General features: G+C 41.9%; 1 long non-coding RNA gene across 1 annotated transcript; it reads left to right on the top strand.

Moving 5' to 3' along the window:
- The first annotated feature begins 28970 nt into the window (after positions 1 to 28970).
- LOC108918323 (uncharacterized) lies at positions 28971 to 58904 on the top strand. The gene is made up of 3 exons (XR_001964841.1): positions 28971 to 29006; positions 29726 to 29849; positions 58671 to 58904. It is a non-coding gene; the product is annotated as an uncharacterized LOC108918323 (long non-coding RNA).
- Positions 58905 to 72089: the final 13185 nt, after the last annotated feature.

Genomic DNA, 72089 nt, shown 5'->3' with positions numbered 1-72089 from the left:
TGAGGAATCAGAGCATGCAGTTGCCAATATACCCACAATGTGCCATGCTTATTATTTGTTATTAACCCTTCTTCCCTGACCTGATTATGCTATTGTAACATCACATTTTTCATCAGTTATAGATAGATAGATAGATAGATAGATTACGCATCATTTCCATTTCCAGTAAATCCAGAACTGACAAACTGTCAACAGGCAATCCTTGAGAATTATTAGTAAACTTGACAGTAATGACCAGTACACACAGACTTTGCAGTATCTCCAATTTCCTTTACCAAGGAAGCAGTATTGATTAGTATTGAAAGGTTTCAATCAGCCTTCCCAGGAACATTTCTGCTATTGTCATGGATGTGACGCTGTCATTTGTATCACATTGACAATTTTATGATGTGCTATTTTGAGTTTACTCACCAAATATAGCATTCTTGAAATAATATACAGGTGGTCCCCGATATACAATTGACTTACGTTCCCTGAAATCCATCATAAGTTGAAAATATCGTAAGTCGAAAAGGCATTTCATATACCAAATGCTCACCTCTGCATGACAGAATGGGAGATGCGGATTGCTGTTGTTGCCCAGCATTGCGAAAGAGTAAATTCAAAGTACAGTTTCTACTGAATGTCTATTGCCAGCTCACCATTGTGAAGTCAAAAAAATCACAAGTTGAACCATTGTAAATTGGGGACCACCTGTATTAGCTTTGAAAAAGCAAGCATATTGTAAAGATCATCCATGCTTTTAACATGGCCTGTCAAAATTAGTTACTACCATATTACTGCATTTTACACATTGTTTTCAAAGTATGAGTAAATTTCAACTTATGAAATACATTTATGAACAAGTCCCAGTTCCCATCAAGTTTACTTACACTATCCATGTTTATAGTGTTTACTTTATACACACACATTGACTGAAACCTCTTGGCCCAAGGGGGTCGCGGTGAACTGGAGCCTAATCCGGCAATGCAGAGCGTAAGGCTGGAGGGAGAGGGGACAGACCCAGGATGGGACACCAGTCCATCACAAGGCACCACAAGCGGGACTTGAACCCCAGACCTGCCAGAGAGCAGGACCTGGCCAAGCTTTACTTTCTGTTTTAAAAGACTTTATTTACAGATTTTAAAGATTTTATTTGTACTGTATTTGCAATCCAAATTGAACTTCTCAGCTATCACACCTAAATTTTCCTAAACAAGAAAAGAGAATGTAGGAACATAACGTTTGTCTACTGTGCAGAATAAACTTCAAGTTAATTGCTCTTTATTGCTGTACAGTTCAAGGGTGTTTACCACTTTGAATGTGCCTCTTTCCATGTAACTGCTCTTCCAAGATTGTTGTCACTACTAAGAACATGATGATAGAAGCCATGTTTTGTAGAATTAAGCACATAAAAGAAATCTCAGACTGTTAATAGGATGACCCGACATTTCCCTAAGTTATTTGTTACGTTATTGAAAGATGAGGTGGTGAATGGGATTTTTAGATTTCCCTGTCACTTTAAATAATAACAAAGGCTGTACAATCACTGTTCCAAAATTGTTGTATTGAGTCTCAGATTCCTTCCACAAGAACATTTTTAGGATTCTTCTGCAGAGACTGATGGCTCTTGGTACATACTCTGTGTGTGACAACTATCCTGGCAGGGGGTTGGAGCTATTTGAGTCAGAGGCAACATAGTGAACCAGGTGCAAAGCAATGAAATACTATGCATACCCAAAATTCCCATGGTAAATCTTCTCCATTTAGCATACTATTCATCTTTAAGAAAGGCTCTTCATCAAGGAGTTAACACACAGAATGTGACCCAAATTGAAATCTGTGGACAAACTGGAATTTCAACATGATGAGATGGTTGAGATGTTTTCAGGAATAAATTCTGGTTTTGCAGAATGTGGGTAAACAACCTAATTTTTAATTTTTTTTAATTTTTTTTTTTTTTCATGGGTCTTCAGGTTGGTTTCAACATTTGATCAGTATAACAGATTAAAGCAGTTATCCTAATAAATCAGTGTTGGCTGATTTCCTTTTCTATTTTTCCTGATGTGAACTTAACAATTCCTTTCATGGTTCCTTTCAAATAATTAAGTATTTAATAGCAATCATGGCTGATGGTTAGCAGCAATTTTAATTTTGCTTTAAAGAAACTTCTGAGACCTTTCAGAACTCCCGTGATTTTCATTACTTGGCTAATCTGGCACACTGCTACTGACATTCTTGATTTCATTTAGCCAAATGGTTTAAGGTTGAGCCTGTGGGAAAAGGTAGTGTCATTCATTCAAATGTGTTTCCAGACAAATTTAAAACCCCAATGAAAAAACCAAAACTACGGTTTGGTCGACACAATCAAACCAACTCCAGCTCACTAAGCATTATTTTGTATAAAGTTTAAATGTGGATGCTAAAAGTTGCAATTAAAGTTGGGATACTGTATAAGCACTCTTACATTCACCCTTAGACAGGTCTCCTTGAATCTGCAAATTTTAAGCAACTGCAGAAAAAGAGTAATTTATTCCTTAGTTGATTTCTAAACATTCAGTTGCTCCACAGCAAATGTGGACATAGCAGCCTGTTCTCATACACTTAGAGATGGGACATGGAGAAAGGTTATGTGCTTTAAGGTCAAAGTCATTGGTGGGGATATGGGATTCGGTGTTTGGTTTTGCTGCTTTCATTAAGGTGAGTAGATTTGTTAAGACCATTAGGAATTTGTTATTTACATAACAAGATTAGCTGGACCATTGTGCAGTGACATTTTCTACACTGTAAAATAATTTACGAGTTCATGAAAAAGACCAATGAGCAACCTCATTAAACAAACAGCAGTAGCCAAAGAGTATGAGAGCATGGCCTTCGGTTCAAAAAAGAGAGACTCGTAATCACATCCAACTGTTTTTAGATTATGTGCTTTAAACTGTTTTGCAGTCTGATGGCCAAACAACCATTAGTCTTACTTTTGTATCATGTCACCAAAGACCCCATAGCTTCATGTCAACTGGAAATGCCTTCATCATGATAAGATTACCTGGCCTTTTTGGTTCATGAATGATCTGATCATCTCAGTCCACATCTGTCTGCTTGGCAGACCCTACAAGACAGTCCTGTTTATACTGACTGAAGAAATCACAATTAAAAACGCTGCACTATCTTATAGTGCATAGTATATTTTTATTTATGATGCACATCTAAAGATTGCCAGGCATTTCTTGCATCCCAATGACAGAAATTACAAAGATGTTTCCTCTTTGTAGTACTATGATGTGCCAGTTGTATTTGGCTCCCAATTGTCTTTAAGAGATGTGATCATTTCAGAGGCACTGCACTCAGAGGTGAATATTACATATGAGGAGCTGTGTACAAAAAGCAGTCCCATTTGAGATAACTTTGAAAAACCTTTTCAAAACAAAGACAGCTGAAATAAGAAACACACACACACACACACATACCCGTGGGGTTACAACACAAAATCTTTAGTTATTTCTTTGAAATCAGCAGTTGCTTTTGTTGTTCAAAAAATAGGGCACGGGTAAACACTTTATTGGCCCTGCCTTAGGACTTACATAAATCAATATATTCTCTGTATTTCATTCTCTTTTAAAACAAAATGTAGAGAAAGTGATTGCATTTGGCTTGATTGTCTTCCTGTTATTTTATATTGCATATTTTATGGTGCCACTACCCTGAAAATGATTTGAAAGACTCATCAGAGATAAATATTTCCAAAATGAAAATGTGACAATGCTCTCTGGGCATGCAACATCAGAATAATGTAAATTTTTGATTAATATCTGATACAACAGTTAACGAATGTAAAATTAGCTTCCTTCCTACCAGTAAAACACAACATATTCTCTTGTGGCACTTTATGGGATATTTTTAATTTTGTTTCAAATTGTTTTTAAAGTGGGGGGTGCAGTGGCGTAGCAGGATTGGCTGTGTAGTGCTCTCTGGTGGGTTTGGGGCTTGAGTCCCGCTTGGGGTGCCTTGTGGCGGACTAGTGTCCTGTCCTGGGTGTGTTCCCTCCACCTCCAGCCTGATGCCCTTCATTGCCGGGTTATACTCTGGCTAGCCACGACTCTGCTTGGGACAAGCAGTTTCAGTCAGTGTGTGTGTGTTTTTAAGGTAGATTAAGTTATGAGTGGAAAGAAAAAGGCACAGTTTTTAGCACTGCAAAATTTTTTGGACTTAGCTTTAAGTTTTTGTTATCCAGAACAAACTGGATCTTAATTTCTTTCGTAAATCAATCTCCCCTGAGCCTGGTAAGGGGTAACGAGGTCACACACAGATCTGACTGCTGAAAAGTAATATGAGAGTGTGACATTACAAAGTTTGTGTGATAGGTTTAGTGCATATTTGTATGTGTTCAAGTTAAAGGAAATCTGATTTTTTTTTTCTTTTAATTGGTCAAAACCATCTGTCTACATTTACTTTTATTCATTTAGCACAGTCTTTTCTCCAGTGTAAATTAAGGTGTTAAGCTACTTATTTATTTTCCAATTTAATACAGTTGGTTAATTTTACTGGAGCAATTTAAGGTAAGTACCTTGCTCAAGAATATTAAAGCTGAGTTTAAGTTTCTTAGTTAAGGATTCAACAGGTGGGAGACAAACCGGCAACCTTCAGATCCAAAAGCAGTGGGTCTAACCACTGTATGATTGAATTGCAACTGGAAATAGTTCAAATCCTACTCTAGCTGCAGTACCCTTTAGCAATGTACCAGTCAGCAATGTCACGAATTGACACAAGAAAAAAACCTTGCTGCTTAATAACGAGTACATAATTCCCACAAACTTTGAAAAACTCTAACATAGTACGTCACTTTGAACAAGCACTCACAAAATGAATACGTGTAAAAGAAATCGTACCGTAAATACTACACAAATTAATCTCTATTTTCAAACTGAACTTTTTACATTTCTGTGTTGACAAAGATCTGACAGTTAGATGTTATAACACACAGACACACACACACTGGCTGAAGCTGCTTGTCCCAGTCAGGATTGTAGTGAGCCGGAGCCTAACCCGGCCACGCAGGGCATAAGGCCAGAGGGGGAGGGGACACACCCAGGACAGGACTCCAATCCGTCACAAGACAATCTGACTCCAACCCCAGACCCATCAGAGAGCAGGACCCGGCCAAGCTCGCTGCGCCACCGCGCCCCCATCATACATACCCAAATTTATTTAAAAATATGGTTAAAAGGAAATTAATTTTACTAGTATCTAATGCTGTTCTTTGTTTTTCTGCAAACAACTCCATAGCCATGATATCATTTATACATCGATGATATTTATTAAAAAATTCTGTCAGTTGTTACGCGTTTAACCGCTGAAAAGTCTTTGAAAAACTCCTGCATATTGTATAAATATCTACAAGTTTTGAAAATTAATCTGTGTATGAAAACAGGTGTGCATTATAAAACTGGTGAATAACAAAGCAACAGTTTGGCTGTCTTTTAGCCCAGTGGGAACATGTTCAATGTGGTAATGTATTGGAGATTGCAACCATTATGGCTTTGTTTTAATTAGCCCCACAATAACTTTTATTGCCAGTAAAGGATGATTAATAACCAATCAGACAGACAGTGGAGGTAGTCCAATGGAATCACTCGACTTTGCAAAGGCCATACCCTTAATGGCCACTATAAGGTTGTTATTGAGTCTGCAGATATAGTTCTAGGCAAAAGTCTGGTAGCCTTGATTATCATACCTGAGTGCCCTTTCGGCTACACCTAGCTCCAAGCCAGAATGGTTGAGATTAGTTTAATTTTCCAGCCTTGGCATGGTCATTTTGAATAACTGACCTTTAATTAACAATCACGGAGATCAGTGGAGGGTGGCAAATTCTGTCTCGAGTCTCCCACTGTCTGATATCATCTTTTCATTAGGACGGGGACCTATCAAGGACATTAAAATGAGGAAAGGATTCATGGACATGTGGCAAAGCAACTGGGGGGATTGATGAATTATATATGATACTGACATCAGAGACAGTGAGGCCTAGCTGCAAAGTAAAGTGAAGCAATCAAGATTTTTCATATATATATATATATATATATATATCTTCAATTTATTTCTATAGAGTGCTCTTCTCACGCAGTGACACAGAGCGCTTTAACACAGGCATAAAGCAAGAAAAACAGATACAAACAAAGAAGACAGTCGACTAATGGCTACCATAATGAAGAACTTATTATAGAGCTATAAGTATACACACACATTTTCAGAACCGCTTGTCCCATAGGGGGTCACGGGGGACCGGAGCCTACCCGGCAACACAGGGCGTAAGGCCGGAGGGGGAGGGGACGCACCCAGGACGGGACGCCAGTCCGCCGCAAGGCACCCCAAGCGGGACTCGAACCCCAGCCCCACCGGACAGCAGGACTGCGGTCCAACCCACTGCACCACCGCACCCCCTGCTATAAGTATACCTACTATATATGTATGTATCTAGTAATACTAGCACCTTTGCAAAACAGCAGATCAATCAGGAAAACAACTGGCTGTGCAAAGTTACAAGAGTGCAAGATGAGGTCTTAATTGTCATATGTTTGGATAACCAATTGCTTCTGTGTTCAAAGAATTTGTCTCTCCCTTCTGTCATATATTTGTTTCCCTATCTTGGTTACTGCCTCATTTTAATTCACTGTTTCTCCTACAAAGTAAAAGTGACTGGGAGTCACAAAGATATTTTATTCCTCAGAAAATATTGACTGTCGACTTTCCATTTATTGCTTATTGGATGAAAAACATTTAACTCTTCTATGCTCAGGTTGATTTGATTCGACCTGTCCTTCCAAGTGTTCACTCCCTCACTTCAGACATGACTTGAATAATTTCAGGTAAAGATGTACCTTCTTTAAAGAACACTAAATAAACCAAATTCCATTTTTTTTCAGTATATCTTGCAAAGAACTTTTTGATACAAATGTATACAAAGCTAAGTGGAAATATGAGCAGTAAACATAAATGTCATTGTAGTAACACATATGGCAAGTAAATTCTGAAATCCAGGGGGCATAGAGTGGAGAATAACAAACACTGGGGATAAATAAATAAATAAATGAAAAAATAAATAAACAAATAAACTGAACCCCTGGGGGTGCAGAACTGCACTGGCCTCCTTCCCTCCAGATATGCTAAGTACAGTTTGAAGATGAATACAATGTTATTGGTATAGACAACAAGCATTAACAATTACTTCAAAAAAAAAAAAAAACCTGACAGCAGAATTCGTCATGGGGTTATAGGCAAAATATTATCCCATTTTATGCCTTACTGAAGTGAGCTACAGATTTTTAAAACCGTATGTGGTGTTTCTTAAGCTTCCAGCCATTTAACAGACCACATTTTCTGTGCTGATTTTAATTCTTTCAAAAGCCATCCACACAGATAATATTTTTGGAAAATGTTACAAGACAAGAAAAATTCCCACATTCTTTCCCAAAGGCTCTGGGTGATTGCGTCCCAATGCGTATGCATAAGTTTATCCATCAATTTTGCTGCCCAAAGCTACAAGCTACAATTTACTTTACTGCCATGAAGATTTCCATGGAAACAGAAAGCAACTGAAAGCTGCCTACTCCCTGCTGTCCAGACTGTATTATATCAGCCGTCAGGATCTCTGGTACATATGTAATTGAACAATTATGACATAAAGGGCTTTAGTGATGAACAAAATAGTATTGCTTTGTCATCTTTTCACTGGTTTTTTAATTGCACATTTTGTTTTCTACTGGCACATATAAGCTGTCTGTGAAACTTGGAAATCTCCTGACTTCTGCTTTGAGTATGAGTATCAGCAGTACGTGAAATAAATATTGGTCATCAATCTGGTTATTGCACAATTCACTGCTGTCAGACCTCTCACAACCTGCTTTAAGAGCATCATATAATGAACACAATTTTGTATGAAGAACTACATTTTTTCACCCCACCCTTTCAACGCCATTGCTCAGCTATAGTTTTGAAATTCATTTTCACTATGCATTTTTATCTGTAATCATGGAATATTTCTCCTTTTGGAACTATTTTCTATAAAGAACCTCATAGCTTTCTAAAATTACTTACCTCTTTTACACACCTGGACAATTTTTTTTTTTTTTTTTTTTTTTTACAGGAGCAGTCAAGGTAAATACTTTGCTTAAGGGCACTAGAGGTGGAGGTAGGGTTTCAAGCTACAAAGGCACCAACTTAAACCACTGTGATATGTGCTGCTCTAGTACTGAAATTTTCATTTGGTCTCCAGTTAATCAGTAATTGACGTTATAGATTTTCAGCTGATTTGCCTTCTGGGATTGGTAGATTTATAGTGACTGTACAAGATGTTCTAAGAGTATTTGGAAAAATGAACCCCAAAAGTTATCTGGAAAGAATAACTCACCACCCCAGGTTACTCTGTGCCTCTGCTGGATAACTATCCTCCCACCTTCCGTGGACAAGGAATAATCTCCTTTCCACTGTAAATGTTCCACTTTGAAAACATGTCTAAAGCTAATAAATTCTATAAAAGAACCACTAAGGCCTACCTTACTCTTAAAGCTGCTGAAGGATAAAGTGTCTGCTTATGCTACAAAGAAAATATTTTAAGGTATAAGATTCCTGTTTTCATTTTTCTCCTTTTTTTTTTTTAAAAAAAAACTGTGACACTGCAGATTTTTACATTTCATAAACTAACAGAAAGTATGTAATTATGGAAAATTTTCTCCCATTTATACATCAGGATAGTGAACAATTGCAAATAGGTAACTTAGAGTTGGAGGTGATTCAGTTGATTTAAAAAAAATCAGAGATTAACTTCTTATTCAGATATAGGACATACTTTGTTAGCATCACCACACAACATTGCACATCATTTGCAAAGCTTTACATGAGAGGTTGGTTTATATCAAGAGAAATACTAACATAAATGACCTCAAAATTCTACTCAGTTAAAAACTCTGCTCAGACATCAAGGTCACATTGGAGACACTTTCTGATTTTGCCAAGTGTTGTAGTTTAGAATGGAAAGATAACCCTGAGAAGTCATGTTATTACCTTGGGTGCTGCTCCTGGCATAAATTTAATAGACCAGCTGCTTTACCTTAAGAGAAACGCACATCTATGCTTCAGTATAATAACATTTTGACACATCTGTGACAAATATAGCATGAGTATGGGTCTCTGAGGACAGTAAATAAAAGGTTGAACAAACCAGTGAGCCCTTAATGACGTTGTCAGCACTACAGTGTTGGTCAGACCCTGTTTACTATGCCGCATCTTGTTTTGCTCTCTGGTGGGCTGGGATGATGGGATATCCAGCCAAGGTCTCCCTCTTTATTATATCAGTATCACTGTTTCCCCTTCCATCCCTGAATACTCAAACATTATTCAAGTACTGCATGTTTGAACTTCCGTGAATTGTTGGAGAACATTGAGCTCAAACACAGTCAAGCACTTTTTCCTACAACAGAGGCAATCACACTGTCTTTTAAAAGCACCACCCAGCACCATGGTACCACACATTTCATGACCAGAGGATGTATTTTAATCATCAAAATAACATTAATATTTAATCACAATGAATTCATGAGAAACACAATGAAGATTTTCCTTATCAAATTAAGTGTGAAACAAACTCATGTTAGTGTAATTTGGTAGTAAGTTCACTTGGAAAAGCAGATTTGTTTCCACGCAGAATTCACAGGTTTCTGAAAGGCATTTTTCCTAAAAAGCAGCGATAGATAAAAAGTTGCAGGGTTATAGCTCAATCGACTCCTTGAAATCAAATTTGGCATTTCATGGTCCGGACTCCATAAGGATGGGTCCAAAGGAGGGTGAAATTAGGAGCAGGCAGATGGTCTTCTCCAGAGACTAAAGCAATGGAACTGGACACTGGGTGGAGGAAGCTGGGCCTTCTGTGCATGTTTTTGTGTAGCTCATTTATATGCAGGCACCTCAATCTAGTCAGCATGTAGACTACTTTCTTACCATATGTGTGCACATTTAACGTCTGAAGTCTGTGTTCCGAATAAACTTAGATGCCATGCAGACTTTGCAACCATTCCAGTGTGTGTTGTTTCAAATCTCATGTTAGTAACATTGTGTTCAGCAGCATAATAGATAGGTGTAGCTATAATAAAAATAATGAAATTGTTCCTTCTTTTATGTCTTAATATTTCCTTTTGGAAAATCAGCCATATATATTAATATATAAGTTAGAGAGCTGTTAAAAAAGGAAAGTTGTTTCATATGTGATATTGACTTGTCCTATTATCATAGTGGAGTGTGCGGTGGTGCAGCGGGTTTGGCTGGGTTCCACTCTCTGGTGGGTCTGGCATTTGAGTCCTGTTTGTGGTGGCTTGTGACGGACTTGCATCCCATCCTGGATGTGTCCTCTTGTGCCCTGTGTTGCCAGGTTAGGCTCCGGTTTCTTGTGACCCTGCTTGGGATAAGCGGTTTCAGACAGTATGTGTGTGTGTGTGTTCTCACAGTAATTTTCTGGCTTGTGTGAGTTGGCGGGAGGTGGATCCACAGAATGGGGCAGGGCTGTGTTTGATAGACAGCTCCCCAATGCCTGCCTTGTGCCAATTTGCAGATAATGACAACCAGCTGCCTTTAATGAGACAATTAAGACATTATATAAGGAAACTGATCTGATACAGAGGAATGAGATGTGCTCAAAGGAGGTAGTGTGCTGGCTACAGTGGAGTTTGTGGTGGGCTTTATTTTTTTTTTGTGTGTGTGCGCATACGTGTGTGCTGGAATCGTGAAAGGTTTAGTTTTTTTTCTTTTTTTTTTTTTTTTTTAGATGTTACTGTTCGTTGCGCCCTGTGTTGCTGGGTAGGCTCTGGCTCCCCGCGACCCCGTATGGGACAAGCGGTTCCAAAAATGTGTGTGTGTGTGTGTGTGTGTGTGTGAGTGTTGCTGTTCTGTTCATATATAGACTATATATATAGGTATACAGAAAAAAAAATAAAATCTTCTGAACAATTTCCTTTAAGATTTTGCTGATGGTGGAACATATGTCTCCTTGTGTAAAAGATCAGACTTTTTGTATGCCATGTTTTGTTTCAGCAAGCAAGAGAAGCTGGAATCCCATTGCGTGCAGTACAGTAGAACTGAAACACCTTGTTTTTCAGAACTTTTGTCTTGCATATTTTGAGCACTGTATGCAGATTGTTTCTCATAGTACACTTGAATGTCATCCAATTACCTTCAGCACAATAGGGGTTTATTGCCCTTCTCTGAACATGAGCAAGCAAATGTCTCTGCAGTGCTTCTATGAGCTACATTTTCCAGCTGTGCACTTCCACAATTTCAAATGAAACCTTGTAGCTTGTAAAAAAAAAAAAAAAAAAATGAAGATGATATTCCTGCTTTGTTGGTTTTCAGTTGCTATAATGCTTAACACAGGGAAAACAAATTAGCTTACACTGTTCTTGCGCATTGTATTCTCATGCTGCAGAGACTGGGGATACTGACAGATGCGCCATTCTGTCAGTGATGTTGGTGGTCAGCTAGACTTTAATCCTACAAGGAATCCAGGAATACGTTTCAAAATCTCTAAAATTATACCCCAGAGTGGTACAAGCTAGAGAAGATTGTCTGCACACCTTGCAAGTTCCTCCCTTGGGAAAGCACACAAAGTATCTGAACAGCTTGGCAGATCCCTCGCAGACACTAAAAGTATTAGGCTCATCCTCTTCCAGAGAATGATGCAATTATTTTAAGTTTCATCCTTATAATGTGAAATTAAAATTGCTGGAGAATACCATCTGATCTTGTTAAGTAGTACTTCCTCAGAGGTAAACAGACGCCCAAGATGGAAACACATGCTGCACTTAATTTGGGACAGCACCTGCCAACCTTCTCCTGCCTCCCTCAGGTAAAATGGTAGTTAATTATGCCATGTTCTGTAGTCCCGCAATCTGTACAGTTGGAATCTTGACTCAGGCCAGAGGTATGGTAACTGTTGAAGTTCCAAAAGGGCTTTCACTAAAAATGTATGCTAGAAGTAGATTTAACAGGAGACAAAAAGTCTGAGCTAGGCTCAGAGAAATTATTAGGGTCAAGCCTCAAGACTGGAGAGCTTGGCTTGCTCTAGTAAAGAGATACAACTGGAGTTAACATGTGTACTGTGACTGTTCTGAAAGGGAGTTAACTCAAAATTTGCACAACAGAAATAATCAGAATTAGAAAAAGAGTCCAAGTTTGGCTCAAATTATTCGTGTTAGGTTTTTAATTGAGGAACTCAGTTTTAGCAGGAACGGTGTTACTGGAGTTAAGGTTAATTTAACAGTAACTGTGAAGGTTTGCAAAATGGTTTACTTAAAAGTTTAACTACAGAAGAGTTTAAGCTTAGATATATTACTCATAGTTGCTCCTAAAAAAATTTCAGAAGTCAGACATCTTTACAGCTGAGATGGGCTTGGACTGTATGGTTACGGCTAGGGTGAAGGTTAGGATTACGGTAAGCATTAGGGTTCTGAAAGGGCTTTTACTTGAAATGTATACTAGAGGGAGGATTAGGAGGAGGCAAAAAGTCAGAGTTGGCCTCAGAGAAACTATTAGGTCAGGTCTTTGGAGCTGTGTTCGATCTAGTAAAGGGATGTGGCACAAGTCAATGCCATGTCCACTACGTTCATTGTGTCCGGAAAGTATTGTGGCGCGCAGCACTGTGGGTTTGGATGGGACGAAAAAGGACACGGAGGCAGCATTCATTACGAACAATTTATTTGAACACCGGCATCAGGGAAATAATGTTCTCTGTCTGAGGACCGGGGGTGCTGTGGCGCAGTGGGTTAGACCAGGTCAAACTCTCTAGTAGGTCTGGGGTTCGAGTCCCACTTGGGGTGCCTTGTGACGGACTGGCGTCCTGTCCTGGGTGTGTCCCCTCCCCTTCTGGCCTTACGCCTTGTGTTTCCGGGTAGGCTCCGGTTCCCCACGACCCCGTATAGGACAGGCAGTTCCGAAAATGTGTGTGTCTGAGGACCTCATTTCCTCTAGGACCTGCACCTACAGCCAGCCTTCCCAGTGCCCCCAGCCTCTCTCTCAACACACTAGTAGATACAGTCACCCCAGTGGTTGCACACCCACATTTAATGTTATTCCCCAGAATGCAACTATTTACATTAGACAGGTTTCCTGTCTAAAACACTAACGTGGGTCGTTACAATATTCTATTATTAAGAGATTTGGAATTTTTGATTACTGTAAAATAAGATCTTTGCAAAAGACATGTTCCCTTAAGAAGTACTAACTCCTTAAAGTTGGAACTGATGGCATGACTATTTATTCAAACACAGTTTTCAATAATTAATATTTAACCCTTCCAAATACAAAGGACAATTCCCACTGAACTGTTATTTGCATAGTACTCAAAATTGTACTGCAAGATGTTGTATATTTTTTTGCTAATTGTCCCCTTTGTTTCTCTTTGCAGAAGCACATTACCAGTCCATTTAGCAGACTTTTACTGGCATGAGTATAGTTTAATTAGATGATTTTATATTGTATAGTGCAATGTTCTTATGGATAACTGTTTCACCATGATTATGGTATATCATTTCTTTATGCATGGTTTTCACTGCCAAATCCTTTTGATTTTTTGAGAACATATCTCTACCCTTGAGCTACAGGTCTCATGCTTTCTAAACTAAATTATCTCACTAAATTGTTTCTTTCACAGTGAATTGCAGACATTACTGATAGACACTGCCCGTGAATGTAATTAATTGTAGGCAGCACTATTACTTCCTAATCCTTGTTTCTCCTTAAGGCATTTTAACCTTTTGACACAGGAGATTAAAACATTTTAATAATCCACTCCTGAATGCTAACTTGCCTCGTTTTGCCTTAGACAGTTGCTTTTAAATCATAATACAATGCCTTGCGGTAGCTTTCAGACATTTTTAAGAGGTTCCAGATTAGCATGACTACAGGCTGTGCCTCCCTCTTTAGTATTTTATAACTGCTAAAGAAACATAATTAGCATATCTGAAATATTAAGCAGACTTATTTCTATTGTGCAGCATCTAATCTTGGTCTTGGAAGCATAATGTTCCTAGTGAGCTGTAACTCAGACATGACTGAGCTGTTTACCTTGGACATGCCTGTTAGGCCTTCATCTTTAACCTACCAGCTTTGTAAATCTTTTTTTCACATTTAGTTTATACCAACAGAATCCTGATCCACTACTAAAACTGGACCTTATTTTCTTCCAACTAGAGTTCCTTGCAACCAACATAATAAGTCTTGGCGGGGTGCCAAAACTCCTAATTTCACCTGGAAAACAGGATAAACCCTCCCAAAGCACGCAAACAAACACGGATGGAAGGATGGATGCATGAATGGATATTGAGAGATTGTGATGTTTTTCCTGTTTTCTGATAAGAAAGGATTAAGTATTTAGTAAGGTTTTGAAATATATCAAAGTGAAAAGTGTAATTGTTCAGCTAAATTTATTTTCTGATTGAATAGTTTGCAGGCCATGTTGAAATAACTCAATTTTATTCTTCTATTTTCTCATTTCAAATGACTGCCACATGGATTTCCTGTTGTCTTCTCTAAGTCATTGTTTTTTGAGTTGTTAAAATAATTACCTGGACGTTCGTGTTGTAAACTATGTGCCCTTTCAGAGTTTTAATTGTCACTGTTGCATGAATTTTCAGTTCTAAAGTGAGCTGAAGAAAAATCTGAATGGTGTTATTCACTGCAAATAGTGACTTCCAACGCAAGTACAGGAATACAGAGAACTCAGAAATATATCAATACGATACTTCTTGCTGTTAAGGTTGACATATTTGTAATTTGCTATAAAACCTTGTGCAAATGGGATCATTTAAGCTTACATTTAAAAAGACATTTGGCAAAAAGGTGCATGCAATTTCTTTTAAGACCATGTTGTAGCTGTTAACATACTAACCATGCCACTGACCAACCACACTAGTGTTCTATTGACCTTATGTTACATATTCTGGATTTTTAACTTAATCAGTGAAAAAGAAAAAAAAATAAAACTGATTAGCTGATTTTGGATACAGAAAAGTGAAATTTTCTGCAACATTCTGGTTTCAACAGAAAGCTTGTGATTAAGCGGAACTACTTGACAATGTGAGAGTGGAGGAGAAGCACGGACAAAGTGAAATGAAAAACACACTGAAATGTCAAGAAAAAAACCAGAAAGGAGTTTCAGGATTGATTGCAAGGCAACACAAGAATAGTTAAATCGTTCAAATATTGTTTACTGAACTGCAGGCAAAGAAACTGTCTAGGCATCCCAATTATGCCGCCAATCCTGCATTTAAAGAATGACCAAGACATCTCAGACACTGTTGACTGATTTGGAAGACAAAGTAATGAGCCTCTATTGCTTCATTATCAACTTATGCCAGAGGCATGACGTCCATTTTTTGCAGCTTGACAACAGAGACACAGATGTGATTTGACATGTTGGGTAGCTGCACCATTGACACTAAAGGAAAGTAAATAGTCAGAGGTGGCCTCATTTGACGCAAAGGAAAACATTTCACAGCCAAATGGCAGATGGTAGAGAATTAGGCTTAATGTTTTTTAAAAGTGAGGCTCTTCCTGAAGGGGGATACTTTTCCCCAGGTGTCTTCATTTATAGCCACCCAAAGGGTTAGATGGACGAGGACTGCAACAGCCCTTGGTCAAAATAGGTATTTGGCATGTGTTCATATCTGGAATTCACTCTGCAGCCACCTCTTGATGCATGACTGTAGCACGCCGAGGCCGCCCGGGGAGGGGGCGGAGACGGGCGCAAAGCAGCCACAGCTGGGACTGATTTCACTCCCTATTTCTTCCCCGGTGCCCAGCAGAAGAGGGAAGAGACCAAGGAGGAGAACGAGGCGAACCCGAACCCGATCCCTGAGACGACGCCTGCGTCTCGATCGACCTGACTCTCCCAGCCCCCCTGACCAACATGAAACCTCTCCCTACTTGTTCCCTGGTCCCCCTTTCCCGTGTCCTTCGTTCTCCCGTCTAAGGGCAAATAAAAGCCCACAGCAACGGGCGACTGCATCTCCTGTCTCCTGCCTCATCTCTTACAATGACCATTTCAGAACTCTATGAAAACTTTGCGAAAGAATATGACATCTGTGTCTGAGAGGTTTCCAGATGGCAACTGGTACATACGTCAGCACTGATTATAAAGGACATTCAATGACCGGACAGATGAGAGAAAAGGACCTGAACATTCTAAGTAGTGCAGCACATTTTCTGCAAGAAAACATGCAGTCAGACATCAGTAATTCCCTAGTGACTCATGAAAACTAGTACAGAGACATTAATGCGTTATTGTCAGAACGTGAAGAAGGTTAAGAGGGTAGCAGGTGCTGTGTTGTTGAAGGAATTTATCTTCTTGGGAACAGCAGACTTTGGGACAGGACCCTAGTCTTCACCCTCAGGACCACAGTAGTGAACCTGAACATAGTAGAACATAGTGCAACTGGGCCACACTTAATAGGGCAGTTCCAAGTAGATACAGAATGGGCAGGGCAGGGGGACATCTCTTCAGTAATGAATGCAGTAATTTTAATAGTATTTCTACATTTTTCTCTGTAGACGGCTGCTGTTATTGTACCACTGTCTTTTACATGATTGCAATAACAGTAAATCTTCCACTATTGCTTTTCAGGCTCAGCTGTGACATACAAGGGGATTTTTATAGGGGTTGTGGTCAAAGAAGTTATTTAAAACTCATTTCTTTTTACAATCTTCAGTATTTGCTCGATGTTAACATTTTTGTTTTACTGGCAGTCATCATCTGAACCACATTTCAGAAAAATAGAAATTAGAAAATAATTACAAATTAAAAAGTGAAGGATGAAAAAAATAAATCTTGGACCATCTCCAGGCTTGCAACACACAGAAAACCTCAGTTCAACAAATTATCATGAACTGTGCAGGTTAACAGTTAGAACTTAATTATGTCGAAATTAAACCAGACAGTGACTACACAAACACACACACACACACACACACACACACACACAGACACACACACACACAGACACACACACACACACACACACACACACTGTCAACAACCACCCCTCCCGAGCAGGTGCGTGGTGAACTGGAGCCTAACCCGGCAACATAGGGTGCAAGGCTGGAGGGGGAGGGGACACACCCCAAGCATGGCTCGAACCCCACACCCGCAGACGGTAATTAATACTTACATAAATATACTAATGCAGCAATTCTTTGGCTGGCTCATGCTAGAAATAATACATTTATATTTACACATTGATTTAGCAGATGTTTTTCCTCCAAAGCATAAAATTCATAGTAAACAAAAGTAGACAGGCAGGGGGATACGGATGGGGACATGCGATTCTTGACGTTCACTCAGTGAGACAATACTGTTTTTGTCACGTCCCCCGCAGCCGGCACATCGGCAACACCTGCTGTTTCCTAATGGGAACGGCAATAAAGAGGGAAGCTGAGGAAGCCCAGACGTGGAACCTTGTTTTGCCTCCTTGTTTCCCTTCGAGCCGTGTTTCAGAGAACCTACTCCAACATCGACCTTTGCCTGTGTATTCCCGACCACGTTCTTTGCCTAGCCCTTTGTACTACGTTTGCTGATCGCCTGACCCACGCCTGCCCCTCAACTTTGCTTTTTGGATTCTGATTCGGCTTCATTAAACATCGGTGTACGAAAACTCTGCACTTGAGTCTGTCCTTGCTACGCGCAATACTGACAGAAGGTTCTGCCTCCTACCTGGACTCAGCGGAGTATGCACAACTGCGTACGGCGCTTGTCAAGCAAGGCGACTTTTTGGGAGCGCAAGACCAGTCATTGCAGCGCCTACAAGAAAAGATCGAAGGATTGATCCAGGTTCTCCTGGCAAGAGGTATTCTCAAACCCGCCTTCCAGATGGCACCCGTGACTCCCGCTGAGCCTGCCCCGCCCGCACCACCCGAGGCATCCGGGACGGTCGCAAGGATCGCGACCCCAGAAAGGTATGACGGTTCGCCTGATCAATGTCAGGACTTTCTGATGCAGTGCGAGTTAGTCTTTTAGTGTTCTCCTCGCATGTATCAGACAGACGCAGTTGAGATCGCCTTTGTCCTGTCCTTGTTCACCGGTCCAGCCCGGGTGTGGGCAGCTGCTGGGTGGCGCACTCGTCTAAGAGCTACCTATGCCACTTTTCGCGAGAAGTTCAAAGTGGTTTTTGACCACCCGCATGCGGGGTGCGCGGCGGGTAATTGTCTCATGCGTCTCACCCAGGGAAATAGAAGCGTGGCTGAGTATGCTCTTGAGTTCAGACCCCTCGTGGCCAAGAGCGGCTGGAACTCCCCTGCCCCCCTCACCTGTTTCTTCAACGGGCTGAACCCCCGGATCCAGGACGAGCTCACGTTCAGGGGTGAGGATGGGGACTTTGACCGGTTTGTAGAGACCGCCATCGCCATTGACAACCTTGGCAGGAGTCGACAACCCCGGGGAGACCAGACCCTCCCCCCGGGGGGCGGCCCAGAGGAGGACCAGCTCAGGAGAGAAGAAAGGAGACGGCGCCTGGTGGGGAAACTGTGTCTCTATTGCGGATCCCAGGAGCATCTCCGTGCCATATGCCCAGTGCGACCACCTCAAGGGACCTCCACAGACACGAAGGCGAGTCCAGGGGAGCACCAGTGACAGTTGCGGTTGCCAGTGAGTATTTCCTGGGGGGCAAGCCGGGTGCAGGCAAGTGCCCTCATAGATTCCGAAGCCGCAGGCTGTTTTATGGATGTGGGCTTTGCCAAAGCGCACCATGTCCCTCTTAAAACTTGTGAAGTCACCCTGAGCGTGAGAGCCCTGGATGGTCAACCCTTGGGCACCGGGGTGGTTGATACCCGGACGGTACCTCTCCTGCTCGAAACAGGAGCGTGTCACCACGAGAAACTTACCTTCTTTCTGCTCCGAGCTTCAGACACCCCAATCATTTTAAGTTACCCCTGGTTGGCACGTCATGACCCAGTCTTCAGATGAAGTACCAATGAGCTGGTTTCTTGGGGAGGGTCCTGTCACTCGTCTTGCCTCACCCTTCCTTGTCGGGCCACGTTGATGGAAGGGGTAGAGGGCCTTCCCCAACCGGTGATACCCCTGGACTACGAGGATCTACGAGAGGTCTTCTGTAAGGTCCGCGCCGCCAAACTGCCTCCTCACAGGTCCTGGGACTGTACTATAGACCTCTTACCAGGTACCACACCACCTCAGGGTCGGGTGTATCCCCTGTCATTGCCGGAACAACGGGCCATGCAAGAGTACATCAGGGAGGCCCTCGAGGCTGGGATGATCCGGCCGTTGACGTCACCAGCAGCGGCAGGGTTCTTCTTTATCAGTAAGAAGGACGAGGGACTAAGGCCGTGCATAGATTACCGGGGGTTGAACGCCATAACCATCAAATACCCACACCCATTACCGTTGATCACCTCGGCCCTGGAAGGTATTAATGGGTCGACCTGGTTTACTAAATTAGACCTCCGCAGTGCGTATAACCTTATTCGGATCGGTGAAGGGTATGAATGGAAGACGGCCTTCTCCACTACACTAGGTCACTATGAGTACAGGGTCATGCCTTTTGGCCTAGCTAACGCCCCCTCGGTTTTCCAGGCCTTTCTGAACCATGTGTTGGACGATTTCCTTCATCACTGCGTCATCATCTACCTTGACGATATACTGATTTACTCAAGGACCCGAGAGCAGCATGTCCAGCAGGTCCGGGCGGTCCTCAGGCGGCTTCTATAACATCGACTGTATGTCAAGGCAGAGAAGTGCGAGTTCCACCAACGCCAAATCTCCTTCTTGGGCTACGTCCTGAGCCAGGAGGAAGTCTCCATGGACCCCAGGAAGGTGGGTGCAGTGACCTCCTGGCCTCGACCCACCACGGTAAGGGCGCTCCAGTGCTTCCTTGGGTTTGCCAATTTCTATCGTCAATTCATATGAAATTTTAGCACAGTAGCTGCACCCCTTACCGCACTGACAGCTGACAAGGACCAAAGACTCCCTTGGGGGGCAGAGACGGAGAAGCTTTCCAGGAGTTAAAGAAACGGTTCACCTCCACCCCGTGCTGAAACAGCCGGACTCTTCCTTGCCGTTTGTGATGGAGGTCGACGCCTCCTCGGTAGGGGTGGGTGCAGTCCTGTCCCAGAGGCAAGGGGACCCTCCGAAGTTGTACTCCTGTGCCTTCTTCTCCAGGAAGATGACCCCTGCCGAACGGAATTATGATATTGGGAACCGGGAACTCCTTGCTATCAAGCTTGCGCTTGAGGAGTGGCGTCACTGGCTGGAGGGTGCTGTCCATCCCTTTGTGGTACTCACGGACCACCGAAACCTTGAGTACCTTGAGACCGCAAAAAGGTTGAACCCCCGTCAGGCCCGATGGGCCCTGTTCTTCATCCGTTTTCACTTTACTGTTTCCTATCGACCAGGTACCAAGAATGGGAAAGCCGATGCTTTATCGCGGATTCATGACCCAGAGCCGATGCCCACCAACCCAGAGGAGATCCTACCTCAGGGATGTGTGGTGGGTCCGGTTCACTGGCAACTCCTCCAGGACATCCAAGAAGCCCAGGACAGCGAGCCAGAACCGCCCGGGAGACCAGCAGGCCGTGTGTATGTACCCATTTCCTTCCGCACAGCAGTGATGAAATGGGCCCATGAGGCTCCGGAGGCAGGGCATCCCGGGATCCGACGTACCCTCTCCCTGGTACAAGGACGGTTCTGGTGGCCTTCACTGTCCGATGACGTCAGGGTCTTCGCCCAGGCCTGCACCACCTGCGCTCAGACCAGGACCGTACCCGAAAAGGCGGCTGGTCTCCTACAACCCTTGCCTACGCCGACCTGACCCTGGACCCATGTGGCTCTGGACTTCCTAGTGGATCTACCGGTCTCAGAGGGTAAGACCGTGATCCTCTCTGTCATAGACCATTTCTCCAAGGCCTGTAGACTGGTGCCCCTTCAGAAGCTGCCTACAGCTCTCGAGGTATTGGAGATCCTGTTCGAACAAGTATTTAAACTATACGGACTCCCCGAAGACATTGTTTCAGATCGAGGGCCCCAGTTCACCTCTCGGGTATGGAAAGCCTTTTGGGACCGGCTCGGAGTAACGGTTAGCCTTACATCTGGATACCACCCGCAGGCCAACGGCCAAGCAGAACGCTTACAGCAGGATGTATCAAGGTTTCTCCGAGCCTACTGTTCCCAAAGACCGCACCAATGGGCTCGCTACCTGGCCTGGGCAGAGTATGCCCACAACTCCGTGCCTCATACATCCACAGGTATGTCGCCCTTCCAGTGTGTGTTAGGCTACCAACCTGTCCTGTTCCCTAGAGAGACCACTCCGTGTCCTGTTCAGGCCGTGGAAACGTGGCACAACAAGAGCGTCCGCTTATGGAGGATGGTCCGGTCCCACCTGCTCCGCAGTGCGGAACGCCACAAACGTAAGGCGGACCGGCACCGGCTTACCCTTTCGTTCATGCCTGGACAAAGAGTTTGGCTCTCCACCCGAGACCTTAACCTGAAGGTCCCCTCAAAGAAACTCGGGGCCCGCTACATCGGCCCCTTCAACATAATGCGTCGCGTCACACCGGTTCCTTACCGCCTTCAGTTGCCTCCTGACCTCCGAGTACACCCTACGTTCCATGTCTCCCTCCTGAAACCGGTAGGGGTGTCCTTGCATCAGCCACCAGTAGACACCACACCACCGCCTGCGCTACCCCTCGCAGGGGACGATGTCCATAAGGTCTGGGCCCTGCTGAACTCTCGCCGACGGAGAGATTGGCTGCAATATCTGGTGGACTGGGAGGGGTACGGCCCGGAGGAGCGTTCCTGGGTAGCCGCTTCGAACATCCTGGACCCCGACCGGATTGCTGCCTTCCACAGTGACCATCCAGAGTTCCCGGCCCCGCGCCCTGGGGGGGGTTCTCCTTCTCGGCCCAGGGCGTCCGGGGCCGCCCGTGGAGGGGGGGGTACCATCACGTCCCCCGCAGCCGGCACATCAGCAACACCTGCTGTTTCCTAATGGGAACGGCAATAAAGAGGGAAGCCGAGGAAGCCCAGATGCAGAACCTTGTTTTGTCTCCTTGTTTCCCTTCGAGTCGTGTTTCAGAGAACCTACTCCAACATCGACCTTTGCCTGTGTATTCCCGACCACGTTCTTTGCCTAGCCCTTTGTACTACGTTTGCTGATCGCCTGACCCACGCCTGCCCCTCAACTTTGCTTTTTGGATTCTGATTCGGCTTCATTAAACATCGGTGTACGAAAACTCTGCGCTTGAGTCCCTCCTTGCTACGCGCAATTATGACTTTTTTTTTTTTTTTGTCAGCATACACAGCACAAGTAGCTGCTCATAGAATGAACTGGGAGTAGAATTTCTGAAAAGAAAAAAAAACAGGATGTTCTGCCCGCAGATTTGTTTAGTTCATGTGATTAATTGCTTTGTTGAGCGGAACCTTTATTTCCGTAAGTTATACGCAATTTGTGCACATGCGCTATTTTTATGATGCGCTACTGTTGGGATAGGCATAGTGGAAGCGTCTTGAGTTCTGTGTGCCTTTCCTACGCCCGTGGAAGCAATAACTGTAAGTTGTGAAGTTCTTGCAGACATTGTCTAAAATGTTTACGTGCTTTTAAGTTTGACCTTTGTAATGTAAACTCTGTTTATTCAGCAGTAACTCCACGTTACTGTTCTTGTAAAACGCGTGTGTGAGTTCGCGCTGTGTCATGCTAAGTGTGCTATCGGCAAACGATTTAACTAGTTATTATAACGATTGTTGTAATTAGACTAAGTTTCCTTTACTGTTTCTGTTTATTATAGTTTCACTCGCATTTTCACATTTGGAGACAATAAAGGAGCAAGACGCTCATAATCCTGGCTCGTGAGAATCGAGTTTGGCTTGCTGTTAAACTGCGTTAACGTACTGGGTGTGCACAACACGCAGGGAGAACAGTACAGTGAAAAGTTATATCAGTGGTGGGTGCCAGGAAGAAATACAAGAACGCAAGCATGCAGCGTCCATCTTCACCCAACTCTTCAGTCCATGCAGCATCAAGAGCGAGCTCTAAGCGCTCATCTTCTTCCAAGTCATCTATCATGGAGGCTGCTGCCAAGGCTAGAGCCTCAGCTGAAGCAGCTCTTATCAAGGTGGCTTATGCTAAAAGACAGCTAGAAATAAAAAAGCAGAGAGCTAGGCTAGATCTAGAATTAGAAGCATTGGAGATTGAAAAGGAAGCGGAAGCTGCGCGAGTAAACGCTGAAATCTTAGAAGCAGCCGCAGCTATGGGAAATGATGACATGCAAAGTGTGAGGAGCGCTGTCTCGCCACAAGTGATTCAGCAGCGCACGGAAGAATATGTGCGGTGCCGGTCACAGGTCAGTACTCAGACTCCTGCTTTATCGCATCACGATGAAATCCGGCACGCTGCGAACAACGATACTCAGCAAACAACACCTGTAGCTGCAGAGGAGAAGCCTCCGCTCAATCTCTTCAGACCCTCAGCAGATCAGCACGCATGTGCAACTGAACGCATACTTACTTCACGACCATCGGATTACCCACGCAGAGAACATGGTCAGCATCCTTCTCATGCTAACACTTCAACCATGTTAGACTTTGCCAAGTTCCTAGCACGCAGAGAATTAGTGACCACTGGTCTCTCCAAATTCGATGACACGCCAGAGAACTTCAGAGCATGGCAGTCCTCGTTCCTCAACGCGACACAGGGCTTGGGGCTCACATATAGTGAAGAGTTGGACCTTCTTGTGAAATGGCTGGGTAAAGAATCATCTGAGCATGTGAAAAGGATCCGTGCCGTTTATGTTACTGACCCCAGAGCTGCCCTCCATCTGTCCTGGGAAAGACTTCAGGAATGCTATGCTACACCAGAAATAGTGGAAAATGCCCTATTTAAAAGATTGGATAGCTTCCCCCGTCTGTCAGCTAAGGACAACACAAAACTGAGAGAGCTCAGCGATCTTCTCATGGAGCTGCTCGCAGCTAAAAATGATGGCTATCTTCCTGGCCTGGCCTACCTCGATACTCCTCGTGGGATAAAGCCCATAGTGGAAAAGTTGCCTCCAGCCCTGCAAGACAAATGGCTCTTCACCGGCTCACTATACAAGGAACAGCACAGAGTAACTTTTCCTCCTTTTTCATTTTTTGTTGACTTTGTCTATGACCAGGCTAAGGCCAGAAATGACCCAAGTTTCACCTTGTCTGGCAGCGGTCAGTCTTATAACAAAGGTGAGAGAACTCAGTCAAAGCACAGCGGATTCAAGACTGCTATATCTGTGCAAAAGACAGACGTGTCTGCCACAGTTGACGCAGACTCCACAAGCACTACAGAGGCTGAGAGAGGAGACAATGATCTAGCCCGATACTGCCCTGTGCACAAGAAAACTCATCCTTTGGAAAAATGTAGGTTATTCAGAATGAAAACATTGCAGGAACGAAAAAGCATCCTAAAGGAACACAAACGCTGTTTTAAGTGCTGCTCTCCAAGGCACCAGGCCAAGGATTGTCAAGCGACGTTGAAATGCGGCGAGTGTGAGAGCGAAAGACACTGCTCTGCAATGCACCCTCTCACCTCCCAACCTCCTGCTCCACTGACCACTCTAGAACCAGACGCAGAAGCACGAGGCAGTCCTCCACTTGAGGTGACATCACGATGCACCAAGGTCTGTGGAAAGGGCAGCCTCACGCGGTCCTGCTCAAAGGTGTGCCTGGTGCATGTCTTCCCCCGGGGTCAACCGGAGCACTCCATCAAAATGTATGTCATCATTGACGATCAGAGTAACCGCTCACTGGCCCGCTCTGAATTTTTCCACCTGTTCCGGGTTGAGAGCAACCTGTCACCATACCTGATGAAGACATGCGCAGGCACCACGGAGATGACTGGAAGAAAGGCGGTAGGCTTTCAAATTGAAGCAGTGAATGGAGGTGTGTGCATGGACCTTCCACCACTCATTGAGTGCAATGAGATAATGACCAATAGATCTGAGATTCCAACTCCAGAGGTCGCTCTCGCGCACGCTCACCTAAGGCACGTTGCTCCCCACATTCCCAAGCTAGATCCTGACGCGCAGATGATGATCCTGCTAGGGAGAGACATGATACGTGTGCACAAGGTGCGAGAGCAACTCAATGGACCACATAATGCACCCTTTGCTCAGCGTCTAGACTTAGGCTGGGTAATTGTAGGTGACGTGTGTATTGACAATGCTCATAAACCAACTCTGAGTGTCTTCAGAACCCACATCCTACAGAACGGACGCCCGTCTCTCCTCACTCCTTGCCATAACAGCATCAGGGTAAAGGAAAAACCGTGCTACGGCGGGGAGCGCAGGTATGGTCTCTCTACATCCACGTCAAAACCTATGCAACCTGAAGACAAGCTCGGGCTTATGGTCTTTCAGCGTACAGACAATGACAACAAATGTGCCATGTCCTTCGAGGATGAGATCTTTCTAAAGATTATGGAGAAAGAAGTCCATCAGGATGAAAAGAACAATTGGGTAGCTCCCTTACCGTTCAAGTCACCTCGTCCCCCACTCCCGAACAACAGAGAGCAAGCACTGTCCCGCCTTAGGTCTTTAAGACGCACTCTGAGCAAAAACGCGGAGATGAAGCAACAGTTTTCCTCCTTCATGGAAAAGCTCTTCGAGAACAAACATGCAGAGAAGGCACCGCCCATCCATGAGAAGCAAGAATGTTGGTACCTGCCCATTTTCGGGGTGTACCATCCGCAGAAGCCAGGGCAGATACGAGTCGTGTTTGACTCAAGCGCCCAACAACACGGTGTCTCCCTCAACTCAGTGCTGCTTACAGGCCCCGATCTGAACAATACTCTCCTGGGTGTGCTGTTACGGTTTAGGAAGGATCTCATCGCAGTCACTGCTGATATCCAACAGATGTTTTATGGATTCCTGGTAAAGCACGACCACAGAGACTACCTGAGATTCCTGTGGCATAAAGACAATGACCTATCCAAAGAGATAGAAGAATATCGCATGCGAGTGCATGTCTTTGGCAATAGCCCATCCCCGGCGGTTGCTATCTACGGTCTGCGGCGAGCTGCTCAGAAAGGAGAACCAAAGTATGGAGCTGACACAAGGCACTGTGTTGAAAGACACTTCTATGTGGACGATGGGCTCATATCCCTTCCTACAGAGTCTACAGCTGTAGACCTACTGAAGCGTACTTGTGCATCACTTGCAGAGTCTAACCTGAAGCTGCACAAAATCGCATCAAACAGCATCACTGTGATGAAAGCCTTCAAACCAGAAGAACTGGCCTCAGGCATCCAAGACCTGGGTCTAGATGATGAGACTCTGCCGGCCCAAAGGAGCCTAGGCCTATGCTGGGACATCAGCACAGATATGTTCACCTTTAAAGTAGCTGTCACTGACAAGCCTTACACCCGTCGTGGGGTGCTATCAGTCGTCAACAGCATCTTTGACCCCTTGGGTCTGGCAGCACCAGTGACGATCAGAGGCAGATTGCTGTTGCGGGAGCTGTCCAGTGGAGTTCAGGATTGGGATGCTCCTCTGCCAGATGAAAAGATGAGCAAATGGGAAGTGTGGAAATCGTCACTCGAGGAGCTAAGCAGCCTCCACGTGCCTCGCTGCTATATACCCAAGTCACTCTCAAGACCTATGTACACGGAACTGTGTCTTTTTTCCGATGCCTCAAACTGGGCCATAGGGGCAGTAGCTTATCTAAGAGCTGTCACTGAAGATGGCCGTTGTGAAGTTGGATTTGTCCTGGGAAAGGCAAAACTATCACCGCAGCCGGAGCCCACAATCCCACGCCTTGAGCTTTGTGGAGCCGTCCTAGCGGTTGAGATAGCGGAGCTGATCTTAGACGAACTGGACCACAAGCCGGACGCTGTACAATTCTACTGCGACAGCAGGGTGGTCCTCGGATACATCTGTAATGACTCAAAGCGATTCTTTGTCTACGTACACAATCGCGTGAATCGCATACGCCAGTCAACGTCCCCTGAGCAGTGGCATTACGTCCCTTCAGAAGAGAACCCAGCCGACTTAGCCACCAGATCTGTGGCTGCATCACAGCTCATGAACACAATGTGGTTCAAGGGACCTGACTTCCTTTATAAGCCTCCAAAGCCAGAGAAGCACGAGCACTTTGAACTGATAGACCCTGAAATGGACGTGGACGTCAGACCGCAAGTAACGGCTCTCGCTACCCACATTGAAGCTAAGCGACTTGGCTCTGAAAGATTCCAGCATTTTTCCACATGGAACTCCTTGTTGAGAGCTGTTTCCCTCTTGATACATCAGGCACGTTCCCACAAGTCAGGCTCCACCGACACATCGCAGCACATGTGTAAAGGATGGCATCAATGTAGCAGGCCTCGCACTCCTGGAGAACTCGAAGCAGCCAGGAGGCTCATACTAGAGTCTGTTCAAAGAGACACATATCCGAACGAATATGCTGCTCTTCAAGCAAACACAGAAGTCCCTAATTCAAGTTCAATCCTGACCCTTGACCCCTACATCAGTGATGGTCTCCTGAGGGTCGGAGGGCGTCTCAGACATGCTTCCCTTGAATCAGAGGTAAAAAACCCAATCATCCTCTCAAAGAATAGCCATGTTACCAAGCTGCTTGTGAAACACCATCACATGGAAGTGAAACACCAGGGGCGTCAGTTCACAGAAGGGGCCATCAGAGCGGCTGGACTGTGGATTGTTGCTGGCAAGAGGCTGGTGAGTTCTATCCTTCATCGCTGTGTAATATGCCGAAAGCTCAGGGGGAAGGTAGAAGTGCAAAAGATGGCTGACCTCCCTCCGGAGCGGCTCAACACATCTCCACCCTTCACGTACGTGGGGCTGGACATATTTGGACCATGGTCGGTGGTCACTCGACGCACTCGTGGAGGTGCAGCGCAAAGCAAAAGGTGGGCCATTCTGTTCACATGTATGAGTACCAGGGGAGTACACATCGAAGTTATAGAGTCTATGGATGCCACCAGCTGTATCAATGCATTGCGGAGATTCTTTGCAGTTAGAGGCCCTGCAAAGCAGCTTAGGTCAGACAGGGGGACTAACTTCGTCGCTGCCAGCGCGGAACTGGGCATGGGGTGTCTTGATGAGAGGCAGACCAGCATCCTGAAGTATCTCCACAGCAACGGCTGCACATGGAAGTTCAATCCCCCGCACGCCTCCCACATGGGGGGAGTGTGGGAGCGTATGATTGGGGTGACACGCAGAATATTAGACTCTATGCTTTTACAAAACAAACGCACTCACCTGACACATGAGGTTCTATGTACCCTGATGGCAGAGACCTCAGCAATAATCAACGCAAGGCCGCTGGTCCCCATCTCATCGGATCCCTCCTCACCAGTTCTGCTATCTCCTGCCATGCTCCTAACTCAAAAGCCAGGCCTACATGCTCCACCAGGAATCTTCACTGGAAAAGATCTCCTGAAAGGCCAGTGGAGGCAAGTGCAAGCGCTTGCGAATGAATTCTGGGGCCGTTGGAGAAACGAATACCTAAGCACGCTCCACTCAAGATGCAAGTGGCACAGAACGCATCGGAACCTGCAACCTGGGGACATTGTGCTGTTACACCAAAGTCAAGCGCCTAGGAATGAGTGGCCAATGGCTCTGGTCACGTCAACCTCTCCAAGCAGCGATGGAAAGGTCCGCACAGTTGAAGTACGGACGTCATCTCAGGGCACCTCGAAGACTTACCTGCGGCCCATCTCCGACGTCGTCCTTCTGCTGGAAAATGACTGGGAAGGACGGGATTGAAAAGGACAGAGGGAAAACAGCTTAAATTTAGTGGCATTAGTTATGCCAGACGGGGAGTGTTCTGCCCGCAGATTTGTTTAGTTCATGTGATTAATTGCTTTGTTGAGCGGAACCTTTATTTCCGTAAGTTATACGCAATTTGTGCACATGCGCTATTTTTATGATGCGCTACTGTTGGGATAGGCATAGTGGAAGCGTCTTGAGTTCTGTGTGCCTTTCCTACGCCCGTGGAAGCAATAACTGTAAGTTGTGAAGTTCTTGCAGACATTGTCTAAAATGTTTACGTGCTTTTAAGTTTGACCTTTGTAATGTAAACTCTGTTTATTCAGCAGTAACTCCACGTTACTGTTCTTGTAAAACGCGTGTGTGAGTTCGCGCTGTGTCATGCTAAGTGTGCTATCGGCAAACGATTTAACTAGTTATTATAACGATTGTTGTAATTAGACTAAGTTTCCTTTACTGTTTCTGTTTATTATAGTTTCACTCGCATTTTCACATTTGGAGACAATAAAGGAGCAAGACGCTCATAATCCTGGCTCGTGAGAATCGAGTTTGGCTTGCTGTTAAACTGCGTTAACGTACTGGGTGTGCACAACACGCAGGGAGAACAGTACACAGGATCAGAGGAGAAGCAAGATGTGTTTTTAGACCCTTTTTCATTGATGTCAGGGATGCGGCAGATCTGAGTAAGAGAGGAAGCTCATTCAGCCACATTGGAGTCAAAAACTATCCTTTAATTATCTTGTAGGACATAACCAGAGTCTTCAGCATGACATCGCTAGAGATAGCCAATGGAAAGAGATGAGGAGAAGAGATACATGGCAAAACGTTGACACGTCAATTACAACTTGTGCTGCAGCAATCTGGATGAGCTGGAGTAATAATAATATCTCCTTCTAATGGGCTTTTTTATTGTCAGCAGGAATACATGTTGAAAGATACTTTGTCTCTTTTGATACAGTTCTAGAAACCTGAAGCTTGAACCAGATGAAGAAAGCTAAAGATCCACACCAAAGTCCCACATCATCACCAGCAGCACCAGCACTAGCCTCTGTGCCATTGTATCACCCTTCATGTCAAAACAGGTCAGGAAAAAACTTGATATCTTAGCCCTCCCGGGTTTTTTCTTTCCCTGTCTATGATAAGACTACTGTACCCTTTCTGAAACACAGGTCAGCACTAAAAGAGATGTATTATTAAAAATGTATTCTATATATTACATTTTGATGTTTCTCCTCTTTTTGAAAGCTAGAATGCATACTCAACCTTTTGGATTTCAAATCCTGAAGGAAAAAATAGATAAATGGGACAGGAAGAGAAAAGTTTAAAAAAAAAAAAAAGTTTTGAGACTCTTGCGCACAAACAGATTGGTGGAAAAGTAAGGTAGCTTTTAGTTGGCGGATTAAAGTATGTTTAAATTATTTATGATTAAATTCCCACTTAACTCCTGTTATGTCTAGTATTCAGCAATGTTTAGAGTATGTTCTAATATACTGCTATAAATACATACAGGAAAAAGTGTAATGGAATACATGTCCAGATTCAACTATATGAGCTATATCTTTATGTTCCTGATATGGGCTTTATAAAATGCACCAAATACCCTTTTTGTTCACTACACTTTGTCAGCCACTTTATTAGCAATACCTGACCATTTACACATAGAACTCATCACCCACAATTAGTAAGACGTGGTTGTGACTTAGGATATAAAGGATGCAGATCTGGTAAGAGGTGCAGTCAGAGTTCTAATAAACATTAGAATGAATAAAATATATAAACAAAGTGACTTTGTAAATGGTAGATTAGAATGGTAGACTGTTGATGCCAGCTTTACTTGTTTCAGCATGTAAGAAATGAACATCCACCTGGTGTCTAAGACTTACAGAGGATGGCATGGTTTAAAAAAAAAAAAGAACTCAGAAGTGCTTCTGTCAATGAGAGAGGTCGGAGAAGAGTGGCCAGGCTCCTTAAAGCTAACCTGAAGGCCAGGCGTGTAAAAATAACAGCTCAGTAGTACACAGAAGGGGATCTCAGAATGTACAACTCATCAAATCTTCAAGTGGATGGCTAATGGAGCAGAAGACTTTGTTGAGTTCATCTCCTGTAAACTTCCAGTGGACATGCACTCAGCATAACTTTAAAACTGAAACGTGGTAAACTTTGCCTGGTGAAATCAGTCGGAAAGTTGTGTAAAACTTGTACATAACAAAAAACAAATCAATGGACCCAACCTGCGTAAAAGGACAGATCGGTGGTGGGTGTGTATTTTGAATGTTCCCTTGGAACACATTCAGATTTTTAGGTACCAACTAAGCATCATTGAAATGAAAGTACAAAATCAGTGTTGCTGATCAGGTGCATCCATTTTTGGCCAGTGTAACCCCTCTTAATCCGAAACTCCCAGTTACATAAAGGGCTGTGTCTCAAAACCCACATCATCTCATTATGTTTCTATGAAGATGACAGTACCTTTACTTTGTCGCAATAGTCTGCACCATCCCTGACCTTGCAGGCTAGTAGAGGATCTTTGCAATGAGGTAGAGCATGGTGCTAGTAGAATGACAGTGCCTTCAAAAAATCTGGAGAAAGTGTTTAAAGCAATCTAGGCAACAGGAACCAAGAACCCACTGACATCTGTCCAGTACATGAGATCACTACTGTTGCTCTGCAAAACTGAGGGAATCTTTAACAACGTTGAGGTATGCATGCTCTTTTATTTGTACAAATAAAGCTGTTTCCTTGGAAATACTTTCCTGTTGCTCAAAATATAAAGTCACATGACTGTACACACTGCCTTTAACATTTTGAAATTACACACACACACACAAACACACACACGTATTGTCTACATCCACTTGTCCCGAGCAGGGTCACAGCAATCCAGAGCTTTACCCGGCAACAGGGCACAAGGTTGAAGGGGGGGACACACCCAGGACAGGGTGCCAATCTGTTGCATGGCACCCCAAGCAAGACTTGAACCCCAGACCCACCACACTGCCACACCCCCCTTGGGGTGAATCACACACACAAACACATTTTCTGAACCGCTTGTCCCATACGGGGTCACGGGGAACTGGAGCCTAACCCAGCAACTCAGGGCATAAGGCTGGAGGGAGAGGGGACACACCCAGGACAGGACGCCAGTTCATCGCAAGGCACCCCAAGTTGGACTCAAACCCCAGACCCATCAGAGAGCAGAACCCGGTCCAACCCACTGCGCCACTGTGTGGGGTGAATCAGATATTTTAAAAACTGTGCTTAAATGAATGAAGAAATGTATACATATATATGCATTTCTTCATTTATATGCATAATGCAAGAATGAATACAGTTTAAAAAAATTAGAATGCAATGTGAAAAAATTTCCAAAATTGACTGAAATGTTTATAAACCTCAAGTTCAAGTTCAACTTTGTCATAGGTATAAGTACCCCGTACAAGTGTCATGAAATTCTTACTGAATGCTTCTCCACAGACTATGTACAAAGACAGAGACAACAGAAATACTGCACAAACAGAACAATGACAATGGCAGTGAGTAGTGCAACAGCAATAGCAATAAATAATGGTAACAGTAATAATGATACCGGCTGACAGCTAGAGAACTCAGAACGTGAGAATGAGAATGAGAATGCTTTAAGTGGCAGTGTAATTTACCAATGTGCTTGGGTGGAGCAGTCCAACTCTAGTTACTAAAGGTGACACATTGGTTAGTGTTGTATACTCTTACAGTGGGGTAAAAGCTGTTCCTGTACCTAGCAGTGCGGGTTCGTATAGACCTGAGCTGTTTTGCAGATGGTAGAGAAGAGAAAAGTGCCCCTGCGGTGTGACTATGATCGTTCATGATGCGCATCGTCTTTCTGAGGCAGCATGTGGTGTAGGTGTCCTGGGCTGCTGGTAGCTGTGTGCCGATGATTCCATGAGCTGTTTTGACCATCCTCTGTAGGGCTTTCTTGTCCCGTATGGAGCAACTGCCACCCCAGGATGTAATACACCCTGTGAGGATGGACTCTACGGCACACCTATAGAAAGTGATGAGGACTGTAGTGGACATCCGGGCTTTCTTCAGACACCTGAGGAAGTGGAGACGTTGATGGGCCTTTTTGATGGTTGATGTTGTGTGCTCAGTCTATGTGAGTTTGGCAGTGAGGGTGACCCCTAGGAATCTGAAGCTGTTGACCCTCTCTACAATGTCCCTTCCTGTGTAGATGGGTGCATGAGCCGTATCCTGTCTCGTGAAGTCAATCACCAGCTCCTTAGCTTTACAAGTTGTTGTCCTGGCATCACTCTCCCAGGAGCTTCACCTCCTCTCTGTAGGCCATCTCATCATTGTTGGTGATCAGACCCACAATGGTGGTATCGTCAGCAAACTTTATGATGGTGTTGGAGCTGTGACTGGCCACACAGTCATGTGTGAACAAGGAGTACAGCACTAGGCTCGTGACGCTTCCCTGTGGAGTACCAGTGCTGAGGGTCAGTGGGGAGGAGGTATTACTGCCAATCTGCACACGCTGGAGTCTGTTGGTGAGGAAATCCAGGATCCAGTTGCACAATGGGCACTCAGTCCTAGCCCTAGTAGTTTGTAGATCAGCTTGGTTGGGATGACAGAGAATGCTGAGCTATAGTCCACAAATAATAGCCTTGAATAGCAGTTTTTATTATCCAGGTGAGACAGAATGGTGTGAAGTGTGTGTGCTATTGAAAGAGGGTGCGGTGGCGCAGTGGGTTGGACCAGGTCCTACTCTCCAGTGGGTCTGGGGTTTGAGTCCCGCTTGGGGTGCCTTGCGACGGACTGGTGTCCCGTTCTGGGTGTGTCCCTTCCCCCTCCGGCCCTACGCCTTGTGTTGCCGGGTAGGCTCCGGTTCCCCGTGACCCCGTATGGGACAAGCGGTTCCGAAAATGTGTGTGTGTGTGTGTGTGGGTGGGTGGGTGGGTGTGTGTGTGTGTGTGAGATATTGCGTCTTCAGTGGATCTGTTGTGGCGATAGGCAAACTGCAGTGGGTCCAAAGTGTCTGGGATAGTGTCCTTAATGAGTCCCAGCACCAGCCTCTCAAAGCATTTCATTGCAATGGGGGTCAGTGCCACTGGGCAATAGTCATTAAGGGAGTTCACTTTGTTTTTCTTAGGAATGAGGATAATGGTGGTGTTTTTCAAACAGGTGGGTACAGCTGAGATTTTTAAGGAGGTGTTAAACATGTCCGTGAAGACAGCAGCCAGTTGTTCACTGAATGTTTTTAAAACTCGCCCTGAAATTCCATCTGGACCAGCAGCTTTGCAGGTGTTGACACAGCCAAAGGTTGTTCTCACTTGTGCTACAGAGACGGTGAGACTGGTGTTATAATGCGTGGCTGTGGGGATTCACACCAGGGGGTCCCAGTACTCGAACTTGAAGCGGCCATAAAATGCGTTCAGTTCATTAGGGAGAGATGGAGGGGTACCTGTCAATGTCCACGTCTGTGGTTTATAATCTGTTAATGTTTGGAATCCCTGCCACAGCCTACGTGCATCTTGAGTGCAGTTAAACTCTGTTTTATGTGGTATGCAGGCATGTTTCTACATCTTTCTGTATACAGCATCTTACAATTAAAAAAAAAAAACAAATACATTGTTATGACCTCAAGGATGCCTGGGGGTGTAGAGGGGCTCAACATAAAGGTTTTGACCCTAGTTATGAGTTACAAATTGACAAGACAACTAATAGGGTGCACAAACAGGAGTGTGTGTTTAATGTTCCGGTGAAAGGATAAATAATCAGTGTGTATAAAATAAAGAGACAACAAGCAAGCCTTACAATGGTGGACAGAATGAAAAAGGGTATTTAAAAACAATAAAAAAAAAGCCTAACCCTTGTAGATAAACTACTTTCTAACTCCAACTGGGAAACAAAAAGGAGACAAAACCCAAAACAGCCGCTGACCTCCTCCTAACTACACTTCTTTTACACTAGCTAAAGAAAGAAAACAACACAAATCCAAGCATTTGTACAAGGAGCATAAAAGTGATACAAATGAAGAAGCATAAAATATTGAAGGCAAACAAAAAGACCCAGGGTGCTATAAAACTCTGATGAAAACTGCTTGTTAATTCACAAGCAAGCTCCCCAATGGCCTCCAAGAAGTGTCTTTTCAATATCTGGGACATCCCACCTTTCCTGGTCCTGCGAATCAGGTCCATCTCTCTTTGACTGATGTTGCTGGACAGTTAGGGCTCCAATCCAAGTCAGGGGGAGGAGAAAACCAAAAAAGAAAACAAAATACCCACTCACTATTGATGTAACAGAATGTATTTCTATGAGCTGCAATAGGTTGAGGGAGGCGCAGTGACGCAGCCAGTTTGGCCAGGTCCTGCTCTCTGGTGGGTCTGGGGTTTTAGTCCTGCTTGGGGTGCCTTGTGATGGACTGGCGTCCCGTCCGGGGTGTGTCCTCTCCCCCTCCAGCCCTACGCCCTGTGCTGCTGGGTTAGGCTCTGGCTCCCCGCGACCCCACTTGGGACAAGCAGCTTCAGCCAGTGTGTGTGTGCAATAGGTTGCAATATGATTTATTGGAAAAAAGGGTGTATTTCCTTTCCATTTTGAATGAATTGCATCATTATTAAACCAATGCTTGAACACAATGAGTTTAAGCCAAGAATTAGGTAACATAAGATAGTGTTTTCTAAATGGAACCTTTTTCATTACATTTTAAAAAAAAGTGTTAAAGGGGTTTGCCCTGTACTCCACTGAAAACACATCCAGATATAGAACGATACATTCGTATATCCTCATTTTGGAGTGTGTTTAGGTTAAGGGCTACACTTGTGTGTCTCTGTGATTTATGAGAGGTGGAGCGTTTACACCTTGGCTTTCCCTTATTGTCTGCCCAAGTCATTCATCACAGCCTCTGTATAATGAATGGACTCGCTCCACCTTCCGGAGTTAACAAGGTGGTGGACTCCGAAGGGTTCAGTGTGGCAACATTACAGTCGTGGTCAAGACCATGAAGGAAGGCACTCCCACTGGGAGTGTGGCTCAAACCTCCATGGACAGATACATGCCTTGTGATCCATTCAAATACATCATCTGATCTGAAAATGTATATTAAAAATTTTCTATAATTTTAAGCAAGTGCGAAAACATATGTTTAACTTGAAACTGAGTAAAGTAGGGCGACACACTAGTGCAGAGGGTAGCACTGCTGCCTTACAGCACATAAACTGTTCAGGTTTAGAAATGTATTAATGTGAAACACTGAACATAACAATGTAAAGCATTACATTCCGTTCGAACAGATAACATTAAACATCTTGATTTCTTTATGTAAGAACTTAAGACCCTTTCCACAAACTGTGTTTTAAAATTTGTGCAGCTCAGTAAACAAGGCAAATAGAAATGGTTTATTATTCATGCAAAAATATGAATACATTCCTAATTTTGGGGCAAAACTTAAATCTGAAGCCAAAATCATAAATGTCTAATTTCATAAACCTCTAAATAAACTTGTTTTTACCTTCTTTTGCCGAAAGGTGGTTCTTATGAAATACACCTGGCTTCAGCCGGCTTTTGTGTGTTCGTGGATGAGTATTAAAGCCGTCTCTGGAGGTGAACTCAAGGCCAATGTCTGTTAGTAACGTCTTGCAGCTGCACTCTTACTCTTGGCCATTTTGTCAGTGTTATTAATGTTCTCTGCAATTAGCATATTTTATTCCTTCACGCAATTAGTTTCTTTTAAGGTTGTCAGATGTTCATTTTGTTAATAAAATAAAATAAAATAAAATAAAATAAAATTAAAAACTTCTGTACTTATGATGCTAAGTGACATAAAAACATTTGGCATGATGAAGCCATCTAAAGTAACCTCTGACGTATTAGTGTTATTAAAAGTGCTCAGACAGCACTTTTTGGGAGGTGGCCTCCTCCTGTTCACATTCTTAATAGCTTCTCTCTAAGGGCAGCCCATGCAAATTTAATCAGAAATCCCTGAGGAATCAATTGCAGTCATACAGCAAAAGAGTGCATGTCTTCTGCAAGATGTTCTCTTGTCGTTCCTAAAGAGCTTCAGTTGCAGAAAGAGGAAAAAACTGATTTTTTGCAGATAAACCATATGTGATCCTTACAAGCATACTTCTTTTATGACCTCAGGAACTACTGTAGTAAATAGAAAATGAATCATTGGTAACAAAATTTGTCCTGTCAAAATGGAACTGAAAGTTAGCATTTATTATTATTAGTTGTAGTACACACACACACACACACACACACACATAATGTCATGGTTGAATGTAGGAGACCAGTTGGACAGACTCAAATGCTGATGCTTAAGTCACTTTATTTGTATCACATGAGGGCTGCACCCACAGAATGGAGAGTCTCCCAGTTTGAGGTTCTGGGGCCAGGTGTGTCATAGTGGGTGCTTTTATAGTGTATCTCTGGGGTTGTCACCGGTGGAGTGGGGGTCGTGGTGGTTGTCCGACAGGCAGCTGTTAGAGGGGCACGGTCATCAAGCATGCCAGTAACACATACAATGTCTACAACTGCTTGTTCCGAGCACAGTCACTCAAACCAGAGCCTAACCCGCCAACACAGGGTGCAACACAAGAGGAGGAGGGGGCACACCCCGGACGGGATGCCAGTCCATCACAAGGCACCCTGAGCAGGACTTGAACCCCAGACCTGCCATACAGTGGGCCCGGGCCAAACCTTCTTCATCACCACACCCCCTGCTGTAGTAGTAGTGGTGACAGAGCCCCACTGCTACAAAATGACACCGTTAAACTACTGTTTTATTTTTTTGCCAGCTTGGTTGTCTGATTTTAGTGATAAACACATTTTCTAAACTGTCACTTTCCTCCATTTACATTTATTCATGTAGCAAACACTTATCTCCAGATTGACTCCCAATGAACTCTATGTAGTGTTATCAACTCACACACCTTATTCACCATGGTGATTTACACTGCTAGATACACTACCTACAATGGGTCACTCATCCATACATCAGTGGACAACACACTCTCTCTGTCACTCACACACTATGGGGGAACCAGAACAGCATGTCTTTGGACTGTGGGAGGAAACCCACACAGACACGGGGAAAACATATAAACTCCATACAGACTGAGCAGGGATTGAACCCACATCCTCTTGTACCACCTGGGTGCTAAGAAACAGCAGCACTACTCACTGTGCTACCATAATACACATTTGCTGCCAAAATACACATTTCACCTCCAAAATACAGATTTTAACCTTGTGATGACGGATTAAATTTTGTCACCTATAGCACTGCATTTTCTCGCTTTTCAGTCATGCTCTCCTCGACGAGGAGGTTTTCAACAAAGGCAGGAAAACCACAAAGAAAAACTGGTGACTTCAATGTCAGGTTGCCATCCCTTGCCACTCATCCGGTTGCTGTGCCCTTTTTGATAAAATGACTCAGTAGAGTTCTAGTGTGTTGCTGCCAATCACAATTTTCGTAAGTGCACTACTAGCTACAAATGTTTGCTTTGGTTTGGACATTTTGACATGCTGTCAGGACATTGATCACAAGTCAAACTTGTCAAATTTGATCTGAAGGTTTCTCACAAGGTAGACTACAGCAACTGAATCTGTACTGTAGAGTTGTAAATGACAAAAAGGAAAGCAAATAAAGTTTGTCTATCAGTGTCAACACCTTTATGCGAAACAGTGAGCGATGATGGAAAGTACTCTATGAATAGTTAAATAGTTAAATGCTAGAATAATTACAGACTCTCTATAATTCTCAGGGTTTCTCCACATTGGCTTCTGCATGGTTTCACCATCCAGAAAGTTATACTTTATTCTTGACAATTGTCATTATGCCAAAAGTATTACACAGTTACGGCAGTTCAACAATAGACGACAGACAATATATATACAAAGTGTTCAGTCTGCTAAGTCTTTTTTAGATTTGAAGCTAAAGCTAGAGCCTGTTTTGTAGAAATTGATTAGATTACACACACACACACACACACACACACACACACACACACACTTTCAGAACCACTTGTCCCACACAGGGTCACGGGGAACCGGAGCCTACCCGGTAACACAGGGCGTAAGGGGACACACCCAGGACAGGACACCAGTCCACCACAAGGCACCCCAAGCAGGATTCGAACCCCAGACCCACTGGAGAGCAGGACCGTGGTCCAACCCACTGCGCCACCACACCCCCACTGATTAAATTACAGTTATTCATTTCATTCACAATGAATCATTTATTCATTTACTCATTTATTTCAACCCATTCAGACATGGGTTTAAATCGAGGTCAACGTGCTTGGTGTTTTCTTGTTGCCCCTGTGTTCCTGTGGGTTTTCACCCTTCGTCCAGAGATATGCATTTCTGATGTATTGTTGATTCTAATGTTTTGAATGTAAGTGTGAGTGAAGTGTATGAAATATACATTGTGATGGCCTTGTTTCACGGGTTTCAGGGATAGGATGTGGACCAGCTCGACCCGGTTTAGGACAAATGATTATCGGTAATGAGTAAATGACACCGTTGTCAACTTACAATGTTAAGTATGCTATACTAAACTACATAAAGCTATTTAGCAGTTTCTATATGTGGCTATAGCAGGGGCATGGTGGCACAGTGGGCTTGGCCAGGTCCTGCTCTCTGGTGAGTCTGGGGTTCAATCAAGTCCCGCTTGGGGTACCTTATGATGGACTGGCGTCCCTTCCTGGGTATGTCCCCTTCCCCTCCAGCCTTCCCCTCCAGCCTTATGCCCTGTGTTGCCAGGTGAGGCTCTGGCTCCCCATGACCCTGCTCAGGACAAGCAGCTGTGAACTCCTACCTCAAGGGGAATACAGCATGGTGTCCAGAAGGTAGAGGTGCAGTGGGGAGTGTAACTCAAAGCAAGGCCAAGCTCAACTGTCAGAACGGCAAATTTCCAAGTCCAATAAGGAAACACTGAGAACTTCCAAAAAATCCAGGGTTTTATCAGGGTGCAGCATCATAAGTGCTTGGTAGTGGACCTCAGAAGTGTGCCATTGTGTTCCTATTGTGAGGAGATGTTTCCTGTACTGACAACAACACACAGGGGACATGGGCTCACAATGTTCCATTTTTTCTGTTGCCCCAAGAGTGTGAGAGCAGGTGCTGAGTGGCGAGAACAGCAGCGCCAAGTGCTTTATCTGTGCATTTTGTCTATATTGAAGCAGCCACCTATCTGGTTCTTGTGTTGATCCAAGCTGGGTTTTCTCTGGCCCAGGCTGATGATTGAGCGACTACTCATATCTGAGCTCAGATTACTTGACAGGTAGTGTAAACATTTGCTGTCTGAAGTAGTTCACATGCAGGTTGGGCACCAACTTCAAGAAAAAGGAATTCTCCATCCAATGATTTTTACTGTTTTGCAATGAATAATGTACTCCACTGCAATTGTGTTTCTAAATCTAAATACAAGATTTTTCTTTTGGTTATATTCAATGGATTTCTGTCCTTGTCGACTGTAAACTTTAAACTAGTTTCTGTAGCTGCTGAGCTACTTAAAGTTCTTCATTTGCAATTAATTAAACCTGTTCTTACAGTGAAACCTAATCCATGTTTCTCTAGGAAAACTATAAGAGGTAGATTTCATTACACAATATATAGTAGTTAATTGTTGTACTAGCCAGGGGTGTGGTGGCGCAGTGGGTTGGACTGTGTCCTACTTTCCAGTGGGTCTGGGGTTTGAGTCCCGCTTGGGGTGCCTTGCAACGGACTGGCGTCCCGTCCTGGGTGTGTCCCCTCCCCCTCCGGTCTTACGCCTTGTGTTGCCGGGTAGGCTCCGGTTCCCTGCAACCCTGTATGGGAAAAGTGGTTCAGGAAGTGTGTGTGTGTGTTGTACTAGCCAGTAAGAAAAAAAAAAAAAGTTTCTGCGGGTGTTCTAAACACACTGTGAACATGTGTTTTGCTTAAAATTATTTGAATTGTGTAGTCAAAGCTTAATCAGGCATTAATTTGGAGTTAATCCCCATGATGAGATCTGAGGATATGTACCTGGACCTCAGCTTACTAGCATTTAGCGATGATGTTATAAATAGCTGGTTAACCACTTAAAAGTCTTTTTTTTTTTTTCTTTCTATCTAGATGGTGGACCCCTTAGAGTTTTTTTTTTTTTTTTTCCCGCCCACTGTGGCCATTTGCCTTTTTCGTAGCTTTCATAATTAATGCAGTTATTGTAGCAATTTAATGTATAGCCATCCTTTTATTTGTATGATGTTTCTGATCCTTTGTTCAGTGCTCTGTGTCAGTGTATGAATTCTCTATAAAAATAAGATGAATTGATGCAAAGTGACGTAAAAGACTCAGCATGATGAAGTACAACAAAAATTAGCTTACACAGGGGTTTGTTTAATAAAAATGTTCAGAATCCCTGGTTTATTAAAAAGGTCTGTAAAATATCTTAATTTTCACGGTCAAAACTAAAATGAGTTCTGGTAGACCTTTGCTAGCATGCAAATCTCTGCCTAAAGCTTAGTATTCAGAGGAATTATTTTTTGTACATGTAGTTTATAATTAGGAAAGCAGGAAACCAAACATTTGCATGTTACAGACGCTTATAACATGCAAAAGGCAAAAAGAAAATTGTGCAATACACATGTCCAGCAGAGCCTGAAATGGAATCTCTTTCGTCCTTGGTCTTAATGTGTGAACTTTTTTGACATATGTCATAGAAATTACTTTTTTTTTTTTTTTTTTTTCCTTCTGGCTCTGTGTCTACCAATACAAATGCAGCACTAGGAAAAAAAGAAACCATGTCATTGATGCTCTTTATGTAAAGTATCTATTTTAGGCACAATGTGATTTTGTCAAACTTAATTTAGTAAAGAACGAGCAGGCTGTAGAAATATACCTGAGACAGTACTGACATACAGGCACATAGCTGAAGATGACTTGGCAGAAATGTTTCTTTGAAGGCAGCCTTAGTATGGCATTGGCTGGCACTGTCTTTTCAAAAGTGGAGAGACAGCTACTTTTGTGCTGCAACAATGGAACTGAGCTGAATTCAGTTCAATTATGAACCAAAGAATAGGCCTGAGAATGCATTATTCTGAACTCTCTAGGTGGCACCAAGAGTCTACATGGTGTCCAAAGTTCCCACTGACTCACCAGAGAAAAGGATATTGGCATACTCTATTGTATAAATCAGTATTACACAAGTGATGGTGTTGAGATCAGGGGGTGACAAGATGTGAGGTTTTGCAATGGGTTTTTAGTACAGAAAGTCTCATACCACTAAGGAAACAACTAACACAGGAACACACAGTTATTGAGTGAACTGACACTTTATTTTTTCAAGTAACATAGGATCATTAATTTCCAGTTACCTATTACATTTAAATGCCAGATAACAAAGTAACTTAACAGTTTATCTACCTATTCATTCAGCATAGAAACTTAACAGTTACACATTTATAGACACACTATAGGCATTTTAGAGACACCAGTTAACTTGAAACACATATTTGGAATGAGAGAGGAAATCAGAGCACCTGGAAAAAACCCATGCAAACGCTGTAGAAAGAGGCAAGTTTGAACCCACGACTTGCTGTGCCATAATCTGCATGTATCTATTTTTGAAGCCTCTGGGTTCTAATTTTCAGCAAAGAAAGGAAAGATAGATAACAGTTTTGGGGGAGGGCAAAAATAAAACCAGCAATCAATTTTCTTTAGTTGAAAAATTCCTTCTAGATTGCTGTTAAAGTGGTTGCACCTGGATTTGTTTCTTTTAATGAGCCTTGCCCAGGTTCAGCATCAGAACAAGGAGATGGGGGTGATACCTGGTGTAGTCTGTGAATGGCAGCACTTGTTAAGGCTGGGATTCTCCTCCCCCTGAAACAGAAGTTTAGTTAATGGAAATGTAAAATACTTGATTTGCCAGATGGAAAAACATCTTTAAGAAGAACTATAGTTTAGATGCCAATATAATAATCATTTTTCTTCTCCAGAAATACAAAAACATGGAGGGGAACACCTATTTTTAATTTGCGACCCAAAACATGTATTCTCTTTCCCATTGTCGAACAGTTTCATCTAGACTGTTACCTGCTCTTTCCCCCTTTTTCTCCAACTGGTGCTGATGATTTCAAGAGCTCAGTCAGGAACAGGGCACACTTTTATTTTCCTCCAGATAACATTTGTGTAAATTATTCCATTATTGCAGGCAGCCTGGACACGCAAGCAGGTGTAAGTATCTGACACAAGCAGTAATGTTCTGTGAAAAATGGATGTTGAGCTCTCGCACGACTTCAGATGACACAGAATGGACAATGAAATGCATTCATTTGTTGTTTCCCTCAGAAAAAGATCAGCTTTCTAACTCTGAATGGTAGATCTAGTATGCGTCCATGTATTGAACTGTGAAAATACAGTGAAGCTTAAGCAAGGATGTGCTAAGGATCAGACCTGCAGAAGAGGTTAATAATTATAAACAGTGACAGAATCACATTTTTTATTCTTTCTATGTGTGAACTGTTAACTGTGCTTGGAAAGAAAAATTGTAATCCTTGTCTCAGTCGCTTATTAGAAATGGTCCCTTTTTCTTGGTTACCAGCAATAAATAGTAATGATATGAAAAAATACCTATAGCACCTAGAAATCTGAAGAACTAAAAAAAAAAATGCTAATAAAAGCAAACAAAACTAAATAACATTCTATTGCAGAAGGTCACCTCTAGGCTGCTGTAAGCTGTAAAAACCAGCAAAACAGTGACATTAACTGTCTATTGTGAATTATGGAGGGGACGCGGTGGCGCAGTGGGTTGGCCTGGGTCCTGCTCTCCAGTGGGTCTGGGGTTTGAGTCCTGCTTGGGATGCCTTGTGACGGACTGGCGTCCCGTCCTGGGTGTGTTCCCTCCCCCTCCGTCCTTGCGCCCTGTGTTGCCGGGTAGGCTCCAGTTCCCTGCGACCCTGTATGGGACAAGCGGCTCTGAAAGTGTGTGTGTGTGTGTGTGTGTGTGTGTGTGTGTGTGAATTATGGAGGTGTCTCTGAATGTTTTTGCTGCTGCTGTTAAACTAATTGAATGATTATAATTTAAAGATTATCAGTGGTGCAAACAAATGTATTATGTTCTGTCTGGAATCAGTTTAGTCTGGCAGTATCTCAATAATCATCTAACCTTCTGTTCCCATTTAACACTTAAAAACCACTCCATACAAGAATTGGGGTGAGAGGTGTTCCAGACAAGGATGTTTTGCAGTGTTTGAAGGTTTTATGACTGTGATTTTTTGTTTTCTATCTTCCAGTTCTCTTCTAGGAACCCAAACATTCTCTCTATCCCTGCCTTTTCCTGAGATTTTAGCTGATAAGCTATTTTGTATTTTTAGTTGACAGTGTCTCTTTTTGTTTTTTGATATACTATAAGCCATAAGTCTATATTGATAATACGAGATCAGTATCAGCTAAACGAATAAATGGAAATGTAAGCAAGATGGAGCTCCACTCACCGCTGCCTTGCGTTGGACACTTCTTGGATCAGACATCAGAGAAGCCTCTCACAGCTTGACTTACAACCAGACAGTTCAATGTTTAAAAAAAAGAACCATGGCCATAAAGTGGATGTGCCCTTAATCGAAAAACTACTCTTACACCTTTAGCATCACAGTTCTATTTCAGTGGTCACACAAATATAAAGAAAATTTCTCTGAGCAGTGTCCAAAGGCTTTGCCCTAATATTCAACCATACTGAAGGGGGGTGCTTTGGGTGTTTTGAGAGCTGCATTATTTTTACCCTCTGCTGGAAAACTGGAGAGGTACTTGTCAAATTGTAATTTCTCCTCAGGGACACATTCGCCAAGGTAGTTTTGATTTTCTGTCAACATTAAGGACACTAATGAAAACTAATGTGCACAAGAGGGAAATGAATGGTTAAAGCTGTATGTATAAATGATTAGACAAAACAAAGAGTAACGTGTAAAATATAGGAGTGGGAGGTTAGTGAGACTTCGGTGGAAATAATGGATGATGTGGTAGCTTGTGACCTTGACAGGTCCACTTCTCTGCAGTTCCTGTACCAGCAGTTTCTTCAAATGAATTGATGTACATTTATAGACAGAAGTAATATGAAATCAAAATTAAAACATGCATTATTCACAAATCATTTTAAAAGCACACAAATTTTGTAAAGAAAACTTTTTTTCTGTAAATTGTTATGTGCTGTATCTGAGAGATCCAGGACTGAGTTTCTCCTGTACCTTTATGACCATGTCCACCAAGGAAGCAGTGAGAATACAAAATTGCCCATGTCCCATTGGGTGGGTATGATGACTGGGGATGCCTGCCCCTCGTTGCTCACAGTGACCCCTGAGGGCAGCTACAGAGCTCTCGGTGGATTCAAGCAAATTGCGCTCCCCTGCAAACTTATTACATTGTGTGATGAATCCTGAAATCTGCAGTCTGTAGAGTGGAAAAGAACTGTGGCCTCACAATATGCGTATCGGAGGTGGTGTGTGTCTCCTATGATTGTCCGAGTTTTGTGCTGCAAGGTGAACACATGACAGATGTATAACTGAACATAGACTTAGAGCTCACATGAGTGACATATAACCACTGAGTACATGCCATAATACTGTTTAATTCTAATTAAACAAATCCCAGTATTACTAGCACTTTTTCTGAAAGAATTACATCAGCATTCCTTTGGATTCATTTAATTCTGTACTGAATAAGTAAAGCCTGGGTTTGCTCCTTTATGCCTCATCCACTGTTGGGCAGCAGAACTATGCCAGGTATGGTGCTGGAAAGGCAGATTAGTAAAGGAACAACATGCAGTGATGAAGTATCTGTGATTAATGACTAAGAGTTTAATGGACTGATTATGTTTTTGGCTAAATTTGCTCAGTAGCGAAAGTACACCCCTCAAGTTAAATTGGCATTTTGCCGGAAAGCATACCAGAACAATGAGGAAAAAAACTGTTCATTTGCAACTACAGGAGAATTTCGAAGCCAGTCAAAGCTGTTGCAGTCAGGTCATATGTCACAAATCTTTATATATCTATATATTTTTCCTCATACAACAAGGCAGGATTTAGTTTTTTTTTTTTTTTTTTCCTCCAGATCGTGTAAGACTCTGCTATTTTTTTTTTTCCTCTGTATTATTTGTGAAAATCAATCTATCTGTTGAAAGGGCTGAGAAAGAGAACAGCAATATTAATTTACTGTTATCTGAAATTATCAGGGTTAGGTTATTATTGCAGTTATGCACCACTATAGCACCAATACATCATTCTTTTCTACAAAGACACTATAATACTTGAGAAGGACACATGTGTATAAATATAGTAAGTTTGATGGATAAGAAAGATTTTTTTTTTTTTAAATTTATCTGCAGTTTCAAATTGATCCAATAATTACCATATCCGTGCTATTTTCTTTGCTTTGGAAGTCTAACATGAAATTTCAATATGTTGCATTAAATATATAACTATGAGTGGAAAGGTCCAACGTGACATTATGGAGTGTCAATGGTATACAAATACAAAAATGTTAATAATGTATCACAATCATAGTGATAATTGCATTACTAGATAACTTTTATTTAAAGGGAACAATTTTGAGTGTGGCCAAAAACACAGTAAATAGTGTCCTTTTGCAGTGTTTCAACTTAGCAATGCTAATTACTCAGCGCAAATGTGTACCTGTGTTTTTGACACCGTTTTTCAGAACGTTGTATGAAGTCAAGGACAGTTTTGACTTTTGATAAATTTTATATGAATCCTCACATTTAATACACCTAATCACAGGATTTAATACACCTAATAGAAGATGTGAAACATCATAGGCTTGACCAGATGCACTTAGTGGGAAGCTGACACAGTGACCATGGCAAGAAACCCCCAAGGAATGTGCAACATTCAGTCAGCAAAAATATGGTCATGGGACCCCATCTTATCTCCGCTCCAGATGTCCTACCTGTGGCCTTAGGGCAACACTGGCTTGCAAACGGCAGGAGAACAAGACTGGACACAGATCGAATGTATTCAGTCTTGCAGAATATAACAATACACCATTACCTTTTCACAGTCCCCAGTCTCTCAGAATATGTCAGCATTTTAGCATTATGTCACTTTATCTTTTCTTTTTTCATATCTCCTTCATTTTTATGGATAAATTACAGCTACACAATCACTGAGGATCATTTGCTTGATGGACGGATAAAGCATTTCATTGGGTATAATCTCATCTTCAAAAAGGATAGATCAGCATTGTAACAGTGAGTTTTGCAGTTTCCTATCTCTGATGTTACCCCCTCTGTCCAGACATATTTCTCCTTTATGGATACTTTCCTGTCCTTCATAATTTTACAGATACCCCTCTGGGACACATGATTAAACAAGTGTCCATTACTCTGAAGGAAGACAGCTGGGCTAAAGTTAGGTGTCAAGCAACAATTTATGAAAAAGCTGATGTTTCTTTTTCCAAATCCTTGGTGTCCTTTATCTGTGAATCCAATGCTTTTCATTTGGAGCACTGAAGGATGATGTCCCTAATGTTTATGACAAATTAATCCACAAGGGGAAAGCCAATGACAGTAAGCTGCCAGTGGGTCATTCCAAATCTGTCATTTCACATTTGCAGGACTGTTTATTGGAGTACTTTCTGTGTAACCCATTTATATATACATATATTTGCTCCTGTTGAAAAGAAAAAACTAATACCTGCATGAAATAACATCTTTCTCTTCACACATTGTTTTTATGTTCACCTTATGTACCTCTACTGCATATTGTTAAAAAGGATATAAAAACTCTACAAATAAAGCTTTTGCTTCACCTTTTATGCAAAGGTTAAAATCAAGACAAATCATGTCAGACCATTTTTTAACAAGATGTTAATGAGATCTACAGAGGCTTGAACTTTCAGTAGCTTGATTCCATAAGTGTGCACATACTTTGACTTCATGTAAATGTCTTTTTCCCATACCTGGACTCTAGAAATCCCCTTCTTCATCTTCAGATGAAAACTTATTGCCTTTGGTTTTTTAACTTAGAAAAACTTTGTACTATGTTTACGGAGCAGCATAAAATAGGGCACAACAATTACAATAGATATTGTGTACACAGAAATAGTTAATTGACCAATTAGCCCTCTGCACATGTGGGGTGTGCTATGAATACCAGTGACTGCAATGGTGAATAGTGATCTGGGAAAAGACACAGCTGCTTTAAAATGAGCTTTAGGTGTCTAATGCCATACAGTTTGCAATACATGTAAAATATATTACAAACCAAAATATAAATTAAATAAAATACATTTTTAAACAAAATATATTTTTTGTAACCGATAAATCAATTTACTTTGGTACCAAGTCCTTAACAAAAAAACTGCTTGAAATATTTTCATGAAGAGAAGGGGTGCAGTATTAATTCATTTTTAAAGTTCGACAAAGTTCATATCTAGGTCTTGCTCAGAATATTTTTTCGTAAAGTCTGCAGTTGTCAATGTAAGTGATTATGAATGTTTGTGCTCTACTAACCAAAGGCCTGACTCACAGAGTAGAAAAGTGTTATGAAGCCCTTATACAGAACCCTTTATCTTGAGCATTACTAAACACAGTTATGGAAACATTTTTCTTTATTAAAAGATGGTGAATTCCTTATTCTTTAATACTTCTGTTTTTTCTCCCATTGGGCCTGCCTTACTGGGTATATATGGTGACAAGAATTGTAGACTTAATGTGATGGTTCTTTTCAATTCATGCATCAGCAGGGCAACATGACAGTACCACTGATCGGGTTTTTGGGAAATTTTTATCAAAGACATAAAAGCATATCAAAAGGATTTCTGAAGAGCAATGTTCACCAGTCAGAGTATAAAAGAAATCTGATCAGTATACAAATAAGCTGAACAATACAACTAAATAGTTACATGCTTGTAATTGTTCAATGTTTCAGGAAAAATTCTGATCAAATTATTTCTTATTTAAATAATAATTAGGAAGGAACATAAAGCATGAAAACAAATTAAAAAAAAGCTACTGAGGGAGAATATGCAAACTATTCCCACTAATTTATGGAAGGGCAGTTGGTGTTTATTTATTATTTCTTCTATAGATGAATCTACAGTAAGAACGGAGGTACCACCTAGCTTTTCCTTCCAACCTTATTTCCATATCTGTGCAGTTTGATACTGTCATCACATCCACACACTTATTTCATCCTTGACTTTTCCAAGAGTTTAAGTAAAATTGGTTATTTAATGAATCAGTCTTTATGCGGCTGTGCACATATAATACAATTTAACGGAAAACCCTAACAGTATAAAATTATTGTCCTATTTATGTCTGCTACAGCATGTCTCTGGCAGTAAGCAAACATGCATTTAAGTTTGGCTAAAAGTTCATCACTGGGTACGTTTAAAAAGATGTAGAAATAATCTTGCCCCAGCATAGCTATGCTTTTTTAATAGAAATTATTTATGTGGGGTAATTCTCCATTACATTCTTATATTATATGTTTTTGTTGCATTGAGGCTATCCAGACAAGACCAACCCCAATGAAGACTAAAATATGTCAGCCAATAGATATACCAATTTGGCCAACAGCATGTCTTTGCAATAATAACCAGGAGGTGTGGTGGATGAGCGTCATGTTGTTGGCTGCACTGATTGACAAATTTCAGCCCTTAAAGATGTTTCTTTCTGTGTTGCTTCTCTGGGTGTAATGGACATCCATCCCACAGGGCTGAGTCGAAGGGGAATAATTAGACGGGGGCTGCCTGAGAACACTGTGGGCAGAGGGAATTTATTAGCGAGGGGACACTGACGGCCTCAATGAGGAACGTGGGCCGAGGGGAGTCGATTGCCTTCACCTGGAAGAACAGCCCTATGGTCCCATCGGAGCTGCCATGGTCCATTGTTTCAGCCACTGGGAAATATGACAGAGATTCATACATCTAATACCGCCAGCCACTAGGGCATTAGACTCTCAGCAGGGCTGAGTCTGTCTGTCATTACAATGTGATTGAGTCACAAGGGAGACCTCATGCTAATGTATTCTAGATTGCTCCTCTGACTTTGCTGGGAAGTCCCAAGATGCTATTCTTATTTTAAAATCAATTTGTTTTTCTTAAAGGTCAAAAGGGTACGTGCTATTGGCATAACAGTTGCACATTAAAACGGAACTGCTGTATAAAGAATTCAGCTGAGAACATGTTAAAAATGTTCATTTAATAAGAATAAAAATACAAACTGCAGCAGCCATTTTTTTCACTATATGACTCCAAACAGTAGTATTCACAGGCATAGGTGCTATGTTCAAAACTATTCATTCTTAACATTTTAGAAGTGGAATACTATCTGTAATATCTTCAATCCTTGGGGAAAAGCCAAATAAACAAACTAAAAACAGACCAAAACATATATGGGTGTCATTTGACTTGCAATAGGTGAAAATTCATATACCCACTAATGTTTATTCCAAATTTTTTATTTCAACAAACATTCTTTGCTGGAACTGCAGGTAGAATAATGGCTGCAACCCCTTTAGGTTACAGCCTTCCACGCAAAGGACATGGGTTTTACTTCTATCTCCTGCTGTACTTTTGAGCAATGTGTTTGCTTGAATTTATCCAGTACAAAGAATACCCAGCTATTTAAAAACTGAACACTGTAAATGAAAGTGTTTTGGAGGAAAGTGTCAGCTAAATACTTTCACATTTAGTCACAATAGACATAATGTCTGTTGTGAAGATACAACGATAATATTTTTGGCATTTGTAGATACCCTGTTACAACTAGCACGCTTGAGACTCACAGAAATGGACAAAATAGTAATATATTTGTTTCTGAGACATGTCCTTGCTTCAAACACATTACTTTGTACCCTGTGAACTCATACAGCAGTTGACAACAGAAAAAGCTGCAGGATTGGCCAATATCAGTTGAGAAGTTTGTATGATTTCAAAGTTTAGAACTCCTTCTGGTGCAACATCCTGCAAGCATCCAGGTGACCAGGTTACATAACGTGCTGCCGTCATTCTGGTGTTTCTGATGTGGGTGTATCATGGACAGTCCCCTAGCAGAGTGCAAATTTCATGAGAAATTGTCACAATCTACTACTTTACACAGAACCAGTCTTAACAGGAATGCTGTCATTTTTAGAAAGGATTTTTTTTTTTTTCCCCAGAAGCAAGTTTAACAGCTTTGCAGAGCGCAACAGCTTTAGATGGTTATGTATACTTAAAAGAGACATACAACAAATTATCCAGTTAGGAAATTGATATTTATTGCTTATTGCTATGATCATTTAAATGTACTTTTTAAAAAATTTCTCTAGGGTCTATTTTATTTGATGTGCTGCATTAACACTCTCCTCTTTCAATTTGTGATGCAAATAATTTGGCGCTATTTAAATTTCTCCTGATATACAATGATGTCACAGTTCTGCATCACTGAATGAAATAAATTTGAGGGAGCTGTGCGTACAGCTATTGAAAATGGATTTAGAGATGATAATCTCTGACAACTTCTCAAATAAAATGCTGAGGCTTTACTTCAGAGCTCACTCAACTATACAGAGGACTGACCTGCTCCTTAAAAACAAAAATTTAAAATAAATTAATTTTTTTTTTTTTTTTTTTTCTTAAAAATCACAGAACGATTTTGCTCATGTCTATCTTTTTCTTGAAACCATGGGGGTCATTGCCTAAGACACCACTGGAGGACTGCTCTTTATTTTGAACATACCCCATAGGGGTGTCAGCTCTGTCATTGCTTGATGGACTGCACTGCCACATGGCAATCTAATTGACTCTTTTAAAGTGTGTTCTAGAAAAAAAAAAAAAAAAAGGAGTAAAAATGTCCATGGTTATACCCACAATTATGTAGTGTATACAACCGTCTTGTAACCCAGGATGGTGCACATTTTTGTGCTGGAAGATTCTGATCAAGCCAAAAAGACATGCGTCCAAGAAATAAACAGAAATACATAACAAAAGAGCAGTATAATCATTAACCAGTATGTTCTAACATGGTGTAAAACAGTGGCGTTACTAAGAGGGATTTGCAATGCATTTTATTTCTTCTATGTCAGTCAAGAAGTTTCGCAGCATTCCCTGTTGGTCTGCGATATTTAATTGTTAATGTTGAACATAACAGTATACTCTGAAAATTCCCATGTCTGCATTCATTTTCTTGTACACACGAATCCCTGGCTGCATTTTTATATATTGAGAAGTAGTTCAGCATTTCAGGCAGTGTCCGACAAACTCTGTGGGGTTTTCTTGGGCATGAACCAAAACACAAAAGATATTGTCTAGAGGGATGCAGGCTGCATGCATAATCCAGAATTCTCTAATGATATACTTTGATCATACAGATTAACAGTTCAGGAATATTTAGGTTGAAGACATGATGAGATTTTAAGATACAACTTGATCCACCAGGAATAAAACCCAGCAGAGATGTATATCAAAGTTTGGAGTGACACATTCTAGAAGATAGATAGATAGATAGATAGATAGATAGATAGATAGATAGATAGCACAGGCATGGTCAATACAAACAGATGCAAATGACTGCTAACATCATGTAACAAATCTGACAAAACATTTTTTTCTTCAAATTATTTCATAATTTTTTACAGAAGAATAAACAGTGCAGTAATTGGAGAAGTAACCAGATCTGGTTAAAAAAAAAACATAAAAAAAAGTTAAAAACATAAATGTACAGTTATATAAGCTATTGGCATTTTTATCTGGGGTACTTCTTTAAACAGTGAGTTTAGTTTCAGTGTTGTGGGATAAGCCTGCTAGCACTTCAAAGAAGAATCACTACCCCTTTGGACTGCCAGTTTATGTGTTATTCGTTTCCCTTTCCTGGTTACATACAGACATTATTCTATAATTCATAAAAAGAAATATGTGTCAACATTGTTTCATTTCTTGAACTTTGTACATTTTGCGTGCCACCTCTTCTTTTGTCTTTTAGACACTTTTAGTACTGCATTTTCAATCAATATAATTTTTAGTTAAGTTTTAAGTTATGCATAATTTACATTTTTTTGTGACAAGTTTTTTACCAAAGAACACCAATATAATAAATTAGAGTAAAGTTAGATAGAAGCTTTACCCGCTCACAGCGTAAAATATAGAATTATGTGTGGTTCTTTCATTAAGGAAGATGTTTTCATTCTACATCATATTCAATGTACTGTTTCCTCACAACTAAGTACTGATGCAGAGAGTTACAAAACTTTTGTAAAACTCAATATGTTTTCTACACTGTGTTGTAATTTTATGATGTTCATACAACACATTTGTGGCTTTTTTTAAAATTTTTTTTTTAATCATTTGATGCTTTACAGAAGTATTTTACACACTACTCAGAAAAGGAGTTTCGAGCCTTTCCAGCTCATATTTAGTATGCTGGCTATTGTCAGCGGAATAAACATGTTAGCTACATTTTTTTTTTTTTCAAATTAGGAATTTCAACGTTTTTATAAGATATTTCCTCTCAGAAAGCTATCAGAGTAGGCGCAAAGTATATTGTCAGTATCTATAACCTTGCAAAAGTAATTTAAAAAACATTAATTCAGTGCATTAGCGTTGAGTGATTGACAGCAGACATTACATATATCTGTGGGGTAATTCTGGGCTTACTAGCATTTCATACTGTGTAATTTTATATTCAAAGATAACCCCTTTATCCCTCATCACCCACTTTGAAAAGCTGCCTAGTTATTCTAACAGCAAAAAAATAAATAAATAAATAAATAAAAAAATAAACTTGAACTTCAAATTTTCAAATGCACTTTTTGAAAAAGAAAAAAAGTAAAATAAATAAATAAATAAATGTAAGTAAATGGATTCTGCTCACTTTGTGTGCAGTAACGCTTAATTATATGGATAATCCTTAAATTGCAATATGTGGTGACAAAACATGTCTTTAGGAGTTTCACATTCTCACAACCAGTAAACATGTGTACATTGTAAGGGTACCATGAACACATAAGTTCTTTAGCAGAGCATCTTTATAGGAAACTGATTTCTCGTAGAATCGGAGAATGAAAAATCTCGCAGAAAACGGCTAAAAAGTTTTAAACTATGTACTATTAACCTACAGACAAACATCTGAAAACCTTTCATGACAGGCACTAAAAAACTGTCCAGTTTGAATTTAATGCCATCATTTAACAAACCTCCAGTGCAAATTTTGTCCATCTCCACAGCCTTGCAAGGAAAAGTAAATGCAACCAACAGAGAATACAGTCATAATGACTGTAGGTTGGATGATGTCCATAAACAAATCACATTGGCAAAGCTTTCAATGTATGGCAAAAGAACAGAAGCACTGAATCCCTTTGTCTCAAAAGACATGTAGACAAAAGCAAAAGAAAAATGAGCAAATACAAAGGTCAAGAACAGTCTGTCCAGAGACAGAAAAAATATATTTAAAAAATGCAAAACATGAAATGAGACATTTTGAGATGGAATTGATTTAACAGTGCTAGCAAATAACTTATCAGTCACCAGGTGCTGCATAATTACTGAGGAACCATTACAAATGAGTGAGATGAACAGGTGAAAAATGCACCCTGAAAATTTACCAATTAGAGTAACACAGTGTGGAATGATAAATATGGTTTTGTACTCTTATTGTACTCATGCAAGCTTTCCTTCAAACATTTTTTGCCGGTAATAGTACTTCTCCGCTTCTCATGCATGGGGAAAACAATAACAGTTGTTGGAAGCTTGGTTACCAACACTTAGACTCAAGGGAATTTGATTTTAATGATTCCTTTGGGGGCCAGAACTGGCTCAGTAATTGGCCTCTCCCTGCATTAATTCTGGCTTATGCTATGAAATAATTAGACCTGATCTAATCAATGGTTATTTCCAATTAAATGACCCTATATTAGACAAATCCTGGATGCACTCAGAACCGGAATCACACCATCCAGCCAAGAAAAAGTGCTTGTTATGTGATGCACTGCAAATGCCATTTATCTTACTTCCTGTTTTTTCTTCTTCAATTCTGTCTACACTCCTAAAAATAAACTTTTAGTATGTATAAAATGGAGTTAAATTATGTAGAAAAAAAGCTGGTGTTCCCATTACAAACATGGTTTAATTGCAAGCCTAGGCCATCTCTAAAACATGCAATAAATCAAAACCAATATCAAAATAATGTTGACACCGCTCTCTCGGGGTAGCAATTTCTGGACGTTATTTCAAAGTTTAGTTGCTCGCATTTTGGCATTTTTTTAATTATCAAAAATCGTAATGTATCCTCTAGCCTACTCTTACAAGCTTTTCTTGCCTCAAACCTGAGCAGATTTTGTTATTGCAAATCATAACCCTTCATGCAAAAGGTTTTTCCAGTTCATTGCTGTGACATTTTGAAGCACATAGTTAATTTCTTTTTATGAGGTTCAGCCATTGTAGCTGTTATACACACACAGATATTTTGGGGGTACAGAATTTAGTCTCTAGATTCCTGAAGAAATGGATGATAAAATCCAAGATTTCTGATATCAGTTTACTGGGCACCTAACTTAACACTTTTTATAAAATGCTATGTTTGGTGCGTATACATAGTGTCACAAAAGGGTCTCCCATGGCAGACAGGTCCTGGATGACAGACGAGACAAAGCGCGGTTCAAAAACCCCTTATGACAAAAAAAAATCAAGGCGTCCGTTTACCCCGCCCGGTATGGGGTCACCGGGGCCCCACCCTGGAGCCAGGCCTGGGGGGGGGGGCTCGCATGCGAGCGCCTGGTGGCCAGGTCTATGCCCACGGGGCCTGGCCGGGCTCAGCCCGAAGCCACAACGTGGAGCCGCTCTTCGGTGGGCTCACCACCTGCCGGAGAAACCATAAGGGGCCGGTGCGTTGTGATTTGGGCGGTGGTCGGGGCCGAGTGCCCGGCCGACCCAAACCTCGGGCGCCAACTCTGGTTTTTGGGACTTGGAATGTCACCTCACTGGCGGGGAAGGAGCCTGAGCTGGTGCGGGAAGTTGAGAGATACCGTCTAGATATAGTCGGGCTCACTTCCACTCACAGCTTGGGTTCTGGAACCACTCTACTCGATCGAGGGTGGACTCTCCACTATTCTGGCGTTGCCCAAGGTGAGAGGCGGCGGGCTGGTGTGGGCTTATTAATAGCCCCCCAGTTCAGCCGCCATGTGTTGGAGTCTACCCCGGTGAATGAGAGGGTCATCTCCCTACGCCTTCGGGTCAGGGAACGGTCTCTCACTGTCGTTTGTGCTTATGCGCCTAGCGGCAGTGTAGAGTACCCGGCCTTTTTAGAGTCCCTGGGGGGCGTGCTGGAAAGCGCTCCCACTGGGGACTCTGTCGTTCTACTGGGGGACTTTAACGCCCACGTGGGCAGCGACAGTGATACCTGGAGGGGCGTGATTGGGAGGAACGGCCTCCCTGATCTGAACCCGAGCGGTGAGTTGTTATTGGATTTCTGTGCTAGTCGCGGTTTATCCATAACGAACACCATGTTCATGCATAAGGGTGTCCACCAGTGCACTTGGCACCAGGACACCCTAGGTCGGAGGTCGATGATCGACTTTGTAGTCGTTTCTTCTGACCTTCGGCCATATGTCTTGGACACTCGGGTGAAGAGAGGGGCTGAGCTGTCAACTGATCACCACCTGGTGGTGAGTTGGATTCGATGGCGGGGGAAAAAGCTGGACAGACCTGGCAGGCCCAAACGCATAGTGAGGGTCTGTTGGGAACGTTTGGCGGAGGCCCCTGTCAGAGAGGTCTTCAACTCCCACCTCCGACAGAGCTTCAACCAGGTCCCGAGGGAGGTGGGGGACATTGAGTCTGAATGGACTATGTTCCGCTCCTCCATTGTCGGTGCGGCTGTTCGGAGCTGCGGCCATAAGGTCTCCGGTGCCTGTCGCGGCGGCAATCCCCGAACACGGTGGTGGACACCGGAAGTAAGGGATGCCGTCAAGCTGAAGAAGGAGTTCTATCGGGCCTGGCTGGCTCATGGGACTCCTGAAGCAGCTGACGGGTACCGACGGGCCAAACGGAGCGCGGCTCTGGCAGTCGCCGCGGCAAAAACTCGGGCTTGGGAGGAGTTCGGTGAGGCCATGGAGGAAGACTTTCGGTCGGCCTCAAAGAGATTCTGGCAAACCGTCCGGCGACTCAGAGGGGGGAAGCGGTGTTCCACGAACACTGTTTACAGTGGAAGTGGTGCGCTGCTGACCTCAGCTGAGGATGTTCTCGGGCGGTGGAAGGAGTACTTTGAGGATCTCCTCAATCCCTCCGACACGCCTTCCGTAGAGGAAGCTGAGGCTGGGGACTCGGAGGGGGACTCGTCCATTACCCTGGCTGAAGTTGCTGAGGTAGTCAAAAAACTCCTCGGTGGCAAGGCTCCGGGGGTGGATGAGATCCGCCCCGAGTTTCTCAAGTCTCTGGATGTTGTGGGGCTGTCTTGGCTGACACGCCTCTGCAGCATCGCGTGGAGTTCGGGAACGGTGCCTCTGGACTGGCAGACCGGGGTGGTGGTCCCTCTTTTTAAGAAGGGGGACCGGAGATTGTGTTCCAACTACAGGGGGATCACACTCCTTAGCCTCCCTGGGAAAGTCTATGCCAGGGTACTGGAAAGGAGAATCCGACCGATAGTCGAACCTCGGATTCAGGAGGAGCAATGCGGTTTTCGCCCTGGCCGTGGAACACTGGACCAGCTCTATACCCTCACTAGGGTGTTGGAGGGTTCGTGGGAGTTTGCCCAACCAGTCCATATGTGTTTTGTGGACCTGGAGAAGGCATTCGACCGTGTCCCTCGTGGCATCCTGTGGGGGGTGCTTCGGGATTATGGGGTTCGGGGCTCGTTGCTACGGGCTGTTCGTTCCCTGTATGACCGGAGCAGGAGCTTGGTTCGCATTGCCGGCAGTAAGTCAGACCTGTTCCCGGTGCATGTTGGACTCCGCCAGGGCTGCCCTTTGTCACCGATTCTGTTCATTATTTTTATGGACAGAATTTCTAGGCGCAGTCAGGGAACGGAGGGTGTCTGTTTTGGTGGCCGCGAGATCTCGTCTCTGCTTTTTGCGGACGATGTGGTCCTGTTGGCTTCATCAAGTCAAGACTTGCAGCGTGCACTGGGGAGGTTTGCAGCCGAGTGCGAAGCGGCGGGGATGAGAATCAGCACCTCCAAATCCGAGGCCATGGTTCTCAGTCGGAAAAAGGTGGATTGCTCCCTCCGGGTTAGGGGGGAGTTGCTCCCTCAAGTGGAGGAGTTTAAGTATCTTGGGGTCTTGTTCACGAGTGAGGGAAAAATGGAGCGGCAGGTCGACAGACGGATCGGTGCGGCGTCTGCAGTAATGCGGTCATTGTACCGGTCTGTTGTGGTGAAGAGGGAGCTGAGTCGTAAGGCGAAGCTCTCAATTTACCGGTCGATCTACGTTCCTACCCTCACCTATGGTCATGAACTCTGGATCATGACCGAAAGAATGAGATCGCGGATACAAGCGGCAGAAATGAGTTTCCTCCGCAGAGTGGCTGGGCGCACCCTTAGGGATAGGGTGAGGAGCTCAGTCACCCGGGAGGAGCTCGGAGTAGAGCCGCTGCTCCTCCGCATCGAGAGGAGCCAGTTGAGGTGGCTCGGGCATCTGTTCCGGATGCCTCCTGGACGCCTCCCTGGGGAGGTGCTCCGGGCTTGTCCCACTGGGAGGAGGCCTCGGGGCAGACCCAGGACACGTTGGAGAGACTATGTCTCCCGGCTGGCCTGGGAACGCCTTGGGGTTCCCCCAGAGGAACTGGAGGAGGTGTGCGGGGAGAGGGAGGTCTGGAGTACTCTGCTCGGACTGCTGCCCCCGCGACCCGGCCCCGGATAAAAGCGGAGGAAGATGGATGGATGGATGGACATAGTGTCACAAAAGGGTGTGTTATGGATATTCTGGAAATTGTGATTTCCACACTTAAATTTACTTGCATTAATCTTCCTGTTTTGTTTCACTTCGTAGACTGAAGATTGGACAAAGGGAGCACCCCTCCACCTGCAGACTTCGAGGCACCTGACTGACCACAGTAATGAGCACAGCCCCAGTCAGAAAATTAAAAAAAAATAAAAAAAAAACCTCCCGTATCTTTGTAATCATGCTTCAGCATGTTTTTTTTTTCTCAGTGAAACCCATCCTCCAGAATGGTTTAACAACCTCAACACAACACAATATTTTTTGCTAAGGAAAGCCATAATAAAGACAACCCATACTACAAACACATTATCGTCAAGGTTTTTTTAATGTGGAAAAAAAACAATCATACTAATTCACAAAAACATGCATAGAGTAAGTTGTTATACCACTGTTGTATCATTGAACATTACTGCACAAGTGAAAAGTCTTGCATACTGTGATGCACATCGCTTGTATGCAAAAGAGAAACTGGACCAAGTCTAACACTGAAGCTGCACTCCTAGTCAACAGCAACTGTCATGTCACACTTGTATGACAATCGACTGGCTTCCCAACAGCTGTTGGTTATCCTTCTTCTGTCATTTTGCCAGTTTCTCCAGCATCAACTCCCTTCAACAGATTCGCTGGCCTACTTGTTCTCTTTTTGAAAAGGAGGCTTGTGCAGCACTGTATGTTCTCCAGGGCCTAAATGGTGTTGCCAAGATGGATGGAATATCCTGATGCCAAGCCACCACCCCCACATCACCACATTTGTCTTCTTTCAAGTACTTTTTTCATCACTTCTGTTTTTGCCACCTGAACTGAGTGTTTGCATATTTTCTGTCAGCATTTCTTCTGCTCAGAGGCATGTAAGTGAATCTGGAACATCTAGTTCTCTCTCCTACGTGCCACACTCATACTTTATCCACACATTCTCTGCCACTATAGGTTTAGATGAGCTTTCATTGCTAGGAGTAGCTTCAGGATAGACACAACTTTCAGCAGATCAGAACCTGTAACGGCTGCGATTCTCTTCTTGTCATCTCACTTTTTGCTTATGGTACTTTTGGTCAGGGATTCACAAGTAGGACCTTCCCTGCCAACTGTTATCAGGACTAATTGAGGAAGTGATATACTGATTCCTACAGAATTAGCCAGTGACTTACCTGATATCTTAAACAATTTTCTTATAGTTATAATTATTTATACAGGTGGAAATTTTACTGCACCAGTTTGCATTAATCTGCTTTGTGAAAGGAGTAACAGCTCATTCCCAGATGTCTCCTCTGCCTTGGTTTTCACCCCTTAGGTTATGTACATAGGCTCAAAGGAACACCTTTCAACAATACATGTTTGATTTTCTTTGGTTGAGCATTTGGTTCCCATTTCAAAGGCAAAGCACACTGCCTGGGGTGTGATCTCTGCTTACATAGTGCTGTTTATTAGAGGCTTGTCCTAACAAGCCTGGTACTAGTGTCTGGACAGTGCTTTGAGTTGGTTTTTAAACATACCTGTCAGAAACACTACTTTTAGGTCCCCTGCTTCCTAGTCATTTCTGACAAGAGCACCGCTAGGCTATATCTGTGGCCTTCTGCTACTCTGCTTTGACACATGGTCCCTTGGCTCGGTTATAATTGTGCATAGCCATTCTGACCACCGGTATGCGCTCTGACAAGCAGGACATATCCTGGCTTGAATCTCTGACAAAATCTCCTTTGCTCCCGGAATTCAATGTAAACTTTAAAACTGCGCCACTGTCACAATTTATGAGTTGTATTAATACAGATGTTAAAATTTACATCAACATCTCTTCATTTCAATGTTTTCCAGAGATGAATCAATTTTTTCCCCTCTGAAAATAAACAACTACCCACCTATATCCTCTAACTACTTAAACTTGGAATCTTTATGAGTTTGTCTTTGCTGCTCTATCTATTTTTTTTTTAACTTCATATCCTTCTTAAGAATATTTAGAATCTTATTTGACACTTTTAGGTTTTTAAATAGATTCGCCATGATGTGAATTTAGACATAGCTGTGCTATGGTTACCTCATATTGTACCTTCTAAGGCATATTTCAATACCGAAAATGTTAGCCCTTATGATGTTATGACTCGAATAAGTCCCAGATTCCCAAAGTAATGCTATTTGTGTGACTGCAGAGTTAAAAGTAAATTCCAAATATTGTTTTACCTAAAATCCCATAAATAAACAGTATTATGTATAGTTTTTAAATGAGTGTAATGAAGAATAGTTTAATGATTAAAAGGCATTATCTTCATTATTCATAAAACTGTACACCAAAAAATACACTACTGCTACTTTAAGTGGTTCTAGTAGTAGCATTGCAATTTATTGTATAATTATTATCAAATAAAATATTATTTTCAAAACCCTGAGGTATTGAAAGTTTAGGAAAAATGATTGAAAATGTTTTCTCAGGCAAACAAAAGCAACAAAAAATGTTGAATCACATTTGAATGACAACTGTCTGATAACCAAACCACAGACAAGTTATGTTAAAATAAAAAGCTGCAGAGAAACTAACAACTCAATGAAACTGTACATGCCATTCTTAGTGATAGCCTTGAGCAAAGACTTATCTGCTGAGTAAATGTTTCATAGCACAGGCAACGATACCATAAAGACAGTTTAGTTTTTTGGAAAACTCCTCATAATTCAGATAGCTTGAAGGCACTGAACATTTCCAATTGCCTCTGTCTCGCTTAGCTCCCTGTTTTACTCAATGACATATTTTAACAACAACTAATACTGATAAAGAGACACAAAAACATCCACTTTTGAATGGGAGATTATTAACAATTGATTTAGCAAAAGCCAAATTATTATTTTTATTAATGTAGCGTTGATGCGGGGGTGCGGTGGCGCAGTGGGTTTGACTGGGTCCTCCTCTCTGGTGGGTCTGGGGTTCGAGTCCCGCTTGGGGTGCCTTACGACGGACTGGCGTCCCATCCTGGGTGTGTCCCCTCCCCCTCCGGCCTTACGCCCTGTGTTACCGGGTTGGCTCCGGTTCCCCGCGACCCCGTATGGGACAAGCGGTTCAGAAAATGTGTGTGTGTGTGTGTGTGTGTGTGTGTGTGTAGTGTTGATGTTCTTGGCCACAGATGACTGAAGCACCTATTACCTGAAGAAAAAAATTGTTTTTCTACTACTAGATGAAACTAAAATGAACAGTTTTTAGATGGTTTGCTTCTGCTATTTATTTTTCTTTGCTTTAGACAAAAAAAGATGCAACATGTATGAAATGCCTAAATATTGCATTTAGTATCCCATCTCAAGGATCTATTTCGACAGTCTACTAAATAAATAATACTAAAGTGACCTGCAACTCTTATGTAGAGCCTTTACATATTTCTTATTAATTTATGGAGGTATTAAAGGAATAAAAAATCTTTCCAAAACACAAGAAAGTGCTTTTTCAGAATCCTCTGCCTTTTTTTTTTACCAATGCATAACACTATCATTTCTGATTTGTGGGTGAGTTACATATATCGAAAGATTTATCTGCAGTGTACATTCACATTTGTTTGTACAAAAGGCCTTATATGAAAATTATTACTAAAATTCTCACTAAAATTATTACTATTATTTTACTCTAGCTTTTCAGTAGTTGTCAATCAGTACAGTGCTCACCAGGTGTTTTCTTTCTTCCTATTTCTTCTGGACAGCTTACCACCCTTGAGAACACCTGAGCCACCTCAGAAGCAAGTGGCTGAACCAGCATAAAAATGCCCCCAAGATGCCGCCTGAAGCCAGGAATGGACAACTACTCACTACACCCTCTGGATCAGCCACCTGGGCCTGGACAATGATTTCTCCATCTATAAACTCAAAATTTTTTCCTATTTTTTCTGAGTTAGTTGTAGTTGTTAGCTTTCTCTTTTCCTCTCCTCAACTGCCAGCTGACTTACTTCATATTAATATATTACTACCACCTCATAGTAATATATTATCACTGTTTCAGTATGGGGGGAGTGTAGTGGTGTGGCAGGCTTGGCCTCTGCCTGTTCTCTGGTGGGTCTGGGGTTTGACTCTGGCTTGGGGTGCCTTGCGACAGACTGGCATCACGTCCTGGGTGTGTCCCCTCCCTCTCCAGCCCTACGCCCTGTGTTGCAGGGTTAGGCTCCAGCTTATTGTGATCCCACCTGGGACAAGCAGTTTAAGTCAACGTGTGTGTGTTTCAGTAAGTGTCCTCCTTATGATTCTTGTTCAGTGCTCTGCAGAACTGTGATGAGAAGTTTGCTGTAAAAAAAATAAATTGAAATATAAGGATCTACAAATTTTGGCAGCAAATACAACATATGACTTAAGTAGGACTAAGTAATAATATCTTAATAGATGGATGCAAAAAATTATTTTTTCTGGTAGTGACTGAATCAGAGGCTTGTGATCACTGCAATTAAGAGAGAAAAATCTATTGCATACAGATAAATTTTCATAGCAAAAAAAAAAAAAAGACTTAACAGCATTAGCAATCATTCTCCAAATTTCCCTTCTGTTCCTGGGCTGCAGTCTGACCAAAATGGCAATTTCCAGTTGTCTGCACCTGAGTGTGATTGGGCTAACAAATACAGGTGCAGGTCCTGCTGCTGGGGAAACCGCTCAGGTGTAACGGGTAGGCAGAGCCTGGCAGTCTACTCACCACAAATAACTAATTAGGTCCACAATTCTGTATAATCTAAGACAGAATAGAAGAGAACAAAATACAGATAAAAGCTGCAAACACTGAAAAAATTGCTTGATTGTGTCAATCCATTGCTACGTCTTACTTTTAAGGTTTCACAGTTTACTTTAGCGGTACTTTAAAAAATTTGCTGTAAATTAAAATGAGAAATAGTGAGTGTTCCATAGAATAAACAACTGAGTTTTTCCTTTAAATAGTGCTGTTTACTGCAGCTTTAGAAAGTGGTCTAATTGGTGCAGCAGGTAGTATAGTGACCAGGGCTGTTGCCTTGCAGTCTGAAGGATCTTGGTTTTAGTCCCACTTCTGCTGTGATACTCTAGATCAAGGTACTTACCTTGAATTGCTTCAACAGGAATCCCCTGCTGTATTAATGGGTAAAAGTGGTTTAAAGTTACAAATCTAACAGTGTAAGCAATCTTGAATAAAGATGTCCAAAAAAAAAGGTTAATAGCAGTTTGGATGCTGACACCTGTTAGCAGTGGTGCTTCACTTGGTTCTTGCAACATAGACTCACTTTAAGTTATGTTCTATTGTATTCAGCACAGTATAGAGTACAAGACAGCATTGTGTTTTCTAGTGAATAGGCAACAAGTTAAAACTGTTCATTTATGAATATCAACAAGAGATTACAGGGAAAAAAAATGTGTTTCAGTTAGGTCTGATTCCTTTTATACATTTATTACATGTTGTCTGAAAAAGCGCATTTTCAGTGCCCTGTGTCTTTTCTGATCTTTTATTCTTTATTTTTTTGTGATGACTTTTAAGGCCAAATACTTTTTCAGTGTTTTTGTGACATTGAAACCCCCCCACACCTTTGGTCACACATGGTACATTCGGGTCAGAGGGGAAATCAGGTTGCCTGAGGGAGTTGGCCTGGAGGCCGGCTGGCTGTACGGTGTAACAGCATGTTAGCAGGATCTTGGTGCAAGAAAAAGAACATTGCTGTTCAGACAGAAGGACATGATCCAAGTTAAATTGCCTGCCTGGAAATTCATTTTGAGGCACAGCTTGTCCATGACTGCCCTTGCTCTAAAGGCAGGTGCTCCGAGAAGTTCTCTTCTTCCAAGGCAGCATAGAGTAGTGTGTCCTGAGGTACCTTCAAAGCTAAACATAACCCCAACTGTTCAGCTATGGATTACTGGAATGGATTACTTTTTATTTTTTTTTTCCCTCAGTGTTGAATTATTAATGGAATAAATACACAGAAATTGGTATTTCAGAGGGAATGTAGATAGCCATTTTAAATATGTCAATATGAACAAACCTTTAAATTTAACAAGTAGTTGCAAAATTTGTGCAAACCTTTGGAAAATAGAAAATGGTTCCTTTTCTTCTGATAGAGAAATTTGCCATATTTTTTCGTATAAAAAGGTATGATTTAACAAGGACAGGACTACACAAGTTTTGAAGGACTGATTATTTTCATACTGGATCTTCACTTTTTTTTTTTTTTTTGTTTTTTTTGTGTTTTGTCATGTACTTCTGTATTTCTGTCATCCATGTTGCTATGTCTATCAAGGACTTGTGGGAAAAAAAAAAAAAAAAAAAGACCTTTAAAAACTACCTCATGTCCTTTCCTCAGTTCTTGTATTTTTATCTCAAATTTAATGCATTGCTGAGTTGCTTGAGTTTCTAGACATGTTATCTACTAAATAAACATGTGTTTAGGAAGATTTTTGTGAAAGTATATGTCCTTCAAAATAGCCTACAGCACTCCAAGCATGCTTTTGGACCAAAAAAAGGCATTTTAAATATTTAATCTGCTAAAAGCTTGCGTTTAGGAAGACAAAGGCTCATATCCCCAGATGTGGAGGTTTCAATTGTTTATACGCCGCCTGTTGAGACCAATTCATTTAAGAGGAGAAACTCCACTTACTGATCCATCAAGGAACAAGACCCTTTCTGCAGCCCTGAGTGCCTTATCTGTTACAATGCAGAGATTACTCCAAGGTCAAAGTTTCTTCTGTGATTAGATTGTGTGTCAGCCAGGGATCACTCTGAATTGTTAATAGATCTAAACAGGGGGGTGCTGAAATCTTGATCACTGCAAGACAATGTGACCAAAGAACTTGAAGGAGAAAATTACTGTGGTCATTGTGAATGACTTCCAACTGTATATTTTCCATTAGTCTAATTAATACATTCAAAGATGTTTAAACATTTTTATGCAGTTGTTGGTAATTAAATTAACTGTTCAGTTTACTATTGGGGGGCGCAGTGATGCAGCGAGTTTGGCCGGGTCCTGCTCTATGGTGAGTCTGGGGTTCGAGTCCTGCTTGGGGTGTCTTGCGATGGTCCCTTCCCCCTCCAGCCTTGCACCCTGTGTTGCCGAGTTAGCCTCCGGTTTACCATGACCCCGCTTGGGACAAGTGGTTTCAATCAGCGTGTGTGTGAGTTTAGTCTTAAAAGATAAAGTACTTTAAACAGTTTATTAAAAACTTTTTTTAAGGAACCACCCTGAGCTTCATTTACCTTTCTTTAAATACTTTTTAAAGATATTTCAGTTTAAACCTTCATATTAAAATGAAATTGAAAGCTCTTTGCTTTTATTAGCGAACTAATATGTATGTAATATATACCTTTAGATCGGGGGTGCGGTGGCGCAGTGGGTTGGACCACAGTCCTGCTCTCCAGTGGGTCTGGGGTTCGAGTCCCGCTTGGGGTGCCTTGCGACGGACTGGCGTCCCGTCCTGGGTGTGTCCCCTCCCCCTCCGGCCTTACGCCCTGTGTTACCGGGTAGGCTCCGGTTCCCCGCGACCCTGTATGGGACAAGCGGTTCTGAAAATGTGTGTGTGTGTGTATATACCTTTATTTTGCATAGAAAACCGGTATGATTCAGATATTTTGTGTAGAATTTAAAGATTTTTAATATATTATGTGTGAGGTAGAGCAAAGGAGACAGAAGCCCAGCTGGATCACAAGTTGGCAATGGTTGGATACAAACAGGATGTAAAGGGCAGTCAATGAAGCAAAATGCCCAAGACTGCAGAAAAATAAGAGGAAAAGCTCAAATATGACTTAGGGCTGTTGATGCCCACCTCTCTCTCAGAGGAAGTGAATTCTTCGACATTTATTGGGCTTCCTAAGCAACTCTGTTCCATGTTCCACATCTACATGTTCCAGTTAAGTATCTTGCTGCACAGAATGTACCAAAGGCAAAATGTACTGAAACCTCTTGAGATCACAGCAGCTTCCTGAGGGTTTCTGAAATTTATTTTTAATTTATGTCATCATAATAAAACACGTGCGTAACTGCATCTTTAACAACGGATGTTTAGGAAAGTGCACCAGTGTCAAGGAGTGGGCATGTATACATGTTCTCAAAGCTAAAATGCATTAATCCCCCACAAAGCTTTAAAAGTGCCTTATGAAATATGATTTTTAAAAAGTATACATACACACATTTTCTGAACCGCTTATCCCATACGGGGTCACGAGGAACCGGAGCCTACCCGGTAACACAGGGCGTAAGGCTGGAGGGGGAGGGGACACACCCAGGACGGGACGCCAGTCCATCGCAAGGCACCCCAAGCGGGACTCAAACCCCAGACCCAGCAGAGAGGAGGACTGTGGCTCAACCCACTGCACCACCGCACCCCCTTGTTAAAAAACATAGAAAAAATGTATTCTTGATTTACATAACAGATCATAACACTGCCAAAATATTCTCAAAAAAAATCTGGCTAAGCAGTCTAAAAAGGTGCAGTTTTATGTTTTACTTCTCCTTTTATTCTCCATGGAAAATATCACAATATTTAATGTTCAGCTGTGTAATTTCAAGTATAATTGTTTGGAAAAAATGTTTGAGCTCTTATTATATGAATATGCATTAGATAAAAGGCCTGCCAAAAAAGCTAAATAAATCTAATTAAACCCAAAAAAATGCTATCAGAGAACCTGATCAAATTCTAAGGGGTGTGGGTAAATATGAATAATGAAAATATTTATGAACAATCACACCAAAATACAGGATGTGTAAACAGATATTTTATGGGTGGTGTGTGAGTGGATATGGCAGAAGTAGAAACAGTGCAATAAAAGCAACTGAAGGGTCAACAAATCCATATTTAACCAGAAAAGAAGTAGGGAAACTGCAAACACATTTAATGTCAAACAATCCAGTAATCCTTTACAATCCATTGAAGAGTTTGCAGTGCTGCTAATTTCTGCAACTTACTAGGAAGGCCTGCACGGAAAATATGGATATGAGACATCATTCTGGAAAAAAAAAAGAAAACTATGAAAAATATTTTTTAAAAGGGTAACAGAAAAGATACAGCTGTCATCTTATGTTTTAACAGAGGAAACATGACTAAAGGAACGTGAAAATCTTTTCAGCACACAAAATTATGTACTGGTATGGATTTTCTTTTAGATGACTAACTGCACTATTATGATACATGATTAGGAACCTAATAGTGAAAACTCAAACTAGCGCTACTTGTGCTTAGAGAAATAAGAAAAAATATATATATATATATATATATATATTCACTGCTGTGAAACATGGAAGGTCTAAACAAAATAGTATCCTTACCTCAGGACATGAAATACGACAGATTCCACTATTAACATGTTATTTGCAGTTTGGGTTTCTTGCTTTTATCCATTATTCTACACCTTGTCATCACTCCCTGGCACTGTCATCATTGCTGGCCTCAGTATAAAGTACCTCTTTATTGAACTCTTGCTGCACCACGCTCAAGCACTACTTACTTCACCTTTATTCTACAGTACTAAGCTCTTTGAATTATATTACCAGTGAGACAATGCTGAGACCTAAACTATTATTTCAGTTTATAAGAGTAATTAATGCTTATGGGGGGGTGCGGTGGCGCAGTGGGTTGGACTGCAGTCCTGCTCTCCGGTGGGTCTGGGGTTCAAGTCCCGCTTGGGGTGCCTTGCGATGGACTGGTGTCCCGTCCTGGGTGTGATCCCTCCCCCTCTGGGCTTACGCCCTGTGTTACCGGGTAGGCTCCGGTTCCCCGTGACCCCGTATGGGACATGCGGTTCTGAAAATGTGTGTGTGTAATGCTTACAGGTACTGATAATATAGAAAAGTTGTTTCTATAAATGTTGAGTTGACAGCCAGTTTTTAATTAAATAATTCTCAGCCTTTTGCAGTGACACAAATATTTAGTATTGATTCAACTGTATGAATAGACACATACAATGTGTGTGTGGGTGTATATATATGTATACAGTCTAAATATAGAAGTAATGAAACAAACAAAAGATAGATGAGGAAAAAGAGACCAGCTTTGTACACAATGAGGACATATTTTATTATTATAACCTAGTTATATTAACAGAGCTACATTACAGCCTCAGTTCTTTTGTACCTCTGTAATTTTCGAATGTCATAATCTTAGGCCCATTCAGGTCATTTCCTATAAAGTCCATTATCTGTTGAAATGAATGAGACTAATGTGATTCCCTTTCTCTGATCCAGGGACCTAAGAAAAACCTTTATCTGTTTCCTATGGTAAAAATGGACAGCTGCTCCACACTCGACTCCCATCTCACTTTATCAACATGCTGTAGTGGTGGGATGATTATAAAGAGGATGCTTGCTTTCTCTCACATGTGCCCCCCCATTGTCTGGCTGCCCATTAGAGCTTGGGTCATGTCTCAATCCCCCCAGCTCTCTGCAAGCCTCGTACGGTCTGCTAGTCCGGCAGTGTCCTCGTTGCTGCTCCTGACCCCTGGCTGATTGGAACGCACCGAAGTGAAAGTAGCTGCTGCTAAGCCTCCTGGCTCTTTGAGTGAAAGACTGTGCTGCATCTGGGAAGTTTCGAAGCTCACTGTCAGGCCAGGAGCCAAGTTCTTCAAATGTCACATACTGGCTCAGATTGTAAGTAGGTACTACGAGGTAAATGTTACTTTTCTTAGAGAAAAGTTAGCACTTTTTTTTCTTCCACTTATTTGTTCTTTTTGAATCTTTTAATTTCCACAGGTACATTTGTATGAGAAAAACATTACGGTTATCAGCTGCATTTTAAAAGTCACCATGTTTCCGCACTTATTCACTCCACTCATTGCTAACCCTTCAGTTTGGCTGTTGAATTGTTTGTTTCTGAAAAAATAAACAGATGAAAAAAAACAAAGGAATGGATGAATAAAAGAAAAAAATAAACAAAGGAAAGGACAGAGAAATTGGAAAATAGACTCATGCAGGACACATGAACATGTACAAATGATCTTTCACAACAGTTCACTGCCTGTCTGAACTGCAAGGACCCAGATTCCAAATCCTCCTTTCCTCAAAAAAAAACAAAATAAATAACGGATAATGTTATTTTTTGTATGTATGTATGTATGTATGTATGTATGTGTGTGTGTGTGTGTGTGTGTGTGTTAGTGTATAACTCTAATCAAGCTTATTTATTCACAAAAATTGATACAAAAATGTGATGATTTCTTTTGTTTCCTACACAAGTCTACACTCACAAAGCATTTTGACAGACTATTAAAAGGTTAATGTAATACAATTAAAAAGTCAGTCCAAAATCAGAATCAGATTCATGCAGTATTAAATGTGTAGTCAATATATTTGTAACGCAAATGAAAAGTACAAATTTTGCTATTTAAATAAAGACACACACACAATTACACATTGACTGAAACTGCTTGTCCCGAGCAGGGTTGCAGCGAGTCAGAGCCTAACCCAGCAGAACAGGTTGCAGGGCTGGAGGGGGAGGGAACACACCCAAACGGGACACCAGTCCATCACAGGGCACCCCAAGCGAGACTCGAACCCCAGACCCACCAGAGAGCAGGCCCAGGCCAAACCTGCTGCACCAAGGCGCCCCCCAATTTTAAATAAATATGTATACTTATATGGTTTCACAAGAGGAAAAAAAAAAGGTTGTCTTGGTACTTTACATTTCATTCACCTATGTTGTTAAAGTAAAAATTTGTGCAAGAGAATCTTACCTCAAAAAGTTTACAAACACTATTTGAAGGCACAACTAGTACCCACTGTAAAACTAGTCTTCATCCAGAGAGACTATGCAGTTGACCACATAATTCCAAGCAGGGTAACTTATCACACTGTGTCTTTGAAACAATGACAATATTTTGTATGTAACTTAAGACCTCCAATAATTGCACCATTATTTCATTGTTTGCTAAAATAGCTACAGTATTTTTCCATATTTTCTGGAGCTTCAACTGATACTGTCAGATCTAAATGCAGGTTCATATTTGGGAATGCATGACTATGATCTCCTTAAAGGGTCTGTTGAATGTGGAGTGAAGATGTAAAAATATGAGTAATACTCATGAACACATGCAACAGTAAATGGTTTCATAAATATGTAAATGATCCTATTCCACCACCCCTTGGAATAGATAATTGGGTTATCCATGACAAATTATAACACTTAAGCATCATTTTCACAGGCCAGTGTCTCTGGATTTTAATGAAACATATTATTCCTTACTGCTTTTTGCTGAATTTGTAATTACAACTTGATTGGACAATCGGATCCAGAGTTGTTCTGGGTTTGTGAATGGGGCATATTTCTGCTTATATTTCGGATGCCACCTTGCAGCACTAGATGTTTCAGCCCTGGTGGATATAGAACTGGTTAACTTCGGAGGACTCAATCAACTTTGTGAGATTTTATGGTCTTTATTGGTTTACTGGAGACCAATGATTTTTACATGCAAATTAACATGATTTGCATAATACACTCTCATGAAGTGCAATTAACTCAAAAAATATGCCACAAAAATCAAACTGCAGTTTTCCTTTCAGTTAGCCAGTTAGCTACTTAAATCACTCAAAACATTTTTCAGTAATTAGCTGAACTTAGTCAAGAAACATTTGAAGAGAAAATCAATGAAAAATGTTATGTCCCTTGTGTGTCCTTCATCTCTAGATACGTGTTTTTTGTTTGGTGTAGCGATTTTTTTTTTTTTAACTTTTGGGTTCAAGAGGAGGCAAGGGTCAATGCATGGGATTATCAGCTATATGAAATGATTTTTCAATGAAAACAGAACAAAACTGAAAGGTAGACATATCATTCATCCATGGACAGAATTTTTCTTTGGTTTACTCTGGTCCTCAAAATATATATTTTATACCCGCACACTGGCTCTACATTGACAACAGAAAAGTGATTTGGGTCTTGAGAATTCTGGTACTGAACACTTTAATAACTTACAGTCTATCAGGGTAATTGAATAAATTACTGAGTGAATAAATTATTAGCGTGTTCATGGTGGATTTTTAATTTTTTTTTCTTTTTCTTTCACCAATAGTTGCAGTTTTGGCAACGATGAGCAGCTGAAAAAAGCATAGATGACGTTAATAATCAGCTTTGTTCTGCATCACTAGAATCAGTTTGGTATATCATCTGACAATATAACTGATGTTTAAGTTTTTAATTTTTCTGCTTATAAGGAAAGGTTTGGCTTTCTTTGAAATTGATATTTTATTTTATTTATATTCATCTTAATAACAGTAAAGATGTTAAAACATTTTTAAATGAGTATTGATTGACTAGGTATGTTTTTATGAAGTATGAAAATCCGAGTTCTTTAAAAAAGAATTTAGTATTAAAAAATTCTTAACAAAATGCCCCAATCTATACTGATTCACAAAAACCCTTATAGAAAAAAAGGTAATTTATTAGTAAAATTTATTCCAAGAAGAAAGTGGCTTCTTATAATGAAAGGAGAGATTTATTGGTACACCAATAGATCAATAGCTTATGTGGATCAAGGAACACCGAATGAACCTATAAAGCTGATTCAAATGGTGCAGTTCATCATAA

The sequence above is a fragment of the Scleropages formosus genome, chromosome 14, assembly GCF_900964775.1.
Source record: "Scleropages formosus chromosome 14, fSclFor1.1, whole genome shotgun sequence".
Classification (NCBI taxonomy): Eukaryota; Metazoa; Chordata; class Actinopteri; order Osteoglossiformes; family Osteoglossidae; genus Scleropages; species Scleropages formosus.
This window is presented reverse-complemented; position numbering and strand designations above follow the sequence as displayed.